Source organism: Rhinoderma darwinii, chromosome 5, assembly GCF_050947455.1.
Source record: "Rhinoderma darwinii isolate aRhiDar2 chromosome 5, aRhiDar2.hap1, whole genome shotgun sequence".
In the NCBI taxonomy this organism is placed as follows: domain Eukaryota; kingdom Metazoa; phylum Chordata; class Amphibia; order Anura; family Rhinodermatidae; genus Rhinoderma; species Rhinoderma darwinii.
The window spans coordinates 289,697,885-289,769,973 of NC_134691.1; the positions used below are offsets into that span (position 1 = coordinate 289,697,885).

Sequence of the window (72,089 nt, forward strand, 5' to 3'; positions counted from 1 at the left end):
CCCGCTGACATGTACAGTGCTTGGGCCGTGAAATCTGGTGGACACACAGACCGTTTTTCACGGTCCAATCACGGTCGTGTGAATCCGGTCTTAATGCCATTTATTTAACCCTCCATCATGGAGCTGGTACTGCACAGGGTCCTGCTGAGACCTCAGACACTATAATGTGATCTCACCCCAGAGTGCCCGCTCGGTGCTGTCTGCCAGGCCCTGCTGCCATTTACACTGCTCTCGCCTCCAATGTCGGAAACTGGCTGATGTGGTGACGGGCAGAGAGGGATGTTAGTACACGCAGTGCATCATTGATTATAGATTCTGTTAACCTGTTCCCTGCCGGGGAACACAGAAATTATAATAATACTATTCCAATACTATTTCTGATAAAGTATTTGCAGAGGTTAAAAGTTGTGAAGTTACGTACAATTATTATAGCGATATATGTTAAAAAGTTATTTATATAAAGAAAATAATTTATTAAATGATCTCTTGGTATTTTTTTTCAGTTTATTTAACAGTAATAAAAAAATCGAGATTCAAATCGAAAATCTAGATTTTATTTTTTGGCAAAATCATGGAACCCTACATGGAAGTTAAGTGGCCCTCATTATGGGCCTATAAGATGCAGTGGTCTCTACCCTGCTGATTGCTTGGGAAATGGCAACAAATAGAGCCTATACCCGCATTGTGTCCATCTTCAGAAGATGGTGTGATGAGAGAGAGCTTGTGTCAAAGAAACTATTGGTTGGACAGATCTTCAAATTTGTACCGGACAGAATTGAAAAGGGATTGGCCCCAATTACTATCAAGTTCCAGATTTCCGCCATTTCGGCCTCTCTTGGCAAGTCTCTGTCTAGAGGTCCTTTGATAAAACGGTTCCTTGTGGCCATCCAAAAACTCCGGCCATGTTGCGTCATCTCTTTCCTAAATGGGATTTATCTCTAGTCTTGAGAAGACTCTGCCAATATCCCATTGTGCCACTAGAATAGGCAGACCTGATGGTCCCATCTAAAAGAGGATGCCAAGCAGGTTAGTGAGCTACAAGCCTTAACCACCAAAGAGCTGTATTTGTCCTTTCATGAGAATACAGTGGTACTTAGGACTGTGCCTTCATTTTGGTCCCAGTGTCCATCTTTCTCCAACTTCCTGCCAGCTCTCTGCACCGAACCTATCTCAGAGGAGGAAAGGCACTTACAGACACTAGATGTAAGCTGGTGTCTGAGGATCTATTTATCCAAATAATGGATTTCGGAGGACGGATTATTTATTTATGCTCGCTCGTGGCCCAAGAAGGGGGAGAAAACATCCAAATCCATCATTGCCAGGTAACTAAGAGACACCAATAGCTCTTGTTATAGGAGCGAAGGCAGATCTCTTGCGGAAGGCGTCTGTACTCACTCAACTAGAGACAGAGCCACTACCTGGGCAAAATTAGTTCAGGTACCAACTGATAGCATCTGCCGGGCGGCATCATGGAGCAGAAATACCTTAATCCGTCATAATAGATTGAATTTTTCTGCGAGAGAGGACTCTTCCTTTGGTCATTCTGTTCTAATGTCTGCGTTATCCCACTCTTAAAGTCATTTTCCGAGATCTAAAATTTTTATTTTTTTTCCCCCTCCGCTTTTACTTTCCATAAATAAATCCCCCTGAATACCTTATATTGTTTTTCTTTTCCTTTTCGATTCATAAACCTTGTTTGTTGTACCCCTGCAGTTTATTTGTATGCCTTCGTTCAGTCCGTCAGCTCTTCCAGTCCACCCGCTCCCAGCATGCCATGAGCCGGGAGCAAGAATTTTCAAACATGCCTAGTACACCCACATGTCCACGCTCCCTCCTCCACTTCGCCACTTTACTGCTCTCAGTAAATCACTGAGAGCAGCAAAAGCGAATGTTTATGAAACACAGTGCTGCACCAAACACCAGTGTCCCTTCCAGCATGGTTATAAAACTTTATTTTCCCCCATTACCTCGCATTACCTCTTATAAGCTTTAAAAACTGACGGAAGGGCTGCGCAGGCACAATGGATTATTATTTAAAAGAGAATGAATGGTTCGAAGAGAAATTATTTGAACCGCGCATACACGAGCTTTAGACATCGTCGACTGGGACAACGCACTGAAGAAATGTCACTGATGGTGCACCGTTCAGGGAGAAGGCAGGAAGAGGACTTCGTCAGGAGAATCAGAAGAAAGAAGAACGGTCGGGACGTCATCGGATGTGCTGAATTTCAATAGGAACGGTGTCACGTGACACTAATTGCGATTGGAAGAAATAAAGATCTTTCAAAATGTAAGTATATTTGATTGTTTGTTTAATACCTATTTTGTATCTATTACGAAATAATTTTTTGAATTCGAAAACCCCTTTAAGGGATTGTGCTACATCCCAGGACATCCAGGAAAGGCAGAATTTCCTTTGTTATTCTCCTTTCCTGCAGTCTAAACAGCAGCACAGAACTACTTGCCCAATAAATAAATATATCTTTTTTGCATTACATTTCGGTGTAGTATTTCAAATTACACAAGGGGGAGAAGCTATGGCCTTTTACGAGGTTGGCTTAAATAAATTGAACTCTTTGTGTCACCTATCCAAAACATATGGTAGGGGGATAAATACCCCTCATATATATGTGCTGCTTTTTGGACTACAGGAAAGGAGAATAACAAAGGAAATTCAGCCTTTTACTGGCCTCTAGTTAAAGGGTAACTAAATGTTCAACAAACTTCTGACATGTCATAGTGACATGTAAGAAGTTTTGATTGGTGGGGGTCCGAGCACTGAGACCCCCCGCCAATCCCTAAAACAAAGTTTCTGTTCGGCTTTTTCCCGTACGTGCTCATAGTCTTTATATTGAGTCTGTACTTGCTACATCGATTTCTGGAAAAATCCGAACAGAAACAAAGCCACTGAGCGCTTACACGAGTGCTTCTTCCGCTTCGTTTTAGGGATTGGTGGGGGTCTCAGTGCTCAGACCCCTGCCAATCAAAACTTCTGACATGTCACTATGACATGTCAGAAGTTTGTTGAACATTTAGTTACACTTTAAATACCAGCTTAGATGGTGGTTTATTGGCCTGGTGGCAACCCTCTCTGGGGTAGATCTTTCATTCTGGGGTACATCTGTGGCAGACACTCTGGGGTACATCTGTGTGTTCTTTCCCCTATGATAGGGGGATTTATACCTTTTTCTCAGTTTCAGATGTTGGAGAATATGGATATTACAGGTGACCAATGGTGAAACGTTTGCACTCAGGATCCCCTCAGGATGCCACATGAGGTCTGGCTAAGGTCTGCGCCACGGTGTATACAAGGTCCTGACGCCATACAGCGGCAGGACCTTGTATGAGACGCGGCACACAACTAGGATGTGGGCTATGTTGCATATAACGTCCTGGTGCTGCCAGGCATCAGGAACTTGTAAGCGGGGTGGCTTGATGTAGCTGCCTGAGAGGATCCGGGATGTGCCCCATGTTGACAAGTGAAGAAGTGAATACATTTTTTTTTTATGTCTGATTGGGAAGCGGATCCAACTTGTTACGCCCCTGCATGTGACGGGTTTTATTTTAGGAACAAAAGGTAGGGTGAATTTAGAATACATTAGAGGGAGGCCAGTCTTTCCCCCAATAGAACACTGAGGTGGGGGCTGCAGAACCAAAAGTTCCATAAAACAAAGACATTTGTATCATTTTCTACCCAGTATTAATATAGCATTAATATATTCTACAGCACAGAACAGAGAATAATTTACACCATTTCCTGTCCCCAGTCGGACTAAAGCTGGCCATACACTTTAGATAGCACGATCGTTGGGCCGAAAGCTATTCCTAACAGCACCCCCATACACATACACGCACGTGCATGTGTTTTCAATAGGGAGAAAGCTTCTGCCAGACTCCGCTGACAGCGGCTTATCTACTAACAAACAATAGGATTGGACATGTTGAAATTCAAGAGCTCGATCTTTGTGTCCTGAATTGGCGGGTTCGGCCAACATACATCTAATGTGTATGGCCAGCTTTACCATCTAGTCCTCCTATTTCAGACAGACACACATATATATTCTAGAGCTAGATTCACAGAAAGCTGACCTATGATCATATGAAAAGCTACTAACAGTATTATAAGTCTATTATCCAAAATCTTGGCAGGTAGATATCTGAACATGTGTAACATGGTTTTCTGCAAAAGGTAGTAGCTAATTGGTGTTCATCACAGTAGCACTTTTCCACTTAACATAGTTATATGCCCATTGCTCCAGTGGCGATGGGTAAGATAGAATGAAGAACACCATAGTAGAACATAAATCGCTTCATGGAAAGTGTTTCCTCTCCACCTTTACTTCTCATCCCTAAAGTAAGAATTGCATTTGTTAATTACGATAGAATATTTTCCTAAACTACAATAGAATTATCTAGATAAAATGATCTGCCAGCGCTCCTCAAAGTCACTGGGTGTGACATTTTATCATCATACACATCTTTTTTCCTTCAGTGTTAAATTATTTTTTAGGCTGGGTTCACACAGAGTTTTTTGCAGGAGGAAAATCTGCCTCAAAATTCAGTTTGGAATTTTGAGGCAGATCTTCTTCTGCCTGCACGCTGATCTTCGCTGAGTTTTTCCACTGCGTTTTTCGCCCACGGCCATTGAGCGCCGCCGGCATAAAATGCAGTGAAATACGCTTTCTCTGCCTCCCATTGATGTCAATGGGAGGTCAGAGGCGTAAACGCCCGAAGATAGGGCATGTCCCTTCTTTTTTCCCGCGAGTCGGTTTTTCCGCTCGCGGGAAAAAAACGCCTCTGCCTCCCACAGAAATCAATGGGAGACATTTTTGGCCATTTTTTGGCGCGTTTTGAGGCACAGTTTCCGCGTCAAAAAACTCTGTGTGAACTCCCCCTTAGATAGATTTCCAGACCTTTTGGAAAATACTTTGGGGCAAATTTAGAGGAAGTGTCATTTTAATCTCACTTCTCCATCAGCAGTATTAGCAAAAAAAAAAAAGAAAAATGTGGATGCAGGTCATATTCACAAAACATTTGCCATCAGTACTATATACTGGTATACACCTATCAATAATCACCTATTAAGGTATATGACATAGAACATTGCAATAGTCGTTACAGTGTTATGGGCCGGATGGAGAAAAAAAGGGAAAGTGAATGACTCTAATCAGAGAAGACATCACCTGTGAGTCACTGGATATAAATGTTCTGTAATCACTTATCTCGTCTGCAGAGCTCCGGTGTATAACTGGCATCTACCACTATATGGTCACTTTATGGTGGTAATATTGGTCTTTGTATAGTGGTTTTTATTCAGTAACAGTATGGGGGTTATTATTCAGTCACTATGTGGTTATGGTGTGGAGGTATTATTCAGTAACAGTATGGGGGTATTATTCAGTCACTAGGTTATTATGGTGTGGAGGTATTATTCAGTATGAGTATGGTGGTATTATTCAGTCACTATGTGGTTATGGTGTGGCAGTATTATTCGGTAACAGTATGAAGGTATTATTCTGTCACTATGTGGTTATGGTGTGGCGGTATTATTCAGTAGCAGTATGGGGGTATTATTCAGTTGCTATTTGGTTATGGTGTGGCGGTATTATTCAGTAACTGTATGGTGGTATTATTCAGTCTCTATGTAGTGAAAATATGTGGTCATGATGTGGAGGTATAATTCAGTAACTGTGTGGTAATATTGGTCTTTGTATAGTGTGTTTCATTCCGTAACAGCACGGTGGTATTATTCAGTCACTACGTGGTGATAATATGTGGTCATGATGTGGGGGTTTTATTCAGTAACAGTATGGTGGTATTATTCAGTCACTATGTGGTGTGAATATGTGGTCATGATGAGGTTTTATTCAATAACAGTATGGTAGTATTATTTAGTCTCTATGTGGTGGTAATATGTGGTCATGGTGTGGAGGTATTATTCTGTAACATTATAGTGGTATTATACAGTCACTATGTGGTGGTAATATTTGGTCATTGTGTGGCTGTATTATTTGGCCCTTCTATAGTGGTTTCACATGGTAACTGTGTGACTGTATTACTTAGAGGCCTACTATCTTACATAGATTTGTTTTTATGACAGGGCAAATTATTTGTGGGCAGGTCTACTATGAATACATGTTTCAGGCACCAAAAAAAATATTTTAATTCATCAGTGCAATATTCAGGGACAGTTTACTGCTGAGCCATTTTTTTTGTCAGCCTATTATGTGTTATCAAAGTTGTCTTCACTATCTATCATCCATCTATCTATCTGTCTATCTATCTAAACCGAGTTAAAAATTGTACGCCAAAAAGAAGTGAATGTTACTCCTTGAGCCGTTTTTTAAGCCGTTTTTCATTGACTCTATACAAAAACAGCTCCATGTGAGCGCTCAGCCGCTTCGTGTCTGTTCGGCTCTTTCTGGAAACCAATGTATCGGAGTACAGACTCAAGTCGGAAAAAGCCGAACAGAAACGAAGCGGCAGATCGCTCACATGAGCACTTCAGGAGCTTCGTTTTAGCGATTGTTGGAGGTTCAGTGCTCGGACCTCCATCAATCAAAACTTCTGACATGTCACTATGACATGTCAGAAGTTTGTCAAATGTTTAGTTACCCTTTAAACCTAGCGCTATTATTATAGTATTATTATAGTAATGTAGTATTGTTATAGTAATGGTGTACTGTTAGTACAGGGTGGGCCATTTATATGGATACACCTAAATAAAATGGGAATGGTTGGTGATATGAACTTCCTGTTTGTGGCACATTAGTATATGGGAGGGGGGAAACTTTTCAAGCTGGGTGTTGACCATGGCGGCCATTTTGAAGTTGGCCATTTTGTATCCAACTTTAGTTCTTTCAATGGGAAGAGGGTCATTGTGACACATCAAACTTATCGAGAATTTCACAAGAAAAACAATGGTGTGCTTGGTTTTAACGTTACTTTATTCTTTCATGAGTTATTTACAAGTTTCTGACCACTTATAAAATGTGTTCAAAGTGCTGCCCATTGTGTTGGATTGTCAATGCAACCCTCTTCTCCCACTCTTCACACACTGATAGCAACACCGCAGAAAAAATGCTAGCACAGGCTTCCAGTATCCATCGTTTCAGTTGCTGCACATCTGGTATCTTCACAGTATAGACAATTGCCTTCAGATGACCCCAAAGATAAAAGTCTAAGGGGGTCAGATCGGGAGGCATTTCTTCTGCGGTGTTGCTATCAGGGCTAGTCCGTCAATTTTCTATGAAAACAGGGAAGGATTGGGTCATCACAAGATGACAATATTGTGATGGAAAATATTGTTGTACAATATCCTTCTTCTTGTACAGTACGTTTCCAAAATATTATTATGCTTTTAATATTTTACACCTCTGAAGCCGGACTAAGCTTCATTTACATGAGGCACATTGATAAATGGGACCAATATCTTGTAACCACCACTTTATGAGAGTGTTTCTACCTGTAACTAACACTGACATCATAGACTGAACACATTTATTTTTATATCTATTATCACTTGGCATGGGAATCAGAGAATACCAGTATCCACATACCATAGTGACAACTCTGCAGTTTAGGTTACTGTATATGAGAGATTAGTACAGTAACTTGATACTAAAAGATAAAATAAGCTTAGAATTCCAGTAAGAGACGTGGTCAAATACTAGCGAAAATCCATATGGTAAATGAAACCGTGTATGGTTGAAGTTTGAGATAATGGGAAAACTGTCACTGTTGAATTTCAGTAGTAAAACCCAATGCGTACTTTTGACTGGAAACCTAAATGCTGTGGCTAATTCTTGGAATTATCATGCTGAATGATCGATACTGATAGCAAATGCAGTGCCAGACTATGATAAACCATAGTAGAACAGTTACCCAGAACCCAGAGTAGTAAGGGTATGTTCACACGGCAGCGTCCGTTATGGCTGAAATTACGGGGCTGTTTTCAGGAGAAAACAGCTCCGTAATTTCAGCTAAAATGGCATGTTGAGGCGCTTTTTCGCTGCGTCAATTATGGACGTAAATGGAGCTGTTTTTCCATGGAGTCAATGGAAAACGGCTCCATTTACGTCTGAAGAAGTGACAGGCACTTCTTTGACGCGGGCGTCTTTTTTACGCCCCGCCTTTTGACAGCGGGGCGTAAAAAAAATGACCGTCGGAACAGAACATCGTAAGACCCATTCAAATGAATGGGCAGATGTTTGCCGACGCTATCGAGCCGCAATTTCGGACGTAAATCGAGGCGGAAAACACCCGAATTACGTCCGTAAATAAGCCGTGTGAACATACCCTAAAGGTGGCCACACACATACGATAGTTGTCAGACGAAACCTCATTTGGCGTACAGCTATCGGTCTTGACCCCCCCCCCTCCATATTTATGTATGCTTTGATTGGCTGAGTGGGAGATAAGTCGCTCTCGGAGCGCTCTCACTGAGGAACAAGCGTATGAAAATCCAACATGCCTGATCCTTCCTTATCCTTACTCTTAGGGCTTATTCAGACGAACGTATAATAGGTCCGCGCAACGCGCGTGATTTTCACGCGTCTCGCACGGACCTATGTTAGTCTATGGGGTCGTGCAGACTGTCCGTGAGTTTCAGGCAGCATGAGTCCGCTGCGTAAAACTCACGACATGTCCTATATTTGTGCGTTGTTTGCGCATCACGTAACCATTGAAGCCAATGGGTGCGTGAAAATGACGCGCAACACACGGAAGCACTTCTGTGTGACGCGCGTGATTCGCGCAACAGCAGTAAAAAGTATGAATGAAAACAGAAAAGCACCACGTGCTTTTCTGTTTACAAACATACAGAGTGTCATAATGATGGCGGCTGCGCGAAAATCACGCAGCCATGCATCATACATGGCTGACACACGGAGCTGTTAAGTGCCTTTTGCGCGCGCAAAACCCACACGCTCGTGTAAATCCGGCCTCAATGTAAATATCTGCAGAGATAGTCAATATTTGGAACAGTAAGGGCTTGTCCACATGTAACGAATTTGCTGCAGAAAATTTCCATAGCATTTACGCATCAACTAGCAGACTATCTATTTCGGAAAATCCGCACCATTTCATGTGGTTTCTACTGCGGAAAATAAGGCAGATTTTTGCCGTGGTTTTTTGGTGCGGTTTTTTTCAGGGGCTGTGTGATGGTGATATTTCTTCTTCCTGTGATTTCATTTCCACCCCCTGTAAGATATTCTGCAGCGTTTCCGCAGCAAATTACGCAGTACATCAGAAAAACGCAGGAAATCAGTCCGCTTTCTGCAGCAATAATTGATATGCTGCAGAACTAAAATTTTGCACCGAATGCCAATTTCTGGACTCAATTTTTCCGCAGCGTGTGGGTGACATTTGTTAAATCAGATCCACTTTGCTGCTACTGTATTCCGCTGCGTATTTTTCGTCTGCAATTCCCGATGGAAAATACGCAGCAATTCCGTTATATGTGGACAAGCCCTTGTGGTCCTTTTACACAGGCAGACTTAGCTGAGCTTTGACTACCCATAATAGCATGTCGATCGGCACTTGTTTCCTTCATTTACATGGAGCAGTGATGGTGAGTATGGAGATGAGCGATCGTTGATAAAATCCTTCCTCCCCATACAGTTTGCACCTTGTCTGCAGCACGCACCCTGTTTACATGGGGAGATGTGCTGCTGACAAACGCTCGTTTTGTTTGCCACATAAATGATGTGATCAGCCATCAAACAAGCAAATTAATTTAGGAGCCTTTTACATTATTATTGGGCAAACGAGCGTTCATGCGAATGCTCGTTCCCGATCATTGCCCGGTGTAGCAGCGATCAGCACATGAATGAGCACATGCTAGTTCATCGGCTGATCGTGTAGTCTATGCAGCAATAAATATTATTGTTGTCGGCAGCACATCTCCCGGTGTAAACAGGGAGACGCGCTGCCGACATGATTCAAATGTATGGGGACGAGCGATTGTAGTAACAAGCACTCGTCCCCATACTAGCTTCTTGTGAAAGGAGCAAACGAATGGCAATCAACGAGCTGTCTCATTGATCTGTGCTCGTTTTTACGAGGCCAATATTGTCCGGTGTAAAAGAACTCTTAGCTTTTCCAACTTCAATTAAATGTCTTACAGAAGTGTGAAATTGGTAGATCTTAAGTCCTTGCCATACTATAAACATGTGCACCACCATACAACCAAATAAGTGGACAATCCCTGCTATGCCACATAAAAAGAGACACAAGCCTATTATTAATAATAATAATTTATTTATATACCTGACCATACAAAAGCATGAATATACTTCATAAAAAATATATATATTAGAACAATATATACATATTAAATATATAAGAAAAAATTTATGTATAAGCATGCTTTGTACTATAATGACACATAAGAAAAAATATATATATTAAAGTGGTACACACAAAAATAGATGTATATGGAAAGGATTTGAGACACAAGTAAGCAGTAGAGAATAATGATCAGGAAAGTGCTAACAGGAGTTATTTATGAGAGTAAATGTAGATATCATCTTTCCCCTTTTTTTAGGGCCTATTACTCGCCCTCCCCCCACACTCTTGTTGTGATGCACTGATATTGCACAGTACGGTCAGAAGACTTTATAACAGTGGTGGTGTATTTTCCACTTCTCCGATGTTATGTATCTTTAAATTACAGTCTCATTTTAAGAAGCAAAAAAAAAAAAAAAAAGTGTTTGCCCATCAGATGGTAGACACATAATTACCAGGCTTCCAGATAACAAGACTCTCCGTTCCTGTAATTGTGAATGTTAGCGCTCAATGTACATTTCAGCATATTGGGCATTATCTCCACCCTTTCATGCAACACAATGATGTCCTCTCCCCTTTTTTTTTCATTATCCGTTAACTGAAAACAGTGGCGTTGATTACAAAGGGAGGCAGTTTGACTCCTGCAATAGGTCTTCCTCACTAATCCTCACTGTCATGAACATTCGAACTGCTACAATGAATAAGAGGTTCAATCCATATTTGCCAGGCCTAATATGAAATCTGTCAGAGCCCAAATTAATGAGTTCCAAATTCCTTACATCACGATAACAGGTTAAGACTGGTCAATTAATTACATAAATCCTTCCCGATTCATTGTGCATTTTCAGCTGAGATTGTGTCTTACATCACTTCATGACACAAGGCCTTTTGGCTCCTGTTGTTGCATGGAAAGGCCCCATTTAAGCTGAGCCTGCCTGCCATTGCAAAATGTTAAATGTCAGATGTTAAATTTGCACTTTTCTGTAATTGCTTTTGTGGGAAAAAAAATCAAATTAAAGTCCTCAGCGATTTCTGTGCGCACTCTGTATGACTCAGATAAAGAAGACACTACAAACTCCGAATTAGAAAGTCCCCTATAGATTGTACAAATATGAACAATGTACAAGCAAATTCCCATAAATAACAAATGAAACAGTGATAATATCTATGTTTGCATTGTAAGACTACACTTTATTTGAGTCCGAGCGTATTTACAGGGAAAATTGAAGAAGTATATTTCCTACAGGCAGGGGCAGAATGGCCATTCGGGCAATTCCTGAGGGCCGATGGTTAGAGGAGGCGCATGACTCCTTAGTTTCAAAAATCTGCAAAGAAATAAATCATGTGATCAGTGCTCCTAAAATTAAGAATCTGTTCACATCACATTAGTGAATTATGCATGCATACGTCAAATACATCTACGTCAAAAGGGCGTCCTTTTGGCATACGCAGGCCGGTATGCATCGATATACCTTGTTTTTGCTGTATGGAATAGCGCATATGACTATGCTATTCTATAGAGAGTGATACAGTAAAATAATGTATACCATGCAGTAAACATTATGAAACAATGGGGCCCTGAGGGCAACATATGTTACTGCATGCTTGTACAGTGTTGCAAGCTTAAAAACACACAAACCAGTTGTTAAATGGCTATAGCGGTTCGTAAGGGCTCATAAGTTTTAATATCTTGGGGCCCAGGTTTATCTCAGTTAGCCCCTGCTTTACAATAAACTTACCATTAAAATTTGGCATTGGTTCCATGTTGCTGGTTATCAGGGTCCCTTTGCCCCCTTTATTTGGCACATCCTGTTGTCCTATGACTGTGGCAGCCAAATCCTGCCTATCATGGTGATGTGTCATCCAACAATTGGCAAATAGCAACGAATTTTAAATGGAAGGGTCAGAAATCCCTTATTTTTTTGGCGCTTTTGCACACGTTACTCTTAAAAAACAAAAAAACATTATATACAATTTTACAAAAATGGCCGTATCTGTCATGGAAAAAGATGCTAAAATCATTAGGATGGCCTAAGATGCAAAAAAGTAAAAGATGTTAAAGGGAAGGTGTCATGAAATTATTTTTTATTTTATTTTTATCATATTGCTTTTAATATGATATAAACATAAATTTTATTTATTTGTGTTCTCATGTTCTACTTTTTACTTTGTTCTTACTTTTAGTTCTTTATGGGGGCTGCCATTTTTTTTTTCATCTCTGTATGTGTCGATTAATGACACATAGAGAGATGGAATACGGCACATACAACCCCATAGAGAATGCGAACGGGAGCCGTTCCATTCACAGAAGCGTAGGAGAAGGTAATTTATGTTCGTGTATGTGATGTGTGTATTATGTTCGTGTGATTCTGTCTGCTGAGCCCTGTATCTAATCCTCCTAGCACTGTGCAGTCGCTCAGAAAATGGTGGCACACAGTGTAGGAGGTTTGAAGACATTCAAACCCTTCCTTCTCCTGGCACTAGCCAGAAGAGGGAGGGGGGATTGTGTGAGGACACTAGAGGAGCGTGTGACCACCCCAAATTTGCAACATAAATCAATGAAGTTGCTTTACCACAGTGACTATGCTGCAATTTTGGGAACTGCTCCCGCTAGTGCTCAGCACATGGAAATGTTATAAATTAGAATCTAATTTATAATATTTCCTGACTCGTGAAAAAATAAAAAAAATTAAAACAATGTGTAATCACTCAAATAATAATTGTTTAACTAAAAAAAAACACAATTCTAGCGACACATTCCCTTTAAGCCTGTTAAGGACATCAACACTCATTAGTGGATTAAATGATAGAGGTAATTTTCTTAGCAACCAGATAAACTTAAAAGAAACAACATTGGATAAAAAAATGTTGTCACTTTCCATTATCAAACTCTAAACTTTTTAATCACTGATTGTTTGACAGTCTCAGTGTGAACATGATATGTTTTTTATATGATGGGTAATCCAATTAAACCCACTACTACAGGAGGTCTGACAATCTGCAGGACTGTCATCGAGCTGTCACCAGCCTGAGCTTGGAGAGATTCACACATCCAGAGAGGAAGCAGTGACACTGGCGGGACTAATCAAATTCTCTTGGCTGCTTAGTGTGCAAACAAAAGAACAGAAAGTTTCTATGTCAAGTTACTTTATTTTTAGTCAGGAACAATAATGTTCAGTGCTATCCCGTTGACTCCCAAATGGCTTGGCCGAGAGGACTTTAGGGACTCAAGAACCAGCAGTACTGAAAAGCTAGTAATGTCAGAGAGACATTACTAGTTTTACTGGATGCTGCAAGTCCAACACTCCAGTGCTGTCAAATCTGGCCAAACTGTTTAGCTCTATGTATCCACTAGTTTGGTTTACGTAAGCACATATGGGCACTATATGACTAAGTGGGCAAATTCTGACATTTTCCTGTCATTGTTTGGGACAATGTGTGCAAATTGAAGAAGTTCTTAGGATATGTCATCAATATCAGAGAGGTAGGGGTCCGATTCCTGGCACCCCCCACCATCAGCTGACTCAAGGGGTTTACTAGGCACATTGCTTTACACTTAGTAGTTCTGCAGCCTGGTTCCATCACTTGTAGTATGTACGGTGCCTGGGACTGCGGTTCTCTGCCGCAAACGGATCGGAACTATATTCCCAGGCACAGTCGCTACAGAAGTGTACCTAGTAAACCGTTTTTGATCACAGCCCCTTCAGTGAGCTGATCTATGGGGGTGATGGGAGTTGGACCCCCGCCAATCTGATATTGATAAGTTACTTATACTAAGGATAGGCCATCAATATAAAAGTCCTGGAGAATCCCTTTAAGGCAGTATGACTATATGGGCAATGTAAGCATCCACTTGGGCAAAGTATGTCACCCTCTGGGCCCTCTATGGAATTATGTGGGCTTTGTATGTCACTGGGTGAGTACTGTTTAGCTTTATAGGATCATTGTATTAAACTATCTGTACAAAACATGACATTCTGGGCTATGTGGTAAGTACTATGTATCTAGGCAGTGGACGCCACCAAGTGGGAATTGTATGCACGAAATAGGTGCAGTATAGCCACGTTTGGGCACTGATGGCACTCGCCAGGCAGTGTGTGCACTACTTATCTGGATGCTGTACAGATCTATTTATCCAGGAACTATATGGCAATGGCAATATATTTATATATACATATGGCACACTGGGCAAAAACATATAAGGTTGAGTTTTCACATAGCTATTTAAATGTATTTTTGCGGCGAATCGCAGAAAATCGTGCCATTTTGACAAGATTTTATGAAAATTGTGACAAAAGACGCAGTTTTGCTGCAAATCTCATTTGAACCGGAACATGAGAGTCCAGCCTAAGGCTCAATGCACACGATTATGTGCGGTTTTGCCTGCGGCAAATCCGCAGCGTTATTCAGTGCCAGCAGTCAACGAGATTTCAGGAAATCTGTTGTATACTCTGCAGTATTTTTCGGGACGGAAATTGACCTGCGGTGCATATTTTAAAATCCGCAGCATGTAAATTTACCTGGTGTTTCCACTTGTAAATTGTATTTGCCTAGCGCTACGGAAAATCTCACCAAAACCCACAGCATGAAAACGTGCTGAAAAATGTATAGAAAAAATGCACAATTAGATGCAGTATTTACCTGCGAATTTCCTGCGGTTTTGGTGCATATTTTCTGCAGCAAAATACGCAATGTGTGCATGTAGCCGAACTAGGGTTTGTTTTTTTTTTACTAATTTTGCTCCGGTTTGCAATGGGTGTTGCTGAATCACCTAAACTCAATAATTAGGTGTGGTGTCCACATACTTTTGACCAAATAGTGCATCTTCAATAGGATATCATATTATTTGAATCAAACCCAGAGTACCGGGGCAGATTCTGGCAGAATGCAGGACTATGGGCTTGTTTGCTCACAATATTGGTCAGTGAAATTCTGGCACATAATGCACAAGAATTGGAGATTTATTTATTTACCACCATATTATGTAGCACCGTAAGAGAACGCATTTAATCATATTAACCCCTTTCCCAGAGCACTTGTAATCTGATTTCCCAAAGGGGAAGATTTATCAAGACTAGAGAAAGAAAAGTGGAGGGGTTCCCACACCAGCCAATCAGATCGATGTATTTATTATCCAAAAGTTCACAAAAAAATAATGTAAACACAAACAAACACGTCTGTGTCCTCATGGTTGGCGGCCAAACAGAGCAGCAGAGGTTTGTATGAGGCTATCGGCTTGCAGGTTGTGCACTTCTGCTATAGGGAATCCCTCCACTTTTTCCTTACAATAGTGCTAGAGCAGAGGAAAGACTATAATTCAGAGACTACCCCATATCTGCATCACTGGCGAGCAAAGAATTATGAAAAACTCAATGAAATGGTCTTCCAGCCTCTACCATTTGGGTCCACAGGTCCCAGGTCAGGATCTACATGTTTTTTTTTTTCTCCCCATGCAGTTTCTTCCCACCCTTCAAACACTGGCTAATACTGTATGTATGTTTAATCTAAGGGTATGTTCACACGACAACGCCAATTACGTCTGAAATTATGGAGCTGTTTTCAGGAGAACACAGCTCCTGAATTTCAGACGTAATTGCATGGTCTAGCGTTATTTGAGCTGTTCATTGGAGTCAATGAAAAACGGCTCCAATTACTTCCCAAGAAGTGTCCTGCACTTCTTTGACGTGGCCGTTATTTTACACGCCGTCTTTTGACAGCGACGCGTAAAATGACAGCTCGTCTGCACAGAACATCGTAAGACCCATTGCAAGCAATGGGCAGATGTTTGCCGACCTATTGGAGCCGTCTTTTCAGGCGTAATTCGAGGTGTAAACCGCCCGTAATCGCTGTCCAAAATTACAGGCCTGGCCAGCCGGACAGTCACCCGCATCTGCGGGCCGTGCTTCCATCATAAAGTATGGTCGCACGGTCCGTAAAATAAGACGTCCTATTTTTTACGGAAGGTTTCTACCGCACGGACACCGTCCTGTAAATACACGGGAAGGTGTCAGTCAGCCATAGAAATTAAGTCACGGAAACAATAGTGTAGTTGACTACGCTACAGTCTCCGAGAAAAAAAACCCTGAAACGGACACAAACAGAAGCATTACCGTTCAAATCAATAGTAATGCAAACAGAAGCTATGATTCCCGTTCATTGGTTCCTCTGACGGAAAGGTTGAACGGAACCCAAACGGCGATGTGAATAGGCCCTTAACACATCACTACGTATAGGTGTATATATTCATTTTCATACAAAACAGAACGATCAATGCATGTTCAGGCCAAAATGAACTGGGATTTGCAGATCGAGCAAGAATTACCTACGAGGGTCAATGTAAACATTTTTGCCACAATCAGAATAATTTTAGTATATAAAAAAAAAACAAAAAAAAAAAACAAAAAAAAAAAACAAAAAAAAAAAAACTGCGTGGGTTTATTCAGAAGCTAAAATCCAACTAGCAGGATAGAAAAACATGGGATAGATTAGATAATTAGAAAAATATGGGCTAGAAAGGTCAGTTGGTCTCCAGACTGTCATCTTCCTATGTGTGGGATGTATCAAGCATTTTAGCAACAAGACGCAATGAGTTGCACGCAGAGTGAATCCATAACTCGGGTTGTCAGTTCGCCCATAGGCATCAGACAGCAGCTGCCGAGCACTGAACACCTCGCACTGCTTCTTTCTAATGACCTGGGCCCCATTCTTCACAATGCTGTGATTTGCATTTATAGTGATCTGCTCATAGGCTCCAGCTGGTCGTCAACATCTTATTCTCAGGAAGACAATGGTCCTGCCTCTCCTGCAGCTCATTCCTCCCCATGTCACAGGCTGCTCAGGTTACTGGAGCGGAGAGTGCGGCTCCGTCCAGACCTGCGCACTGAGGAAGGAGGCGACGCCGCAGCGCAGGAGTTAGGAAGGTGCAGGGATCAGCACAAGACTCAGCTGCTGCTCTGAGCACAGGTAAGAACGCAGATGACAGATCTATATTACAGGTTAGTGATATCTATTGATTCTTTGCTCGGCTGTACATTCCTTTCCATTGCTGCTATTTACATACAGGCCCAGAAAGTATATAAAGATGATGCAAAAGTTTCCTCAAATATCCCATTCATAGCTCCCTGACTTCTGCTGGTGAGAATTTCTGAAGTCTGAGACGTATTGGGAGGATTACTCGGGAGTTATGAAGATTTATTAACACTACATACAAAGTATTTAATCTGGTCACTGCCATACAGCTTGTTATTCTTTGTATGTTGCTGAACAGAAAAATAATGTAGAAGTAAAAGCTACTTATATGGGAGAAGTATTTGTCTGTATCCGGGTGGAATGATAGAATGGAAAAAGATTTAGTGAATGTAACGTGCCTCCGTGTGGTTTTTATATTCTCGGCATTTTGGTACATAGACTGTTTAATATCAGCTACATTTGGTATATGTGAATGCAGAATTCTGAAAAACAGAACAAATCTAGTGAAACTGCACAAAGACTTGCCGAAACGTAGAAACTTTTTTTTTTTGTGAAATACAAAACTCCTGTGAACATCTAGAAAACCTCCAGATATATTCCAATAAAGGCACACACAAAAAAGAAAAAACTTCAAGTGCCTTCTGAAAGTACCTGTTGACATTTCTTCTGCTACAAGTGAATAAAATATTCTATAAAATAGTTTCTACCTTAGGAGTATCACCATTTATATAAAAAGACAAAAAGCTGGATGATCAGACATAAATCAGCATAGAAAGGTTTAAAAACATTCACACCGTTTGTTTTTTTATTTGTACAAATCTTTATTTAGACAAAAGAGAATCAAAAAACTAAAAAATATACATTATGCAGGTTAAATTTATTAATAGCCATGTCAGAAAACCAATAAAAGCCAGCATCACCTGCTGACAGACATGACATATTACAGAGTACAATATTGTATTTTGGTTTTCACATTCTAGTCAGGTATTTGACAAAATATAAAGTGCATACAATCTTCCTGAAATAGAGGTGATGAAGCCGGTGAATCCAACGTGCGGTCATTTTACAGTCTCTAAGATCGGAATCAAATATCTGCAACGTTTCCAGTGTTAAAGTAAAATACAAAACTTCAGTGAACATTTAGGAAACCACCAGATAATCTTACAGTACAGACAGAAGATTCTGTTTCTAGTCGAACTAATAGTTAACCATTTGAAGGATGGGGGTCAACTATTAAACAGCACAATGTATCCGTACACAAAGTACTGCAAAAATGGCTTAGAAATACACAACTTTTTTTTATCTAAACAAAAAAAACAAAAACCCTGAATATTCTAAGATAAGAGATATGTATAGCCTGATTCTGGTACTATGATCGTACTTAATGTGAAAACTTAAGGCAGTTCAGAATTTATATAATAAAAAAAAAAAATGTATGTAGATCATGAAGTTATTTTCCAGCTTCATAATTGGCACCAGTAACATTCGTTGGAAACCCAGTATCCTCACGACATGCTGACTCGTCACTAAAGCACGTCAGTCTTCCAGAGGACGAGCTTTGTATGGAACCTCCAAGCCTGGTTAATTTTTGGGCAACAATTTCCCATTCAACAAAGGCATTCTTCACTATTACCAGATGTTCTCTGTTTAGGATTTAGAATTGCACTTGGGTGTGCATGCAGCAGAAGACCAATGGTCTATTTTGGAGATGGGGCTAAAATAGTCTTCCACGTATCTCTATGATCTTTCACAGCTTTGCAACCACGTAGAAAATGACCATCATGTTTGGCCTCCAATGTTGAAGACGAACTGTGGAAGAAAAACCGTAAAATTATTACAAACAAATAGAAAACAAAAACATTTAAAAAAACAACAACTTAGGCCTGAGTTAGCTGTGCTATAAAGAGGGGAGGGGTGAGTCGAGGAGGGGGATGGAAGAAAGAAATTGGTTTTCACAACACACGCAAATGCTGATTAACAGAGGAGAACTTTAATTATCTCCCTTCAGAAAGAGACAGGAAATTTGGACTTTTAATTAGCCATTTGGAGTGTGGTTAGATTTTTATATTTTTTTAACCAGATAATTTAAACGCGAATAATTCAAGTCTGACTAAATGAAATTCACATAATCAGAATGCAGATAATTGAATTTCTACTGCAGCCATTAATTCAGTGTGGAGGTGTGCGAGGACTCTTATGAGAAGCTGTCACAGCTCAATAAAATCTCAGTCAATTAATTTTTTCATTATCGGAGTAGAACACCAACAGAATAAGAGGGTCCACCACACATGAAAGTACCTCTCAGGAAGTAAGTGACAACTTGTTTGTTCTTCCTCCTCTGCAGGAAACCGCCGGTTCGAGGTGGCAAACTTATGAATGGCTTCAGAAACGGAGTATTTTGTCTGTCCAGAGGCGCAGGCTCCAATTTCTTCCAGGGAGAGTTGAGTTTGCAAGAATAGGTGAAGGCGACTGTCCGAGAGCAACATCGGGCACTGCATGACCCTGAAAACAGAACGGAAGTCATTCCTCGCAAAGGTCACTTTCTGCAGGGTGATACGACACTTCCACAATGCACGCAGGAAATGAAGGACAAGTGCACTACACATTAAAATTGTGTCACAGAATACAAGTCTTAGTAAGACTAAGTGAACTCTAAATATACTAGAAGGTGAGTAAATTCCAGCTGTACTGCAAATAAATTGGTTTAGCATCCGACATGAACGCTGACAAATAAAGTATTTGTTTTCCACAAGTTTCAGTTAATCATTTCTAATTTCATAACAGTATCTCAACTTCATTTGAAAATAAAAATAAATGGTATGCTCCATCACAGTTTGCAACGTTTCTAAGAGAGACCAGCTCACTGCACGGATTCAGACAGAGCCTGTACGGCAGAGCACTGCTGTAAGGCTCCGTACTAAAAAGAACCGTATAGTCTCCGTGCACTGCCGTACAGGCTCTGCACACAGGGCTCAGCCACGAGCCCTTAGGCCCCCTGCACAAACAATACTATTCAGATGAAAGGAACACACTAAGAAATAGAGGTTTCATAAAATGAAAGCCACATATAATATCATATAGGGTGTTTTATTTGGGTGAATCAAAGATGGAGATCATGGGTATAGTTGCATGTCTCAATGAAATGCATCTCATCAGTATGCAAGACACCTATTGTTTACCCTGATTCTCATAACAAAGGACCCAGACTTTCACAGGTATCTTACAGATACAAACCGGTATTGTGGACAATAAGTCTTATCCATTGACAAACTCAGGAGGTTATAAATGCTAAAGGTGGTTGATAAGTGGCACCACTATTCTATATTTGCATGTAACATGAGGAAGTTCTTTGAATAGGAAGGTCAGACTATGTGTCTCCAAGGAGGGGCAGACAAAGGGGTATAAAACCCCAAGCATGACTCCTGAGGGGAGCCACTTGGGAAGGGGTACATGGAGGGACATACTGGAGGAGAGACTAAAGGGGGTTTTACAATGGGCATTTATTAGGCAGACGAACGTTCATAGAACGCTTGTTGCCGATAATTGCCCAGCGTAAGCAGGGCAGCGATCAGCAGATGAACGAGCAAGTGCTCGTTCATCTGCTGGTCGTATAGTTTTAAAAAAAGTAAAATATTATCGGTCGGCAGCCCATCTCTCACAATGTATTTATTGGGGTAATACCGCTCGTCCCCGTACATAGCTCCTTGTGACAGGAGCAGACAAGCCCCGATCAACGAGCGGTTTCGTTGAACGGCGCTCGCTGCACCGGGCAAAATCGGCCGGTGTAATAGGGGCTTTACTGGAGTGTATGTGGAAAGTCCATGTGTAACTAGCATGTTATGTAACTATTGTTAAGCAAAAAGTGTCTCTACAGTATATGGCTTATGACTGTGTGTACATATCTCCATATAAGTCTCAGAATAACTAACAGTCATTTTATGCTTTATACAACATACATTTTTATACACTCTTGTATTTCATTTATTGTGCCTAACCTTCGACTCTAACCCAGTAAGAGGGTGGACGAGAAATTCTTACAACACTGCAGATTTTGTTGCAGAAACTTCTGCATCTGAAAATGTGTGCAGTGGGCCTTCTCAGGTAGTGTAGTGAGACACATCCAAGCAACACCTTTATGCCTCCTTCAACTTATTTTTCTGGCAATTTAAACTGCATTAGAGACTCTGTCACCACATTATAAGTGCCCTATCTCCTACATAAGGAGATCGGCGCTGTAACGTAGGTGACCGTAATGCTTTTTATTTAGAAAAACAATCTATTTTTACCACTTTGAGCGATTTTTAGCTTTATGCTAATTAGTTTCTTAATGCCCAAGTGGGCGTGTTTTTACTTTAGACCAAGTGGGTGTTGTAGAGAGGAGTGTATGACGCTGACCAATCAGCGTCATACACTTCTCTCAATTCATTTACACTGCACTAGCGATAGTTATATCGTTATGTGCAGCTACATACATACACACACACACACACACATTACTGCAGTGTCTTGATAATGAATATACATAACCTCCAGCCAGGACGTGATGTTTATTCAGAATCCTGACACTTCTGAATCTTTTCAGCAAGGCAAACGTAATCTCGTTTACATCATAATCTCGTGAGATTACTTTTGCCTTGCTGGAAATCTCACAGAAAAGATTCCGACGTGGTCGAAATTAAAAGCATTACTGTCACCTACATTACAGCGCCCATCTCCTTATGTAGGAGATAGGGCACTTATAATGTGGTGACAGGCTCTTTAAAAACACTAATTTAAATGTAAGTTTTTTTATGGCTTTTTCATTTAGTGTTATTTTGTTCTGGATTTTTTAAAGTCCTAGAGAGAAGCCTATGGGAAAAAAAAATACCATACCCAGAGGATGCTGCGTGTGGAAAAACCACAAAATTGCCTTAAAGCCACAAACCAAAATGCAGTTGCATGGGTGCATTTGATAAACTGGAAAACGAATAAAAGCCGCAAAAAAAAACAAAACAAACAAACCCCTTAGGCTACATTCACACCAGTGACAGATTTACACGAGTAAAATACGCGCATAAATCTGGTCCGTGTTTTTTTGCATCTGTGCTTTGCGAGTGGCATGCGTTTTTCACGCACTCGCAAAGCACTTTTTTTCCAATGGAATTGATGCGCAAATCCCACACAGCACACAGATGTGCATCAGCGTGCTGTGAGTGATTTTCACGCACCCATTGACTTCAATGGGCGTGTAGGTGTGTGAAATACACACCAATATAGGATATGCAGTGAGCTTCACGCAATGGACACGCTGCGTGAAAACTCCTGCATGTGTGAATGGCCCCATTGAAATCAATGGGTCAGTGTGCTGTGCGTGATTTACACCGACAAGTTTTACGCTTGTCTGAATGAGCCCTTAGCGTTTTGATGTGTGGGAATCCACCCTAAATAATTATCCCTGTCAATGGGAGCAACCAGGATAATTCCATCGATAATACAGCAAAAAGTGGTGGTGTGGGTACGTGTATTTTTATATATATATATATATATATATATATATATATATATATATATATATATATATATATATATATAAATAAATTTCTCAAGCTTGTGAAAGGCCCTGAGATGGGGCTGAAATGTAGCATTTACATGGATTAATAAGCCACATTTTGTACTTCGAATAATTTCTGGAGTGCTGCACTTAGTGTTTATGTACCTGGTGGACCCTCGATCAAGTTCACAAGCACCCCGAGTTAACACATTGAAATAAAAAAAATATGTATGTATATATATATATATATATATATATATATATATATATATAAAATGTTTTTTTGCCTAGTTTGATAATACTTCAAATAGGTCTGTCCAAGAAGGAGTGCTAGGTAGTAAAGCTATAAAATTAATCCATAGTTCATAAACCAAATATACAGCCTACTGCCAAAAAGTACACTGGGGATTGCAGCCATTAAAAAGAGGTCAACTCTACCCTTTCAAAGGCCTGATATACAAGATCTGGCAGGGTCCAGTAATATGTGGAGGGAACTTTGTATTTTATGACTCAGGCCTCATTCACATCTGCGTTGGAGGCTCCATTAGGGGCATCCATCGCAAATCTGCCTGAGAATACCAGAAACAATAGCGCAGAACCGATTAACATCTACGGGTTCAGTCGGCCGCCAGTAGTGTCCGTGGTGCAATGGAACTGGCGCTTACCGATTTCTCCCTTGTCTTGCTTCTCTGAGCAGAACAACGAAAAGACCAACGCAGGTGTGAACCCAGCCTTAGCAGAAGTTACTATTCGCTGACTGAGTAATAATACTTTAACGTTTTTAGTTGTAGAGCAGTGCATTCCATCCGGTGGATCTGCAGGTTGTGGTTTTGCATTGACTGGAGAGTCACTGATTAGAGGACACTGCTATTTCGCCATTACCTTGACTGGCCAACCTTGAAGGCAACAATCTCCCCCAAACAGAACAGAAAAGCTTGACAAACAAAGATACTCTACAACAACCAAGTGCCTAAGACTGCCGGATAACCTGCAAGATCACAAACCATAAAAGACTTCATGATCGTAAAAACTTTTGACATGTTTTTGCCTCGAATCACATATTTATTTATTTTTTATATAAACTGGATGTATCACCAAGTCAATGTTACAGCTGTGGCTTGATGTAAAGTTGTTTGGTTTTAATAAGGAATATTTAGATTTTTATACGGTATTGTATATGGCTTCTATTGGCATGGGCAGTTCAAACTCGAAGAATTAAAAACCACAAGCTATCTGGGGGAACATAGATCTAGTGTATACAACAAATAGGAGAGAATATGTATGCAATGAATCTAAAAAAAAAAACAAAAAAAAACAAAACACGTAAATTGTGCTCCGCAAAGAGCTTGACCTGGTTAACAAGTGCCATGCATCTTGGATTTCATTCTTCAGCATCACCTGCCGCTACGCGGTGTCACTGCAGAGCTGGTCAATACACTACACGTACAAATGATTCTTGCCGTGTAATGGTTCTCTTAAGACATCAAGGGCCGTATTTATCATGTAAATTTATACAGGAGCAAATGATCGGTGCTGTAGTGGTTTCTGGTGAATAATACGTCTGTCATCTTAACTACACTGTAATCTATATATCTACTTCAAATAAATAGCGTGCCACATAATAACAAACAGTCTCTTTAAAACACAAGTATGGGCAAAGCCTGGTCTAAATCATTAGAACAGCCATGTGCACCAATGAATCAGAGGCAGGACAGCAAGAATTTGGAGCCCGGAGACTCGGCAACAGGAACGCAAAAGTAAAATGCGGGAGAGATCATTTACCAGCCACCAAAGAAATTCAACAGCAATGCCCAAGATGCACATATGAAACTCTGATATACAGTGCCACCTTCATGTGGCAAGCTGTAAGTAGGAAAGGCAATTCATGATGGAAGCGTATTATAAGAGAAATAGATATACTAACGTGTCATGTAAGACAGGCGATGTAAATACGGAAATATTACCTATAAAACGTTGTGGGTTGCCCTCAAAAATTATATTCAAACTGTCTTTTAGGCCTTATTCACACGAGCGTATTTCAGGTCCGTGTTACGCGCGTTAAAACAACGGCCGCCACACGGACCTATGCAATACGATGGGATGGTTTTACCGAATTCAGAATGCTTGGGAGGCATGCCGCCCCTCATCATGAACCAGATGAAGCCTCACAGTTCAAGAAGCACTGACCTAATGTCTGTGGCCGGCTTAAAGAATTTTTTTTCTGGCAGTTTAGGCTGTAAACTCCACTTTGGAAGGACGAATGTAAAACCGGTTATTGTGTAGAGCCAATTACATACAGGAATACTTCAAATATACAACAAACAATTAATAAGTGGCACTTAAGTAATTGACCTAGATTAGAAAAACATGGTTGAGTTCTTCCAAAAATGGTGCTTCACCTATCCACAGCTTGTGTGGTAACGAATTTGAGCCCCATTCTCTTCAATAGAGTAGAGTTCAGTTGCAATACAGCAAACAACCTGCTGACAGGCGGGGTGCAATTTATAAAATTAATGAGCCATGTTTTTTCTAATCTTGGAATACCCCTTTAAAGAGGATCTGTCACTATATATAAGTTGAACTGGTTTACTGACCTGTATAGAGATGTCTCTTATTCCAGCAGTTTTTTTAGACCCCACAGTTCCAGAGATATGGCCCACTGTTGTGTTGGCTCCCTCTATGCTAATTTGCTGTAGTTAGCCAACAGGGCGTGAACTTGCGACGATTGGTCAGCATTATAGGCAGGGAAGCTAGCTCCACCCTGTTGGCTAACTACAGCAAATTAGCATATAGGAAACCAACACAACAGTGGGCCATATCTCGGGAACCGGGGGAATCCAGGGGAAAAAGAAACCCAGGGATATTCAGGTTAACCAGTTCAACTTATATGACCTAGTAACAGGTCCTCTGATAAGACTATTCTAGATTGAGAGCGGAGTAAATTTTTCAAACAGTCTAAACCTCAGAATTACCTATGTTTTGACCATCTTGAAATGAGACTACAGCAGACCCGTGGGACTGTGGAACTTTTTTTCAGCACAGTAACGCAAGACTAACTCAAGAACTTCACATACCCAAATATCTAAATAGACAGTGGGGTACAAATCAAAAGTTATTTATAGACAAAGATCTAATTTAACAATTTGGGTTCCCAATAGTGAAAACAGATTTTGGTTATTATTAACCCTTTCACTGCCCAGGACGTATTTAATGCGTAATGACTTTAAACGCTTGATGTGGCTAGTAGAGGGATAAAGCCCAGAATCTTAGCTTTCAAATGACACCAGGCTCAATATTCTAGGAGCCGCCCTCAGGGAGCAGCAAAAAAAGCAAAAAGTTGACTTCCTGTTTGGTTCCTGTAAGGGAGGGGGAAGCCAAGATCACAGCCTGTTACCATCATCTCTCCCTCTGTACAGTTTCAAGTGACCGTATTACGGAGAATTTTTACAGTCGTGTGCACGGGGCCCAAGTCAAATATGTGAAAGTTGTCCAGACAGCAAAAATGGTTATGAGGGGCAAAGACCACAACAATAGGAAAAGTTTACGACATGAAAAAGCACATCTCCGATTTTTGTCTTGTGATAGTGGATTAGAAAGAAACATTTATCAGTAATTACCGGGGAAAAAAAAAAAAAAAAAGAAAAAAGTGAAACATTAATTTTAGTAACCGACATTTATTATTGATTATTAATTGTGGACGGAAAGCTAATGATTATGGATTCCTCTATAGGTACTAAGGGTGTTACGTGGACAGTGTGCAAAATGTTCCCAAAGGGGTGTTTCAAGATTAAGTTCTCCTAACCACAGGATAGGTGATAACATACGGATTGGTGGGGGTCCAACCGTTGGGACCCCCACCAATCACAAGGGTCCCGGTCCTCTGAACGGAGTGGCAGGTCGCGCAGCTAAAACAGAACGGAAGCAGTACGGAGGAGTGAAAAATCGAGAATTGGTGGTGTATGGAAAACTGTACATATAAGACCGACTCCATAATATGCAGAATGGCAATAAAATAACAGAAAAAGCTTCAGGAAGGAGTCTGAGGCATTTAAATATTACAAGAATTATCTTGTCAAGAGAACAGACAAGAAAGGATTATGCTTTCCAGAGAGAAGGCCACTGACAACTGCCAGGAAGATCAATTCACTACTCGTCTGGCAGCCGACCACTTTACATTTAAACAAGACCTCTGATTTTAGAAACCATCAGTTCCTGAGGAAATATAAAGTATGAGAGGAGTTTTGGTTTTGACTGTACCCCCATTTATCACGTGAAACTTTCTGGAGCACTTCAGTCACCTGGGCACAGGGAGGGTAACCAGTTTGTGGGCCGTTACAATGGTCAGAAAGCAGCTCATCACCAATGTAAAATGATGATTAGTGATTAGGTCATAAACTGTACAGGCTGTGAGCAAAAGCAGCAAGACGAGGACAACAGAAAAGTCAGTCGAGGTCAAAGTGCACCCATCATTTTCATCTCCCAAAATGCACAGTAATAGGAAGAAATCTATCAATCAGCGGCGAGTGAGCGGTGGCAGCTCATTAATAACTAGTCCCAAGTAAAAAGGGCACATAAAAGTAAATGCATTATATAGATTAATAGGATCGATAGATAGAAAGCCTATAAAAAGGGACTTGCAGAAGTGAAAATTCGCATTGAAATGTAGTTCCGGCAACACGCAAACAAATCAAGGTTCTTCATAACAGTCTATTGTTTTCACAGTTATACAATGGAGACCAAGACGGTATATGATCAATGATCTCGAAGGGAAAACAACCTATATGTGCACTTATCCCGAAATGCAGACAATATCAGCAACCTAATCTAATATATATTGTGCAACTATCTATTATGAGGTCATCCTTGAGAAAGGCTAAATGTAAGCCTAAAAACCGACATCCTCTAAATAAAACGTGGCTGAACAGGCAGTGTATGCTGCCCTCTACTGAGCATAAAGTGTATTGACCTGTTCTCCAAATATACCCAGATTTATAATCTGACCTACTGTATATCTCTGCATGCTCTCAGTAGAAGCTAGGTAAGGATTTTAATTGTAAATATATTATGTGCCTGTGATAAACTGTATTATGAATGAATAAGCTTATATCTGAACAAGGTGGTTAAACTCTGTGGGTGATGCGACACCAGACCAGGAGACCCTTAACTGGCAGACCGCAGTCTGAAACTGGACCAGTAACATCGCAAACACTGGACATCCGAGGCAGAAGCCCCATTTTTTGGCCCGCTGCCCTGAGCAGCTGCCACATTCAATTGGATCTGCATCCACAGGATGCAGATACAATTAAATACTATGGTTGAGCAGAGAGCTAGCAGCTCCCTGCTCCACCATTCCATAGGCTACAGGCGATGTTAGGCTTGCAGCCTATAAGGTGCCGGTACAGGATGCGTAGGCCCGTACGATGAGGTCACAACCAGTATTCCCACTAACAATACATCTGGATGTAAATAGTTTGACAAAGTTTGCAAGACAACATTTTACTACTGGTGTTCAGTTTAGTTCTTCACCTGACGAAATCCAGTAAGTGGACTTTTAGTAAAAGTAGCCGACGACCCCTGCACTAGACATATGGTTTATTACCGAGCTTTCACAGACAAATACAGACATAACTTGATCTAAATCAAAATTTTTATACCATACAAAACACATTATGGCCAATTAATCAGGTCAGCACGGTGCTGAAAAGCAGGAAGAAAACCAATGTTGACATCTGCGTTCGGGGCTTCGTCGGCAGATCCGTCACTTTTGACAGCAATAATAGAGTAAGACTCAATAAGTTCGATAATTTCTGCCAGATGCAATAAAAATTCCTTCCTACAGGGCAAACTTTTTTTTGTATAGACATGTAAAAATGCAAAACGTGCCTTCAGTAAATTGGATGCAGCTTATTTTGCTACAAAAAGTTTAATACGATAAAAATGTATACTATAACTATAGTAAAATCTGATTATAACTCACTCTTGTAGAGATCTATACTAAATGTTTATTAGATTGTTCAAGAAACATGAATTCAACTAACCAAGACTGTAAAATGAAAAGCCAGCTGCACATAGAATACGGACGGACTGGAAAACAAGCCACCAGTTCCTGACAGCTGGACGGTGAGCACAGGAAGCTTTAGCAGGAAAGTCTACTCAATAACATTTAAAATGCTGAAAATGATGGATATTGTGACTGCATGTAAAAAAAATAAAAAATAAAAAATAAACTGACCACAGGAAGTTTCTTCGGAAAACATGCCACCTCAGCCACTGTTAACATACAGCTGCCGGTCTAGAGAGAAAATTACTGATCACGACATATTACTTCAAGCTGTGGTCATAGATGTATTTAGAATGTCATCATCATGAGGCAGATGAACGCTAAATACAAAGGGCTTATGAGCAGTTAGGACAACAGGACGTTCTCTGAACCGAAGTTCGGGATGCTGTTAGCAAATTCCAGCTCCCCGGATAAAAGGGCAGGAGGGCATCGCTTAAAGTTAAACCGCTGTTCAAAAAAAAAAAAATAAAAAAAAAAAAACGGTGTCATATTTGTAAAAAAAAGCTTCTCTCCACTTATCAAACTCCTCTCCTCATCCCCCTTGCACAATCTCCATATTCAGTCAGGCAGAGATGGAGGGATTATCAGCTCACTGAGTACAGGTTACAGCTGTTGCCCATAGAAGTCTATGGAGAAGGGAAAGAAGAGGAGCTGAAGACAGACAGATGCTGCTGATGTCTCGACTAAATTTGGGATGAGACAGTAAGGCCGGGTCCCCATGTAGCAAACACTTTGGAATTTCCACAACGGAATTGTGCGCAAAAAATCTGCAGCATTTACAGTAGCAGCAAAGTGGATAAGATTTAGAAAAAGGTCATGCCCATACTGCGGTAAATAAAAATGCAGCGTAAACAATAATTTGACCTACGGTGCGAAATTTTATTCCGTAGCATGTCAATTTATGCTGCGATTTTGTTGATCTTCTGTTGCGGGTTTTCCCCATTGAATTCAATTCAAAAACTCGCAACAGAAAGCCAAGTGTTGTTACTTTTGCGGCGTAATCGCAGCGATTACGCTGCAAGAATCGCAACTCCGGAATACCAAAAAAAGAAAACATTTCATACTTAACCTGGCCTGACCTTTCGTCCCATGTGACCGATGCAGCCAATCACAGGCTGCAGTGTCACATGGCCTGCAACATCATCATAGGCCGGACTATGCGCAGAAACAGAGTATAAGCACTTTCTTCTGCAGCGGAAAGTCCGTTAAAAAAACAAAACAAAAAACGCACAACAAGGTGGTGCAATTTTTCGGACGTTGTGTACTGCGGGTTTTAGGTCGGACATGCTGCGTGATATTTACGAAGCGTATCTGACCCGTGGGAACACGGCCTAAAACAAACACTATTAGATGGAGCAGCGCCTCTCTTCTGCCTCCCTTCTCCATAGCCTTCTATGGGCAGCAGCTGCAACCCAACCTCTGTCAGCTGATAATCCCACTTCATCTTTGCCTCACTGAAGCAGATTTTAGTAGTGAATTGGGAGTCCGAGTCCCTGCTAATATCTGTTGTGGGTCTCACGCACTTCTTAACAGCTAAGGCTGTGTTCACATGTGTGTCGGAGGCTTTGTTAGGAGCCTCCGTCGCAGAATCTGTCATGTTTGCTGGAAAGACTAGCGCAGCATGCAGTGCTATATTGTCGGGCAACACCATCTACCAGATTACACAGAATAGATCTACATTGAAAGTTGAGTAAGGCCCTGTTCAGATGGCTTTTTGCCGGCAAAAAAATAAATAAAATCTGCCTCAGAATTCCTTCAGGAAGTCGCAGCATTTTCCGCCCGCAGCCATTAAAGCTAACGCAAGGACCGTAAGCAAAATAACATAGCAAAAAACACAGACTAGTGTTGCAGGTTTTTTCTGCCTTCCATTGATTTCAAATAGATCAGAGGTGGAAACCACGGCAGGAAGGACATGCCGCTTTTTGTTTCCGCGAGCAGCCAGAAGACACCTCCCACTGAATTCAATAGGGGGCGATTTCGGATGTTTTTTGGCACCAATTCGGATGCGGTTTCCGAATAAAAAAACAAAAACTCTGAACTGACCCTAAAACTTTCTAAATACATTACTTATCCTGAATATAACCTGTATTATACCACACCACACTGATCCACAGATGCATTCCCAATTGTGCAGGCTGTTAGGCTCACCCATCGCGCAGCACGCCGTGCTGGTTCAGTGTATCATTTTAGGAATCTGCATTCTGGGAAGTACAGTATTCATACAAGGAACTGGTCAAAACACTCGAAAAATGCCTTTACTTAACCATCCAATTAATTTTCTTGCTAAAAATGGTAACAGATTGCAGCAAACTACAATAACTTTTCCGGCTACTTCCCTCTGCTGGTGTCTGTTTTTGGCACGAAATATGGAAATGGACCAAAAGGGCAAGTTTAAGGGATATATGGGGTCCAAATCCATTTTCCTCAGTCAGCGGCTCTCCTCCAATCAGAGGTGCAGAGCATCAGCACATGAAGCATCCTTAGAATGAATAAAGGAAGGAGGAAAATAACCTAAATACTATTTCTTTTAGATGAAATTCGGTATGGATTGCTTTTGGTTATTAGTTTAATGGAATTGAATAATTATAGTGTTTAAGTCAGGACAGATTCATCACAGATTGAACTCCGAGTATACAGTACAATGTGAATGGACGCCAAGCCACAACGCAGCATACAATGACTAATATCATATGCACCGTGCCACCGCCATAGCCTTTCTAACTTCACATGCTGCAATTATTAGCATTATCAATCACATGGCTTCCCCTTTAAGGCTGAGGCTGCACACAGACATTTAAGCTGGTCTTACACATCCGCGATCTCCAACAACCTTCCCATGAACATGCATGCTTGGCCTTAAATTGCATGATCAGGGATTTTCCTCAATCCTGAGTGATGCAGCTTGTATAGTGGAGGTATATCACGGTACTGAACTCAAAATAGAAATTACTTATCTACGGATATTTTTATGTGGGTTGAAACGAGGACATAGGGTTATATAAAGGACAAACCGCACGCAGCATGAAAATCTGGTAACCGCAGCGCCACCTTCTATACAGACAATCAAGCCTAAACACTCGTCCTCTTGCGGGGGAAGGGTGGCGACTGACTACAATGAAAAGCCCATATACCATGACGGCAGCCACTAGATGGCTCTGTAACACAGGACATGAATTTTCAGGCATGCACTTCTCTACAAGAAATATAGTACTCACTTATTCAAAAATTCTTGTAGGCCACGAACGCGCTGCTCCACATTCTGTGCATTATTAATATTAAAGAATGGAATTTTAGGCGGTAATTCTGGTAGGTCACTAAAGAAAAAAAGGCAGAAAAAAAAAACAAGTTAACTGATTTTGCATTTATCTACAAAATCAAATATTGATCAATTTTTTTAAATAAAAATTTAAACTAACCAATTCCCAGGTTTCTACTGTGCACTATGCCAAGTGTGTCCTTATAGAATGTTAGGAAGTGTAGCCTATTAGGCTCCTCAGCGCCACAATAGTGTAGTATAGTAGTTAAAGTGTATGTTGATTACGATTACATACTTAGATTTTTTTTTAGAATGGAAATAAAATTAAAAACGTAGATTTTTAGGATTTGTAAGCCAAAAAAAAAGTTACTGAAACATTTACATGAATACTGAAAACGTTACATTTTCAAAAATATATTTAAACTATCATTATTAGAAATAAAACTTTAATTTATACTATTAAGAAAAAAAAAATTACGCAAATACTCCAAATATACATTTGCACGCCTTATGCACACAGCCGTCTCACAATTCCCTTTTGTATGGAACCGTAATAGGGCCGCCATCGAGGTGCATGAGCCCTCTACTGTACCCCTGTATGCCTCCAATTTTATACAGAGGGTCCGGCTTTTTTGCTCCATCAGACTCCATATCTACAAAGGTATTGTCCATACACAGTCCAGCGGAGCCTTATAGCTGTGCAAGGAGGCTGAATGAGCCTCTATACAGCTCCCACTTGTGGCTGTAATAACTATATATTGTGCACGCATTTCACAGAACCACTTACATTAGCACGGCATTACTCTGAAGTTTTTGGCGCAGCCATACAAATTCTCGAAACCTTCTTCGGACACGGGAGGTTTTCACAGTGAAGCACATACTGTTTGTCTGTAGAGACATTACAGGGTTTACTTGGAATTATGGAAAAAAAAAAAAAAAAAAAAAAAAAAAAAAAAGGACAGATCTTATATGTGGATCTTTGGATTTACACAACATACACATAGTAAAGAAAAGTTCATAACCTGATCGTTCCCCACCCTTTACAGACCGATCAAAAAAGAAGAATACGTTTAAAAAAGTATCGCAACTAAATGTAAAAAAAACTTTCAGCTGCGTATTTCTATTTTCTTAGGAGTTAATAAACTCCATCCCAGCACACACAAACGTTACGCTACACAAACCAAATCATACCGATTAAAAGCAGAAGAAATCAGAAAATATCAGTCTAAATAGAGACTTACATGGATGCAGATTTCATAGTCCAGATAGGGATGCCAATCATCTTTCTGTATTTTGGGATCTCGCACCCAAACACTGATGGTCTCCTGTAATAGCATAATGGAAGGTCACAGCACTGCAGGATGCTAGCTTCACCAGGAGCAGTTCTACACTGACAAGTTACACGAGGAAGCAGAGTTATAGCATTACAAGGCAGGAGGAAAAAAAACAAAACACGCCTCATTGCTCAAGTCACCTGACTAAACAGGACTCGGAAATTCTGCGTTAAACTTGCCAAGTCTTCAAAAGAGGATACAAGAGTCTTTCCAACATTGCATCAGGATTGACCCCAAGACATATGCTTTTTGGGAGGAAAAGGTCAGCATCGAAGAAATTTTGTTTTGTTTTAGAGAACACATTTGTATTTTGCCATGCAGTCATAATATATAGCACAAAATAACACACAACAGTTCCTTCAAGTCTGCCTTAAAGGGGCTTTCCCCACAATAAATATTTATCACCTATCCACAGAATATTAGAAGAGGACACCCTTTTGAGAAGGTACAAAAAAAAAAAAAAAGTTGCGATACAACCGAACATTGTGATCTCACAATATCATATGCGATTGTATTATTACTCTATGGGAATAGGCTTGGTAATATCACGTTTTTATGCGCTCCCCATAGAAATATGTGCAAATCACCACAGAGTCCTGGATGGACAAACACCACAGTACAGAAGTGCCTGGAAACAGGAGTTAAAACCACTCCAGGAACCCATCCCCATCTGTACAGCAGCACATGGAGTCCCTATACTCAATACTACAGAAGTGCAGGTTATTATACTATATTACGTATTTCTTCTTTACATAAAATGTACACACCAGCAGCTTAGTAAAGACCTGTTTAATAGGAAGACTAAGAGCTTACTGGTTAATAAAAAAATAAAAAAAAATGGACCAAACACCATGTGATGGTCACCTATGACAAGGAGTGTCAGCATTATTATACAGATTAGAATGAATATCTCAGGTTTCTAGATTGACTCAATTCAGAAGGGAGGTGAAATGCAATTGTTGGATATTATTTTGGTTAAAAATAGAAGATTGGACTTTATACTGACTTTCTTTGCTGCACCGTTTTCTAAGGTAACGGTAATAACCGGTAATAAGGTAACGGTAGTAAGCAATGACCGATATATGGCTCCTATGATCTCCAGTTCATCTCCATATTTAAGCACACGCCACTGGTACCCGACTCAAAATGTAAATCATTAACTGCACAGTTGTGTCTTGTCCTTCAACTTCTTCATAGAAAAGCTCATTTGGGCAGATTTAGAGAAGGGACCATAAGGCTGCACCGCACGTAATATGCATCGTGTGCATGGACCCTAAGGGTATATTCACACGGCTTATTTTCGGCTGTTTTTCTGGCCGTAAACAGATGAAAAATCAAAAGCAGAAAGCCTCCAAACATCTGCCCATTGATTTCAATGGGAAAACTGGCGTCCTGTTCGATGGGCCGTTTGACGCGGGCGTCTTTAAACAGCTCTGTATTTTCAGACGTTTTTTTAGTAAGCGTGTGAACATACCCTAAAGGCTAAATTCCTGACATGTGAGCCGGGTGCCAGCTCTGGGTGACATCAAAATGTAGCCTGCGTGTCAGTAAATTAACGGACAGGATTTGGACTGCAATAGAGTCAATGAATTTCCAATTATAGCTGAAGGGGAACCTTATTGTAGATCAATATTTTACTAAGTACAACCTAGTGTCATGGTAGTTTTATGATGTCAAGAATCGGGTGGATTTGAGGTGGATTTGACATACTTCAACATCATGATGAATCTGGCCTCTAATATTTTAATATTATATAGTGAATAGTAGCCTAAAGCCTGCCACCAGAGGCCTAACTGCAAGATCCTGAGTCCCAATGCAAAAGCGTTCACAGCCAGCTACCCTCAACCTACCGGATACAGTCATATACAATCCTGGGACCCTCCCCCCTCAGGCATCAAGCCCCCGATTCCTACTTCTGCTCCCCATAGTCCATATCTATGCTCCTGCCTGCTACATGGGCAACACATGCAGTTCTAGGACATAAAAACCTTTTGATAAACTTCCAGAAATCTACCCTTTTATGTTTTTTTAATTCCCAATGGGCTGCACACTTTTTTTTTTTTTTTTTTTTAAAAAGGCCAATCAACCCTTTAGGAAATATGACTTAGGTTTAATACATTCTTTTTTGCTATGATAGTGCAAATCTTCCGATATGATGATTCATACAAAAAATCTTAATCACTTGAATGGATACTGGCCGTATTACAACTTTACTGGAAACACTTATCGTGAATGGATACTTACCCCTTTCCGGTCCTTGGGTAGCATACTTCACAGAAGTCAAGAGCGACAAGGATAAAATAAAAAAAATTCCTAGAACAAGAAAGCACTGTTTAGAGTCACGGAGTATGACAACCATAAACTTAAAGAAAGAACGCCTTGTTCCTACTGCTTGCATGAAACATCTCTAGCCAACATTTGTAAGAAAAATCTAGAAGACCGGAGCACTCCAGATAGGAGTGACACAAGCAATGCCAACACCTTTTAGTAACATTTTTATGCATGAGGCCCATAGTGTTCCCACGTGAATCACAAAAGTGAATTCAAGTAAAATGGGGGAGGTCTGGATAGCAACATCTGTAACAGGGACCCTTCATGTATCTTGCAATGTAAAGAAATAGTGTATCCGCTTATGTGGCATAGAAACCCTTGGGCCCACTTAGGAACCAGTTCTCATGTGCAACTGTAACCTCTGTATCTCATACTTATGACCCTGAAAATGGACAAATAATGTCACAGTATAGGGATCGTTCTAAGATATGTCATGGTACACACACATTTAGATCTACCACAGAGATCATAAAAACGGAACAGTGATAATACAATTATATTTCTACAAAGATAATAAAAATGATGTCACAGCACATGGTAATGTAACTGCCGAGGAATAATAGTCAGCGATGTCACACGCAGTGATCATGGTCGCAGGATCTCTATACTGGGATAACGCACAAACTGGAATAAGCACCACAGTGAAGTCCCAGTACATTGATCATTAACACTAAAAGTGATTGGAAAGTGTTATTGCCCAGAGTGATGTCACATAACAGGGATAATGTCAGTGATGTCACAGTGCAAGGCCTTAAACAGCTGTCGACCGAACGGCCTTGCCTTTAATATCTTAGTTGCAGATTTCGTTGTTTTTGCTGGACAACGTAGCGCAGCATTTTGTCCTGCAAAATGACCTTAACAGAAGCCAGACGGAGCCCATTACAGTCAATGGGATACATCGGGTGCTCATTTTTTCCATCATGCGATGGATCCGGCTTTTTGTTGTTCCGCTTCTATGACTAAGCGGAATAATGGAAAATCCCAAAGCAGATGTGAACAAAGCTCTGGAAGTGATATTTTGATGCCCGAGTGCAGGAATGTACATCAAAGGTGTTGTACACTTTGTTCAACCCTTGTCCATATGCCGTATTGAAGGTAATAAATAATAGTCCCAGGTTTGCAATTCTCCTATTAGTCAGTGGAGAGTCCCTACAAACAGCAGCTCTCCATCTAGACCAGTGATTCCTAAACGGCGAGGCACAAAAGTTGCGTTAGTGAGGCGCAGTTAGCCGACAGGCGTGATCATAATGTTTAGGCATCACTATGTTCTGGTTGGTGAGGAGCCAGCCGAAAAAGGTTGAAAAGCCCTGACCTAAAGTCTCTTTTGAATTGTCAAATCCATATGAAAAACCACAAAAAAGTAAGGGTATGTGCACACGATGAGGCTTTTACGTCTGAAATGACAGACTATTTTCAGGAGAAACCAGCTGTGTCGTTTCAGACGTAAATGCTCATCCTCGCATTTTGCGAGGCTTCGACAGCCGTAAGTTTTGAGCTGCTCTTCATTGAGTTCAATGAAGAACGGCTCAAATTGCGTCTGAAAGAAGTGTCCTGCACTTCTTTTGACGAGGCTGTATTTTTACGCGTCGTCGTTTGACAGCTGTCAAACGACGACACGTAAATGACAGGTCGTCTGCACAGTACGTCGGCAAACCCATTCAAATGAATGGGCAGATGTTTGCCGACGTATTGTAGCCCTATTTTCAGACGTAAAACGAGGCATAATACGCCTTGTTTACGCCTGAAAATAGGTCGTGTGAACCCAGCCTTAGGGGCAAGAAGCCAATTTATAGGTGCATAGGCTACCTGGCCCTTGGATTTGGCCAACCCTCTTATTTAACCCCTTAGTGACCAGCCTATTTTAGGCCCGAATTACCAAGCTTTTTTTTTTTTCCTATAGTTGCATTCAAAGAGCTAGAATTTTTTTTATTTTTCTGTCGACATAGCTGTATAAGGACTTGTTTTTTGCAGGATTAGTTGTACTTTTTAACGGCACCATTTTGGGACACATCATTTTTCATTAACTTTCATGAACTTTCTTTTTGGGCGGGGAGATAGAAAAAAAAACCTGAAATTCTGCCATAGTTCTATGCGTTTTTAAATTCACACCATTCACTGTGCAGAATAAATAACAAGTTAACTTTATTCTATGGGTCGGTACGATTACGGCGATACCACATATGTAGAGTTTTTTTTATGTTTTACGACTTTTGCACAATAAAAACACTTTTGAACTAAAATTTGTTTTTGAATCATCCAAGAACCGTCATTTTTTTTTTTTTCTGTCACTGTAGTGATATGAGGGCTTGTTTTTTGCAGGACAAGGCGTAGTTTTGATTGGTACTGTTTTGGGGTATATGGGACTTATTGATTAACTTTTATTATGACTTTTTTTGGGGGGCAATGGAAAATAGCAATTTCACCATCATTTTTTGCGGTTTTCCTTTTAAACCGTAAGGTGTACACCGTAAATTACATATTAACTTTATTGTTTGGGTCATTACGGTCGCGGTGATACCATATATGTGTACTTCTATTTTTTACACTTACAAAATCACTAGCATTAGTAACTCATTTTTATTTTACATTTACTTACTTTTTTAGTCCCACCAGGGGACTTCACTATGCGATCTTTGGATCGCTGCTATAATGCTTTGGTATACTTAGGATACCAAAGCATTATTGCCAGTCAGTGTAAATCTGACAGGCAATCCATTAGGACGTGCCATGGTCGATATTGACCGCGCCATTTAACGGGTTAAACTGCCGCGATCTAAGTAAATTTCGATCGCGGCCGTTGGAGCAGGAGCCCAGCAGTCAGACAGCCGAGCCCCGGCTCCAGCCTGCACGGGATACCCGTGCAGGACTTAGGCTAGGCGACGGCCTAGCCTAAGGCCCCTTAGTGACCGCTGTGAAAAGGAGTATTGGTGGTCACTAAGGGGTTAAAGGGGAAACCTGCTGTTCAATGTAAATCTACATATCGTCGTCATCTTTAGGGTATGTTCACACAGGGTTTTGCAGGCTGAAAATTCTGCCTCAAAATTCCGTCTGGATTTTGATCTGCCTGCACGCTGTGTTTCTCGCCCACGGCGCTCAAAAACGCTTTCACTACCTCCCATTGATGTCAATGGGAGGTCAGAAACTTAAACGCCCGAAGGTAGGGCATTTCGCGTCATTTTCCCGCGAGCTGGTTTCACCGCTAACGGGGGAGAAAAAGCCTCCGCCTCCCATTGAAATCAATGGGAGGCGTTTTCTGCCATTTTTCCGAAACGCAGTGTGAACAGGGCCTAAATTTTGAAAATACAGATGTTTAACTTTATTATATAACCTTTTACATTTAAAAGAGAACTATTCGTGTTAGTTTCTTTACTTCTAGAACAAATCCTGCATGGGATGGTTGATGGGTTGAAATCCATTCCGAGAAGAATTTTGCAGGAAGTGCCGTGTCACTTCTAAGAACAGCAGAGAAGAAGCTTGTTGGTTTTCTAAGAAAGGAAATGTCCTTATTTTCACTTGCAGCATTCAGAATTCATGGCAGTTTTTAATAAGTAAAATGGACCTACTAGAGTCGTTTAGCATACCGTGACATTTTTCACTCTGGTCCCCAAAACACAAGTTGCTTTGTCCACTATAGGACCCTAAAGAGATACGGTCAGCTCTTCTGCATTGGGCACCTTCCTCAATTAGCCCTCCAGGAAATGTATGAATAAATAGACAGCCCATTGATACCATTTCCCTTGTCCTAATGGGGCTGGTTCCTACACAACCTGACATTGTCCAATTCGTGTTATAGGGGCAGATTTACATTATAAGGGCGGTGTAATACATCCGTGCATCGCGCGTGTTTTTCACGCGCGTCGCACGGACCTATGCTTGTCTATGGGGCAGTGCAGACGGTAAGTGATTTTTGCGCAGCGTTAGTCTGCTGCGTAAAACTCATGACAGGTCCTATATTTATGTGTTTTTCGTGCACACACCCATTGAAGTCAATGGGTGCGTGAAAATCACACGTACCACACGAAAGCACTTCCGTGGGACGCGCATGATTTGCGCAACAGCAGTCAAAAGTATGTTTGCAATCAGAAAAGCACCACGTGCTTTTCTGTTTACAAACATCCAAACAGTGTCATAATGATGGCGGCTGCACGAAAATCACGCAGCCGCGCATCATACGCTGATGACACACGCAGCTGTTAAGTGCCTTTTGCGCACGCAAAACGCAGCATTTTTTGCGTGCGCAAAAACGCACACGCTCGTGTAAATTTGCCCAAACAGCGAGACTTGTACGGACACACCCTTCTGACAAGGGGAATGGTAACACCCAGCTGTCAATGTATACACACACTCTGTTATTCCTCCTGTAAGGGCATGACCACACATGGCGGAATTCCTCCGCAACTGTCCGCATCGATGCCGCACAGAATCTGCGTTGCAGATTCTGCAGCGGATCTGCACAAAATGTGCAGTACATTGATGCGGACTAGCTGCTGCAGACTGCGGGAAAAGTGCTTCCCTTCTCCCTATCAGTGCAGGATAGAGAGAAGGGACAGCACTTTCCCTAGTGAAAGGAAACGATTTTCATACTTACCGGCCGTTGTCTTGGTGACGCGTCCCTCTTTCGGCATCCAGCCCGACCTCCCTGGATGACGCGCCAGTCCATGTGACCGCTGCAGCCTGTGCTTGGCCTGTGATTGGCTGCAGCCGTCACTTACACTGAAACGTCATCCTGGGAGGCCGGACTGGAGACAGACGAAGGGAGTTCTCGGTAAGTATGAACTTATATGTTTTTTTACAGATACATGTATATTGGGATCGGTAGTCACTGTCCCGGGTGCAGAAACAGTTACTGCCGATCGCTTAACTCTTTCAGCACCCTGGACAGTGACTATTTACAGACGTCTCCTAGCAACGCTCCCGTCATTACGGGAGCCCCATTGACTTCCTCAGTCTGGCTGTAGACCTAGAAATACCTAGGTCCAGCCAGAATGAAGAAATGTCAAGTTAAAAAAGCAAGACGCATCCGCAGCACACATGACATGTGCATGACAGCTGCGGACTTCATTGCGGAACTTAGAATCTCCATTGAAGTCAATGGAGAAATTCCGCCATGAGTCCGCCACTGCTCCGCAACAGACAGAGCATGCTGCGGACACCAAATTCCGCTCCGCAGCCTATGCTCCGCAGCGGAATTGTACGCATCGTGTAAACGAACACTGCTAAATTAAAGTGAAAGTCAATGGAGAAACGGCTCCGCTGCGGATTAACGCTGCGGAGTGTCCGCAGCGGAATTTAAGTGGAATTCCGCCATGTGTGAACCCGCCCTAAATGTAACGGTACAAAGTTCTAAGACAAAGTGCTAAAGCATTGCTATTTAGTGGTAAATTGTAGATATCTGGGGGAGCTACTCACAATAAAAGGCCCACAATCTAAACTAGTTTACTTTGTAGTACGTAAAATAATATAGCAAGTCCAATTCTGTCCCGGAAAAATAACATTGTTCCAATTTTTTTTTACAATAGTTTCCACGTGGAAGGTAACTAATAAATTCATCAGCAGTAGGGATGCACGATGCATCGAAATTTCGATACCATTTTGATAGTATTGGACCGTTTCACGGTGTACTGTGTCAATTTATGTATTTTGATACTAAGTGGTATGGCCGCACAGCTTATTATTGAAATAAATGGAGAGAACATGGCGCACACAATGTACAGCACCCGCCCCTCTCGTCAAGAGTGCCGGCCGAGTCGCAGTAGGAGGAAGGAGCGCTCCTCTTTTCTTTCTCTACAGCCAATGATAAGCTGGGAACGTGAGAAAGGGGCAGGGCGTGGAGAACGTTGGGAGCGGCACAGGTTTCCCGATGACGTGCCTGTGTCGTACGCGCTTCAGTGCACAGTGACAGACCAGTCCCAGGCAGGTATTAGAGCACTAGTCAAAGACTTAAAGGCACTAGTATTTTTTGCAGCCAGCAATGAGGAACATTGGGGTTAATGTGACCCATAATCACCCCAATGTTGCCATTATGTGAGGGAAATTATGAAGTCATTATTAAAGTGAGGCACAAAGGGTTATGAATTTAGTACCTCTATGTGCCTCATTAATAGTAATTAACCCAATCATGTACCTCACCTTAACCCAATGTTGCCCATTACATCTGTGAGCAAGGTACTTGATGGGATCACTTACTATAATGAATATAATGGGCACCATTGGGTTAACGTGTGAGGGAAAAGTTGGGGTTAATTCACACGGCTGTGTTCGGTGCGTGAGATAGAGACGATGTCGCCCGCTTTTCCTGGATTAAAAATACTTCAGAAAGCCGGGCTTCTAGCATCATAGTCATCAATGCGGCTGCGAGTCACTGCCTCCCCACGAGAATACGGTCCTGTAGTGTAATCATGCTTTCAGGACTTTATAATTGAGTTTTTTGTTTTTTTTATTGTTAGCAAATTATCGTTTTGGTATCAAGTATCGCAATACTACTCTAAGTATCGGTATATAAATCCAAATTCTGGTATCGTGACAACCCTAATCAGCAGTGTATCATTTATTTATTTTTTTATTACCACTTAAATAGCCCAGGCTACTGCAGTAGTGGTATGAACAGAGCCCTATACACAAAAGGCCATAACACTATCAAACATAGCATCATATTGCCTTTAAGTAAAGCTGGCCATACACAAGAACACTGTAGGCCGAAAGCTTGTTTAGCAAAAAGCCATCTCTCACCAATCTCTGCATAAACATGTATGCTGGGCGCGGCCAAGTAGGCATGATTTACTCATCAGGAAGGAGACAAGCAGCTGCCGGGCACTTGGGACAGCAGCTTTTCTTCCTACAGTGGGAAAACCCCAACATGTCCAATCCTTGAGCATCACTAAGGGGAGGAGAGATAGTTTTCTTGTTCATGTCATGGCTAGATGTTAGCTACCACTCCGATATACTGCGTCCTTGGTCAATGAGGAAGGAGCTGCTTGGAAAACCCTGTGTAATTATCAAGGCAAAAAAAAAAAAACACAAAAAGGGCAGGCAGATTTAATCTCCTTCAGAAATTTATAGCCAGCTTTCCCAGACACCAGTTGCATAATGGAACAGATCCTTTCTTGAATAGGGACACATACATAAAGAGGTGGACATGCAGCTACTATGGAGCCCATAGAGAAGGGGAATCCCAGAAGCCATGATTTCTCTCATAGCTTTGTAAATTAATTTGAGAAGTTCAGCAGGACACACCAAGCATGAAGGCAGGGTGCCCACATACACTATTCAGCCATAGCGTTAAAACCACTGACCGGTAAAGTGAATAACATTGATTCTCTGTTTACAAATGGCACCTGTCAGGGGTGGAATACATTAGGCAGAAAGTGAACAGTCAGTTCTTGAAGTTGAGGTGTTGGAAGTGTAAGGATCTGAGTAACTACCATTTGGCCGTTTTTTAGAGGCTAGACAACTGGGTCAAAGCATCTTTACAATGGCAGGTGTTCCCCATACATGTAGTGGTTAGCAGCTACCAACAGTGGTCCAAGGAAGAGCAAACAACGACAGGGTCACGGGCGCCCAATGCTCATTGATCCCTGAGGGGTGCTAAGGCTAGTCAGTCTGGTCTGTTCCCGTAGATCCTGGCTGTAGTACAAATTGCTGAAAATGCGAACGCTGGCCATGATAAAAAGGTGTCAGAACATAGTATCGCAACTTGCTGCGTAGCTGAAGAGCGGTCAGAGCGCCCATACTGACCCTTGTCCACCGCCAAAGGCACCTACAATCGGTACGTGAGCATCGGAAATGTACCATGGAGCAATGGAAAGAGGTATCCGAGTTTGATTAATCACGCTTATAGCTTGTGGATAGCGGGTGCGTGGATTGCCTGGGGAAGAGATGCCACCAGGATACACTATGAGAAGAAGGAAAGCTGGCAGAGGCAGTGATGCTCTGGGTAATGTTATGCTGGGAAACCTTGGATCCTGGCATTCATGTGGAGGTTGCTTTGACATGTACCACCTACCTAAAAACATTGTTGCAGACTAAGTACACCCATGCATGGCATTCCCTACTGGCAGTGGCCTTTCAGCAGGATAACGCGCCCTGCCACACTGCAAAAATTGAGCAGGAATGTTTTAAGTGACATGACAAATAGTTCAAGGCATTGACTTGGACTCGAAATTTCCCAGATCTCAATCCGATCAAGCTTCTATGGGATGTGCTGGAAAAACAAAATGTCTTGATGCCAGATACTACAGGAACCTACAGAGGTCTTGTGGAGTTCATGCCTCAAAAGGGTCAGAGCGATTTTGGCAAGACAAGGGCGACCTACACGATATTAGACAGCTGGCTTCAGTGTTATGGCTGAACGGCACAAATCAGTAGTCCAAGGATCTACCGCCGCCTCTAGTCACCACATCACATTGAAACCTGCATACAGGAGGTTGTTTCCAAATAGGCTGCTGTCCTGCATCAACCCTCAGCCATAAGAAGCAAATATTCGTATAAAAATAAATCACTACGCAGGTGGTGATTATAATGCACAGAAAACATTTGCTTGAAATGTTTATGTAAGAAAAGCATAACTGGTCACCCCACATAGTTCTCAACATTTTTCCTGCACGACTGGCTGAAAAAGATCAGGATACGGAAGCAAACTGATGACTCCCTGGATGAATGCGCTGTATTGTGCCAGTCATTGTATAAACAGCAACAAGTATATATATATATCATTTAAGATTAAAAAGATGTTAAGACTACATACACCAAGTTACAAGATTGGTCTCTAAATATAAAGCTGGATAGGCAGCCACTTCTCTTTATATGGTGAATATCAAATCATTACAAAAGTTTCACTTCCTTCTGTACCAGGAAATAGAACAATATTGCTTCAGACAGTGAAATCCCCAAGATTAGAACACAAAAAAGTACAGGTGAAGGGAAAACCCAAACCAGTCTGCATAATGTAAGAGGCACAACATGTGTTCTAAAATTAAAAGTGTACCTATACTGTCAAAAAACGTAACATGTTGTAGTGTAATGTCAGAAGTTTTAATCGGTGGGGGTCCGAGCACTGGGAACCCCCACCGACAGCTAAAACAAAGCAGCAGATGTGCTCAGGTGAGCGCTGTTCTGCTTCTTTAATGCTCGGCTCTGCTTCCCCCAGAAAGCTGAGCAAGCGGTGTACAGGCTCAATAGAAAGTCCATGAGTCCTTAGACCGCTCGCTCAGCTTTCCGAGGAAAGCCGAGCAGAAATGAAGTGGCACTGTGCTCACCTGAGCGCTTCTGCCAATTTGATGTAGCGATCGGTGGTGCTTGAACCCCCACCGATCAAAACGTTTAACTGGTCACCATGACACGTCAAAAGTTTTTTTAAAGTATAGGTACACTTTCAGCAGCAGGGAGACAGACAGGGTCTATGAACACATCAGGTTCAATATAGAACTTGTATGGATACTTCTCACATGCGTGTAGCTATAAGGGGAAGCAGTCACACCCGGGCACTGGTGTCTGAGGGGGCCCGAAAAGCCACTCTGCCATTTATTAAACTGGTGTCTTCATATTTGGCAGAGGGTAGGTATGGACCCTGACAGTTCTCATCTAGGAAAGATGCGTAACTACTATGGTCACAATTATAGCGCACAGACAGATTACCCAGTTTTCTTATGATTCTGAGCAGCACATCTGCCTAAAAACAAAACAGTAGGGGGAGTGAGGAATGCATCTCTGTATAAGTAGGCAGATTTGCCTTTCAGGTCTAAGGGAAAGTGGACTGACAGCCGCTATAGAGGTTAATGGTGGTAATGACTGAAACCGCCACTTAAAGGGGTATTCCCATCTCAATGATCATATAGGGGGTGGGTGCGTGTGTGCGTGTTCTAGTAACACCACCTTTGCAGTGTAAATGAATGGCGAGAAGCGTATGACGCTGGTTGGTCACTGATTGGTCAGCGTCATGCACTTCACTCCACAACGCCCACTTGGTCAAAGTGTAAAACACACCCAGTTGGGCATTAAGAAACTCATTAGCATAAAGCCAATATAGGTCATAACTCCGTCAAAAATGAATACCGCTGTAATATACATTACAGCGCCGATCATATTACGTACAAGATAGGCCACTTATGTGGTGACAGCCTCTTTAAATTTTGTGGCATTCAGAAGATAATCCATCCGGTCCACCCCATGTCTTTTGGTTTGTTTGGAAACGGTTTCTAATGGTTACGGCCACCTCTAGTGTCCTGCAGCCATGGCCGCGCTTGCGCAGTTTCTACTGTGAATTTCCCTAATACGCTGGCCGGGTCCTCTGGTGCGCACATTGAGAATGCGCAGCAGCTCTCAGTCCGGCCACCTCACTTCTGCTGTAATGAAAGTGAATAGGACGGCTCCCGGGTATGCACAGTTGCCCTGGAGCCGTCTTAGGCCCTGTTTACACTGAGTTTGTTTTTTTACACGTTTGACGCGGAAACCGCGCCAAAAAAAACTTACAAAAATGCCTCCCATTGACTTTAATGGGATGCGGAGGAGTTTTTTTTCCCGCTAGCGGTAAAAATGCTCACGGGAAAAAAAGTGACATGCCCTATCTTCGGGCGTTTACGCCTCTGTCCTCCTATTGACATCAATGGGAGGCAGGGAAAGCATATTTCGCTGGGTTTTTGCCCGTGGCACTCAATGGGCGTGAGCGGAAAACGCAGCAAACTGCGTGCAGGCAGATCGAAATCTGCCTCAAAATTCCAAACGACATTTTGAGGCAGAATTTTCTGCCTGCAAAAAAAACTCTAGAAAACTTAGGTGGAGTTCAAACTCCTCACTCAGCAGTAGAGCCCTTCTAAGGGCTGTTTTTTTTGTTCTTTCTTCAAAGCACGGTTATCTCTATATGTACATATAAAGATAACAGGGTTTAGTTTAGAACAAGCACTTTGTGTTTGAGATCACTTCTGCAGCGCATCTCACAGCGAACCGCCCAACAATCTACACAAACCAAGAACGAGCAGCAGGGAAAAGAGGAAGATTGAGGACAAAATCCCAGTAGGAAATCTGAATAATTAAGTTCAATAGTGTTATTTTTAATCATACGTGTGCTGGCCAAAAAAAAGTACGTGGCAAGATGGAAATAACCCTTTTAGCCCAAGATCACACACAGTTTTGATGCAGTTTTTGGCTGTTTTTTGAGCAAAAGCCAGAAGTGGATCCAAACGGAAGGAAACGTATAAAGAATCCTTGCATCTCCTTACTTGTGTCCACTTCTGTGTTTTTAGCTGAAAAAACTGCGACGAAGCGGCTGAGCGGTCACACGAGTGCTTCTGCTGCTTCGTTTTAGCAATCGGTGGGGGTCTAAATGCTCGGACCCCCACCAATCAAAACTTCTGATATGTCACTATGTCATGTCCTAAGTTTGTCGAGCGTTTAGTTACACTTTAAGGCCTGAATCACATACATTTTTGTGGCAAAAATTGTACGCCAACTCCTGGCTGGTGAAGTTTTCGTTAGTATCGCACAAACAGCGAAAGATGCAACAAATTAAGAGGTGAGCGCCTCTTAATAGATTTGTCACATCTTACTCTAGATAGCTCTTTATTAAGACGGGAGTGGTCTTGATACATCTCCCCCAAAGTATATTAGAAAGTTGCATAAATGCTCATTATTTAGCAACAAATAAAATTGGAAAACCCCTTTAGAAACGCAAACTCTGAACTGCAGCCGGTTTCTGGTGTAAGAGGGACGTTATTGTTCAAGCATTTTCTTTAAAAAGGCCTAAAAATCACAAAACTTTCCAAATCTTTCGAGGTGTTCTACGATAGATACAAATTTGGCATCTGTGTGTGGATTTTGAGTATTGAACATATGGGGGAGGGTCGAATAGGATAGCGGTCAACATACACATCGCATTCATACATTTGGAAGTATGGGGGTTTCAATAGAACGTAAGGTTATTATTGTTGTATATAAAATGTCTATTCCTCTAAAATATGTTCTCGATAACTGACTGTTTCCATTCCCATATATCACTGCTGACAAATACAGGTTATTAGAAGAATTATTTTGTACTGATGGACTCGTGTTATTTTCCAGCTGTGCGTTCATCAGCAGTTTCCAATCATTAGGAATGGAAACAAAGGTTTATTGTTTTTTATTCCACTGCAGGCTTTTTTTTTTTTTCATATTCCCTACTGGTGCTAAAAAAACGAGAAAAAAAAAAAAAAAAAAAAACAGGATTGTGGGCACTGAGACCCCACTAATCTGAAGAACAGTCCCCATTCCCAATAGATTTGGTTGTGAATACATCCACAACATCAGTGCTCATGTGGTCAAGGACAGGCTTTAGAAGTACGGCACTGTACTGGTAAACAAAAATCTGTGCTGTCAGTGAATGGAAATGGTTTATATTTCTTTACATCGAGAGGCTGAAAACATGTAGCAAAAACTCAGCTGTTATATTGATCCCGTCTGTACAATTGTGTCCAGTCTAGATAACCCTCTGTGGCAGTAAACAGCAGCGGCATCAAAGTCTCACAAGTCATCTATGTGTTTAACCGCTGGACTACTCACAAGAGCAGGAGGTAATAAGCTATATTTTCAGAGAACCGCTTTAATAATCTATAAAAATACCACAACGCAGCAAAGTACTAGATAATGAAAACGGAGGGGACAATGATGAGAGCATGACCTAAAAAATATGTCTGCAGCTCAGCGATCTAAAAGATAGCAGTTTTTGTAAAGCTTTCTAAACAAATCTGGTCCCAGAATAAACCTACAGATCTGTGCAATGAGGTTTTTCAACAAACTCCAAAAGCGTTCCCTTGATCATTACATAATTATCCCGGATAAAACGAAGAGAATAAGTGACGCTTATCGACAGAATCCACTTTATAGAATATAATAGAACTTAAAAAAATGACACGAATATAAAGAAGCAATTACAAAACCGTAAAAGTCAAACTGGCTGTTCCCAAACTAAATCTAGTTTGTACCCACTCCATTACCAATCTTGTAGATGCCCTGATTCAAAGCGGACTGCCATCATAAGACCCTATCCAGCCCCTATGCAACTATTCTTATTGATCAGTAACAGCACTTACTCAGCTCTGTATATATCTCCCATTCATTTCAATGACTGACCATAACGGGACACCTTGTTCTTGGGACCAGTGGACGTCTTATTTGTTCTAAAAAAAACAAAAAAAAAACAAGTAGGCAAAAATGTTGTGTGATCCTGGCCTAAGGAGTTAAAAAACAAATGTCTCTGCCATTTGAAGATTAACCACATCTAAAGGATCCTATTGGAAAAACACTGACTTTATTGAAAACCATCACGTGAAAACTTCCCAGGTGCCCCTGATGTCTCTGTCCATTTATGGACAGTGATGCCAGGGGCTTCTCCAGTAGAGGAATCCTCTGGCCAGAGCGTGGCCAGGGATTCTGCTCTGGCAGGGGATTCCAGGGGTAGCCACTGATGTCAACGTCCATATATGGACAGGAACACCGGTAGCTTCTGCAGTAGCGGAATTCCCTGGCCAGAGCATCAGCCGGGGATTTCCCTCCTACAAGGAGCTACAGCGGAGCCATCTGGGGGGGTGCCATCTACGTGGGGGGGGGGGGTGTGTGATATCTACAAGGGGGTGCTATCTACAGGGGGGGGGGTCAGAGGGAGACAGAAGTCCCCGGGTCAGAGATCTCACGATGCTCTGGCCGGAGACTTCACAGTTGAAAGCCCGACATAACTGTCCATATATGGACAGTAATGGCAAGGGCTTCCCCGGGCTCAGTGCTCAAAGTAGCACTGTATGCAGAGAATCCTCGGCCAGGATATTTTTGCCTCACCGTTACAAGGATCCGTCCGGCTGTGAAAATGGGCAAAAATAGGACTTGTGAAAACTGACTGTCCAAAAATAGCACAAGTCGTTAAAAAAAACGGCTGTGTGAATACACCCATCGAACTGTATTGTTCTGAAAACAGCTGTCGTGTGAATGTAGCCTTAGACGAGCTACACGTATGAAATCCTGGTCACAACAAATAAACACCTTTGATTTTTTTTTTCAATTCCATTCATTCTCGAATTGTCTTTTATTAAAATTTGTTTTTTACGATACTGTATTGTTCTCTCTTTTAGCCAATTGTCAGTTCAGCTGAAGTGACGGCTCAGCTGAAAGCGGGTCCTGTGTTTCTCCTGACCCTCTAGATATGTCTAGAGGATACAAAGAAACTGCATCTGAAAAACGATTTAAAAAAAATGAAAAAATTCACTTTAAAAGAAAAAATAACTTAAATGCTACGTAAATGTAAAAAAAAACAACACTTTCAAACATTTAAGGTGGGCTCACATGCAAAGTCAAAAACGGCAGAGAAAACAGCCTCTAATTTTCGACAACGCAAACCGCCCCGTCTGAAGAAAACTTTTTTTTTCCATTGAATTCAATGGGCGGATGTTTGTAGGCATTCAGCTACCGTTTTTTCAGGCATATTTGGGGGGGGGGGGGCGGGTTTACTCTTACATAGCAAAAAAACTTTTCCGTAGCCTGTAAGGATCATAGATGACTGAATAATATCAATGGTAAGTCCCTACGGAGCAGCATTGACGCGGCCACGATGCCGCCAGCACTTTTGCAGTTGTCAAATTGCTTGTTAATAGGCGTTTTTCCTGCAAAATCATCCGTCCATAAAGGGTGTACTCATTAATGGCCACACGATTTTGCAGGTATACAGCCTTTTTATCAGCAACAATGCGCAGCACTTAACCTCTTCCCACCGAAGCCATTTTTTCGGATATTCACTTTGGGTTTTTCCTCCCCACCTTCAAAAAGCCACAACTTTCGTTTTTACAGTGTTCACCGTGCGGTAAAAACACCACACGTCGACTTTATTCTGCGGGTAAATAAGATTACAGAGATACCAACTTTAGGGGGGAGTTCACACTGAGTTTTTTGACGAGTTTGACGCGGAAACCGCGTCGGAAAATGCGCCAAAAAACGTCCGAAAATGCCTCCCATTGATTTCATTGGGAGGCAGAGGCGTTTTTTCCCACGAGCAGAAAAACCGGCACGCGGGAAAAAGGGACATGCCCTATATTCGGGCGTTTACGCCTCTAACCTCCCATTGACATCAATGGGAGGCAGCGAAAGCATAACTCAGTGTTTTATGCCTGTGGAGCTCAAAGACTGCGGGCGAAAACCGCTGCGAAAATTGGCGTGCATGCAGAGGAAAATCTGCCTCACAATTCCAAACGGAATATTGAGGCAGATTTTCCTCCTGTAAAAGACGCAGTGTGAACCCAGCCTTAGGGTATGTTAACACAGGGGCGGATACGCTGCGTAAAAGTATACAGCATACCCACCAAGGCAGCCGCGGGGAATGTCGGACGAAAAAAAACACACCTAATCGTAGTGCAGTTTCAGCCGGAATGTCTGCTGCGGAAAACACAAGCGAAAAAAAAACCAAAACCCACATTCTTACCCTCTGACGTCCTGCAGACCGGAATCCTGGGATAACGTTTCATCCCAAGTGACCGTTGCAGCCCGAGATTGGCTGCAGCGGTCACATGGGATGAAAGGTCACCCCAGGAGGCCAGCCTGGACAAAGAAGCAGAGAATGGGCAAGTATAAAATAGTTTTCAGAGTTAACATTCTTGCGGCGGAATCGCTTTTCTACCGCAAAAAATCGCAGCATTTGCCATTTGTTTGAGGGTTTTACCTCTCCATTGAATTCAATGGGGAAAACCCACAACAAAAAAGCAGCGATTACACAAATACAATTGACATGCTGCGGATTAACCCCCTTGCACACCATGACGTAATAAGAACGTTGTGGTGCGGGGGCTGATGTATGGAGCGTGCTCACGTGTGCTCCATACGTTGTGGATGTCCACTATGTTTTACAGCTGACACCCAGGACTAACAGCCAAGAACAGCAATCACTGTGGTCAATTGGTCAAACCTGACATATTTCACATCCAAGGTTGCCCACGCTTGTCTGAATGTTGCCTTTAAGGGTATGTTCACACGCACTGTTTTCAGACGTAATTCGGGCGTTTTACGCGGGAAGTTACACCTGAAAAAACGGCTCCATTACTCCTACATTGCTTGCAATGACATACATTAAATCCTATATTGCTTGCAATGGGATTTACAGTGTTCTGTTCCCATGAGCATTTATTTTACGTGTCGCTGTCAAAATACGGTGCGTAATACGACGGCTCGTCAAAAGAACTGCAAGACACCTCTTGGGATGTTTTTGGAGGCGTTTTTCATTGACTCCATTGAAAAACAGCTCCAAAAACGGCCGTAAAAAACGCAGCGAAAAACGCGAGTTGTTAAAAAAAAAAAAAAAAAAACTTCTGGAAATCAGTAGCTGTATTCGCCTGAAAACAGCTTCGTATTTTCAGACGTTTTTGGTCACTGCGTGTGAACATACCCTAAGTCCGAACTATTACAATATACAATTATATAACAATAAATTATACATCAAAATCTCGTTGTTTTTGGTCAACTTAGCAGTCAAATTTTTTTTTATTAAAAGTGATCAAAAAGTTGTATGTACCAAAAGATGGTACCAATAAAAACTACAGCTCAGCCCGCAAAAATACGCCCTCACATGGCTCAATTGACGGAAAACAAAAAAATAAAATAAAACATTACGGCGCTCAGAATGTGGTGAAACAAAAATTAATTATATATATATATATATATATATTTTTTTTTTTTTTCTTATTATTTTTAAAGTAGTAAAATAGAAGGAAAAAAAACCTATATAAAAATCACCATAATTGTAGTGAGCCGCAGAATAAAGTTAAGTTGTCATTTTTACAGCCCAGTGATAGCCATAAAAACGAAACCCAAAAAACAATGTCGGTATCGCAGTTTTTTCCAGTTTCAGCCCGCAAAGAATTTTTTTTTAAGTTTCCCATTACATTATATGGTCTTTCAAATGGTGCCAATAGAAACTACAACTCTCCCCGCAAAGAATAAACCCTCACACCACTGTATTGACAGAAAAATATGGCTCTTGGAAGGCAAGAAGTCAAGAACAAATATGGAAAAGCAAAAAAATGGCCCCGTACATTCCTATAACAATACTACACTATAAAAATACCACTAGGTTTAAACTTAAAGGAACAGTGTCATCACAAATTATTTTTTTATATGTTAAAGATGTTAGTGCTTTATTAAAAACGTTTATATTCATTTGTGTGTTTGTGTTTTACTTTTTCTTATTTTTACACTTTTTCTTCCCTATGGGGGCTGCCATATTTTGTTCCATTTCTGTCTGTGTCGATTAACGACACATACAGACATGGAATACGGCAGCCACAGTCCCATAGGGACTGCGAACGGCTCCCGTCCCATTGACTTCCGTGTACGGCGTCTGTGTGGGAACTGCGCATGCGCCGCTCCCACACAGTCCAATTCGAAATTGGCGCCGTCCGGCGCCATTTTCCTGTGGACCGGAAGTCGCGGCCGGACAGTAATATTACTACTTCCGGTCGCGGCTTCCGGATTTGTGCACTTGGACCAGCGGCAGCAAACGGAGCGGACGGGCCGGAGGGAGCCGCGGCGGCAGGAGCAGGTAAGAGATTTCAATGTATGTTCGTGTTTGTGTGTGTTTACTACTGTATGTAAACCTACTACGCTGTGTGTTAGCTCAAAAAATGGCGACACACAGTGTAGGAGGTTACACCGTTCAAACCCCTCGTTTATCCCGGCACTAGCCAGGATAAAGGAGGGGGGGATGCTGAGAGCTCACTAGAGCGAGAGCTTTTAACCCAATGTTGCAATGCTGCAATTTTGGGAAATAGCTCCATCTAGTGACCAAAAATGGGTAGTATTATAAATTAGAAATAATTTATAATATTTCCTGACTCGTGAAAAAAATAAAAAAAATTTGAACAATGTTTAATCACCCACACACTAAATGTTTAATAAAAAAAAAACAAACATGTTTTTCGGGCAACACCATGCCTTTAACAGAAATTTGTGGTGTTTTCTCCACGTGCTTATTTTAACAATCCTGTTTTCCAGCTTAAGTGTCGCTAAATGCAGTCCGGCGGCTCAGTTGGCAGACACACGAATGTCAAGATTGGGCAGCCCCTCTGTAGATACTGCCACACACACCCCCAGTAGATAGCTCCATTGGGGCTCCCTCTAGGAGTGGAATCCCCCACGCTTTGGCCAGGGATTCCTCTGCTGGAGGAGCCCCTGACGTCACTGTCCATAGACCGTGATGTCAGGGGATCCTCCTGGACCGGAATGCGATATCAGGGGCAATCCCACAGCCGATGTCGCAGAGCACTAGTACAGGCACTGCTCCGGAACTCTGGCGGAAGCCCCTGACATCAGTGTCCATATATGGACAGTGATGTCAGGGGCTTGCCCAGAGCTAGAGCTTGCAGCTCTGCTCCTGACATCACTGTTGATATATGCACAGCGATATCAGGGCCAACCCCAGAGCCCAGGTCAGAGTGCTAATAGCATATATGGACAGTGATGTTAGCCTGAAGCCCCAGACATCACTGTCCATGTAAGGGGACAGCTACATGAATTCCGTGAGACCTTTCCGTCAGGGGAACACGAACAGAAACCAAATGGAAACCATAGCTTTCCGTTTGAATTACCATTGATTTCAATGGTAATGCTTCCGTTGCAAATGGTTTCCATTTGTCTCCGTTACGTAAGGGTTCCGTTTTTTTTTAGCGGAAACAATAGCATAGTCGACTGTGCTATTGTTTCCACCAAAACAGAAACCTTACGAAACGGAAACAAACTAAAATCAGTGGTAATGCAAACATGAAGCTATGGTTTCTGTTCATGGGTCCCTCCGACGGAAAGGTCTGACGGAACCCATCAACAGAGCCCTGACGCTATGAAAATAATGGTGCCATAAAGCAACCTCCGGGTAGAAATAATGAACAACCACTCTAGAAGCAGCTGTCCACTGCCGTCCTCCAGAGCCAGACTGGGCACAGCTCGGCATCACACAATACATGGCGGTGGTCTCAATGAGAGAAGCCCCGTCAGTTTGTTTAGAATGTGACATTGCATTAATAGTGTTAAAACTGAAACTACATTAATCTTCAGTTATTTCACAACTTTAAACATCACACATTGCCTAACAGAATTACTGGAAACAGCTCAGGAGATTTAGAACTGAACAAACATTGCTGCTGCCATTGTCTTAACAGGACCGGTAATGTGTATGCCAACGCAGGAGAAGTTTCTTTAGATGTTTACGCACAGTACATTACAAATGTAATATATATGCCCAAAACAAGCATGGCATTAAACCCATGACAGTCAGTAACAGCCTAGTACAATAAATGCAAGCAGCATTCTCCTGAAGGATTTGTAGGGCAGCAGTGGGAAAACAATTATCTTCCAGTTATTATGGGATTGCTATTCATGCAGTTTCTTCGTATTAACATTAGGTTCATAAATATTTAATCTTAGGTCTCATGATTCTGAGAAAACTGAGCCATGCAGGGGACAGAACGACAGCAGAAGCAGAACTGCCGAGCTCTGCACATCTGATCACGTAAACATCCATTAGCACCTAGTTAATGGACTATCCTGGCAGTATTTGTTTGCTCTCACTGATTTTTGTGAACACACAATACTAATAAGCTGGTCACATATGAGAGAAACTAAACCTTGCGTAGGGTCTTGTATAGTATACTGCCCTTAAAGGGGTTGTCCCACCAGAACAACTTATCCACCGTTACCCCTAACAGACACGACCATGAGTGCCGCACGAGTCCCGCCCGTGATCCGTGGAAAGAGAACCTGTCCTATCTTTCCTCGGATCGTAGAGTCAGGTCCGTTTTCACAGACCCAATTCCCCCACTAAAGCGAATGGGTCCATGAAAATTATTGGGTGCCACTCAGATGCCGTGAAAAACAGTCTGAGTGGCACTCTGTCATATGCAATTGGGCTTATGCTTCTACCTTTTGGATCCGATCCAATATAGGCTAAAATAAATCAAACCGCACTATGTGAACCAGGCCTTGGTGCACACAATCCTAGTTTTATCCGAAATCATAGGTGTTTTGTTATTTTCTGTGGAGCCAATCTGCCACACCATTACCAACCAACCTTTGTGAATGATGCTGTCAGTGACATGTTAAAACCCAGTTGCCATGGCCAACTATCTAGTCGCCATGGCAACTGCCAGATGGAAAAAAAAACTCATCCTACTCGGAAAGGTAAAATGGGATGTTTTGTGGTGATTTCTGCCTCTTTTTCAGCCTTAGGCCAAGTCGATTGCGCTATTGATTCAGTCAAAAAAATGGAAACCTGACGGAACGGTGACAAACGGAAACCATTAGCAATGTTTCCGTCACCATGGATATCAACGGTGATGCAAACGGAAGATAAGCTTTCCGTTTGCCTTTCCGTTGAGGGGTTCACCCGACAGAAACCTCCGACGGAACCCCTCAACAGGCCCTTACATCACCATTGAAATCAACGGTGATGGAAACCAGAGGTTTCCTTTTGTATCAGTCAGGATTCCGTTCCGACGGAAAGCTCCAACGGAACAGAGCCCTGACACAGATGTGAACGCAGCCTTCATGTGGCCGTTCACACGACCGTTGTTTCAACGGAGCATGTGAAGGGCCCATAAAGAAATAAAATAAAATAGCACATGACCTATTTTACTGCGCGTCACGCACCCCTCCATAGACTCTAGTCTATGGGGGATCCGTGACAACGCACAGGTGCTCCTCGGACGTGAAAAACCAAAGTTTCACGTCAGAGTTCAGCTACGCTCATCTGAATGTAGCCCAAAGGCCCCGGCTAGAGCATCAAGGGGAGATCACCGCTGTACATACGGGGTGCCATGATTTATTTCTGTAAGATACGTACGTCATCCGACAGCAGAAACCTTCCTATAAAATAGAAAAGTTTCTCTCGCTGTATTCAGTCTAGCCAACGCTCTCCTGGACTCCAGGCTCATACATTTTACTAACACACTGTAGCAAACTATCAGGACAGGAGAGGCTTATGCTCTCACAGGATTGCCTAGACTGGATACAATTGTAGCAAACCCTAGACTGTGAAAAGTATTTCTGTGAACACGTCTAAACACAAAGCGGAGACTCAAACAACCAGTCATTCTTCTCCTCATTGCTAGTAACTTGACCTCCTGACCTGTGTGCGCTTTACCATGTCCACTCTGAAATAACACACGTACACAAGTCCCTGCCCACACAACATGTAGTAATGGATAAGTGTCCGCTCACACAGCGCTACACATGTATGTGACAGAGGCGGAAACACAATACTACACACAGTACACGCTCACCCTAACCCCAGGAAAACCCGTGTCACCGCCGACAATATCCTCATTCATAGTATCAGCGGCCCCATGACCAGGGAGCAGCGCCGTCTACTCACTGCCAAGCCCGAATCACACTGCTCACCCGACAGCTGGAGCCGGCGACTGACTCTGTCACGTGACGATGCAGGGAACTCTTCTTTCCCAGACAACACCACGCCCTCTTACCGGCATCTACACACTTCCGGGAGAACATTCCTGGTCGCTGGGTTAAACCACTGACAACAGAATGAGGGGGTGGGGGAGAGATCAGGAATAGTTCAGTCACATGATTCTTTTTGACTCATTCATGGCTTTGGTTAACTTTCAGATAGTAACATCTGAGGTAAAAAGTTTAGACTTTGTGCAGCTACTTTGTGTTCGCATATTTTCTACCTAAGGTCTTGTTCACAAGACTTTTTTTTGCAAGCCGATTCCGACCCTTTTTTGGCTTAGGAATCGGTGTGAACAAAATGGAAGGCAAAATATAGGTGATTTCCAATGGGAATCATTGCCATAGTAAATACAGTGCTGATTTTTAAAGAGACACTCCAGTGATTTTTTTATTTTTATTGTGGCCCCCGTTTGTAAAGTACACCCGCTAAAAGGTAGGGCGCATTTTTTCCGAAATATCCCGGCCGCAATTATGTCACGTGACCGCACTGTGATCGGCCAATGCCTCCAGCGTCTGCTGTGTGGACCGGAAGTCTCTTTCACTATGCATTCGGCTGGGTTTACACGAGCTTGTGCATTTTGCGCACGCAAAAAACGCTGCGTTTTGCGTGCGCAAAAGGCACTTAACAGCTCCGTGTGTCAGCCCCGTATGATGCGCGGCTGCGTGCTTTTCGCGCAGCCGCCATCATTATGACACTCCGTTTTGTGGTGCTATTCTGTTTTCATTCATCCTTTACAGTGCTGTTGCGCGAATCACGCTTGTCCCACGGAAGTGCTTCCGTGTGGCATGCGTGGTTTTCACGCACCCATTGACTTCAAAGGGTGTGTGATGCGCAAACAGCGCACAAATATAGGACATGTGCGTTTCACGCAGCGGGCATACGCTGCGTGAAAGTCACGCACCTGTCTGCACGGCCCCATAGACTAATATAGGTCCGTGCGGCGCGTGTGAAACTCACGCGTTGCACGGACGTATAACACACTCGTGTAAATGAGCCCTTCCTATGAGACCCACAGTAGTCCACACAGCAGACGCTGTAGTAATTGGCCAGCCACAGTGCGGTCACGTGGCATAATTGTGGCTGGGATATTTTGGCAACAAAGGGCTCGGTATGAGGATGACCTGCCCTACCTTTTACCAGGTGTACTTTACAAACGAGGGCCACAATAAAAAAAATAAAAAAATCATTGGAGTGCTTCTTTAAAGAGGCTCTGTCGCCACATTATAAGTGGCCTATCTTGTACACAATGTGATCGGCGCTGTAATGTAGATTACAACAGTGTCTTTTATTTAGAAAAACTATCATTGTTGACGGAGTTATAACCTATATTAGCTTTATGCTAATGAGTTTCTTAATGGACAACTGGGCGTTTTTTTACCTTTTTACCAACTGGGCGTTGTAAAGAGAAGTGTATGACGCTGACCAACCAGTGACCAATCAGCGTCATACACTTCTCTCCATTCATTTACTCTGCACATAGTGATCTTACTAGATCACTATGTGCAGCCACATACACACACATTAACGTTACTCCAATGTCCTGACAGTGAATATACATTACCTCCAGCTAGGACGTGATGTCTATTCAGAATCCTGACACTTCTGTAGCGTCTGTGTGAGATTTACAGCAAATCAAGCGTAATCTCGTTTTAAATGACAGTTTACAGCGTAATGTCGCGAGATTACGCTTGCCTACATTACAGCGCCGATCACATTATGTACAAGATAGGCTATTTATAATGTGGTGACAGAGCCTCTTTAAGCATGCTAAATGGAAATTACTGGCACTGAAAAAAAAAAAACAACCTCATGATGCAGAGAAATTATTTGCAGTAAGGTTGAGTTCACACGGGGTAGATACGCTGCGTAAGCGCACGCAGCGTATACGCCCTGTGCACCGCAGGGAATTCCTGGCAAAAAAAGGCACCAAACTGTGGTGACGTTTTTCGCCCGGAATGTCCACTGCGGAAAACTGCAGCACTTAGCCGGCCTCCTATCAGACCAGCCTCCTGGGATGATGTTTCATCCCATGTGACCGCCGCTACAGCCTGTGATTGGCTGCAGCGGCGGCCACATGGGATAAAGAATCATCCCAGGAGGCCGGCCTGGATGATGTCAGAGGGCCGGCCTCCTGGGATGATCTTTCATCCCATGTGACCTCCGCTACAGCCTGTGATTGGCTGCAGCGGTCACATGGGATGAAATGTCATCGCTGGAGGGAGAAACACAGACTTCTGGGTAAGTATGAGATTTTTTTATCTAAGTTACGTTTTTTGCGGCAGAATCGCTGCGAATCAGCCGCAAAAAAAACCACAACAACTACTGTTTGCGGGTTTCACCTCCCCATTGAATTTAATGTGGAAAACCCGCAACAAATAAGCAGCGTTTGCACAAATACAATTGACATGCTGTGGAATAAAATTCCGCAATGCAGGTACATTTCTGAGCGTTTTTTCCGCTCAGTATTTATGCAGCGTGTGGATGAGACTTGTTTAATCTCATCCACTTTGCCGCTATTGTATTTTCTGCGGATTTTCTGCAACAAATTCCGTTGCGGAAAAACGACGGGCCCCCCTGTAGTTGTGCAGGAGACTCTGTAGTTGTACTGAGACTGAGAGGTTCATTAGTCACATCACCAAACAGTCTCAGCACAACTAGAGAGATTTACCGTTCAGGGGTCTGGGAAAGCTGGGTGACCACCATTTCCCCTCCTACTGAAGTGTGAGAGGTTCATTAGTCACATCCCCAAACACTCCAGTAGGAGGGGTAATGGTGGTCACCCAGCTTTCCCAGAAGCAGATATAACCAGGAAAGGGCTGGATGGATGGGCTGAGGGTGCACAGGGTTTTTGGTGATCCCCCTCTGTCATGTGATCGGACCTAGGTTACCGGTTCTGATGCAGACGGGGTTCATGTGACTATAAATCTGTCCATAACAAGAGACAGTGCACTCAGGACAAGCCCTGCCCTCATGCCGTAGTTGTATGGTTCTCTCTGCAGTGATAGCGGTGAGTGGCTCTGACATCCGCCTCCCCCATCGGGTCATCTCAGGACAGAAGGGGTGTCCGGATTGGAGACACAGCGCCGCACCTATCCTCAGGTTGTGTCTGGTATTGCAGTTCACCTCCATTGAAGTGAATAGACAGAGCTGTAATACCACACAGGACCTGAGGACAGGTGCGGCGCCATGTTTTCCTGGACGACCCCTTTAAGACTTTTCGTGTGTGTGTGTGTGTGTGTGTGTGTGTGTGTGTGTCTGGCAGAGCGGAGTGTGCACGGGCGCCGCTGATACTTCATAGCCGCTTATCAGCTGTTTTGAAGAATCAGCCGCGAGCACACACCCCCCACACAAATCCCCCCAAACACGCAAAATAAAGTGTAATCAAGCGTGCTTTTTTATGTGGTTTTTGGCACGTAAAACATGCAAAAAAAAACATGTCAAATACACGGCGTGTGAACCGGTCAACTGAAAAGTCATTCACTTCTCTTTCATCATTCTAAGGGTATGTTCACACGGCAGCGTCGATTACGGCTGAAATTACGGAGCTGTTTTCAGGAGAAAACAGCTCCTGAATTTCAGACGTAATGGCATGTTGCAGGCGTTTTTCGCAGCGTCCATTATGGACGTAATTGAAGCTGTTTTTCCATTGTGTCAATGGAAAACGGGTCCAATTACGTCTCAAGAAGTGACATGCACTTCTTTGACGCGGGCGTCTTTTTTACGACCGTGGGCACAGAACATCGTAATGCCGGCGCATTGGAGCCGTATTTTCGGACGTAATTTGAGGTTAAAACGCCCGAATTACGTCCGTAAATAGGGTGTGTGAACGCAGCCTAATGGTATGTTCACACACAATGTTTTCAGCTGAAAATTCGGAAGCAGAACGCCTACAAGCATCTGCCCATTGGTTTCAATGGGAAATACGGCGTTCTGTTCCGACAGGGCGTTTTTTACGTGGTCATTTTCCAAAACCGGCACGTAAAAAGACGCCCACCAAAATGAAGTGCACCTCACTTCTTGGGACGTTTTTGGAGCCGTTTTTCATTGACTTTATAGAAAAACAGCTCCAAAAACGGCCGTAAAAAATGCAAGCTTGATTAAAAAATGGCTGAAAATCAGGAGCTGGTTTCCCTTTGTTTAGTAAGTGTGTGAACATACCCTAAGCCTTTTGGTGCATCCTATAACTTCTGCCAGCTGCAGAATCACACCCAAAATGGCTGCCGGACACTGCTTAGCAATTTGAAGACACCTTTTCCTGGCTTGTAGAGGGGGGGGGGGTGAGATTCCCTCCCACATTTACAGCAGCTGTGTGTCAAGTTGCTTTGCCTTATTCACCTTGCTGTAATTCTGGGAAGTGCTCCCCCTGGTGGCAAACATAGGAAAACATGTCAAATAATTATTTTATTTTTAATACTTTCCACCATATGGAAGAAAAAAAGGGGGGTTTTTACGTCTGAAAAGACAGACTGTTTTCAGGAGAAAACAGCTGCGTTGTTTCAGACATAAAAGCTCCTCCTCGCATTATGCGAGGCGTCTTTGACGCTCGTAAATCTTGAGCTGCTCTTCATTGACTTCAATGAAGAATGGCTCAAATTACGTTGCAAAGAAGTGCCCTGCACTTCTTTGCCGAGGCAGTCAATTTACGCGTCGTCGTTTGACAGCTGTCAAACGACGACGCGTAAATGACAGGTCGTCTGCACAGTACGTCGGCAAACCCATTCAAATGAATGGGCAAATGTTTGCCGACGTATTGGAGCCGTATTTTCAGGTGTAAATCGAGGCATAATACGCCTCGTTTACGTTTGAAAATAGGTCTTGTGAACCCAGCCTTAGGAGTACCTAGTGGATTTTGGGCCTCCTTTTTATTAGAATATATTTTAGGCAACATGTCAGGTTTGAAGGGCTCTTGTGGGGCCAAAACAGTGGAAATCCCCCACAAGTGACCACATTTGGGAAACTACACCCCTCAAGAAAATTATCTAGGGGTATAGTGAGCATTTTGACCCTACAGGTTTATTGCAGAAATTATTGGAAGTAGGCCGTGAAAATCAAAATCTACATTCTTTCAAAGAAAATGTAGGTTTAGCTATTTTTTTCTCATTTCCACAAGGACTAAAGGAGAAAAAGCACGCAACATTTGTAAAGCAATTTCTCCCGAGTAAAACAATACCCCACATGTGGTCATAAACGGCTGTTTGGACACACGGCAGGGTTTAGAAGGGAAGGCGCGCCATTTGGCTTTTGGAGGTCAAATTTAGCAGGAATGGTTTGCGGAGGCAATGTCGCATTTGAAAAGCCCCTGAGGGACCAAAACAGTGAAACCGCCCAAAAATTTACTCCATTTAGGAAACTACACCCATTGAGGAATTCATCTAGGGGTGTAGTGAGCATTTTGACCCCACAGGTGTTTCATAGATTTTATTAGAATTGGGCAGTGAAAATAAAAAAATTTCCCAATTTGACGTAGATTTAGCTCAAAATGTTTCACTTTTTTAAAAAAGAAAGGAGAAAAAGCACCCCAACATTTGGAAAGCAATTTCTCCCGAGTACGGAAATACCCCATATGTGGTCATAAACTGCTGTTTGGGAACACGCTAGGGCTCAGAACGGAAGGAGCGCCATTTCACTTTTGGAGTGCAGATTTTGCTGGATTGGTTTCTGGGCACTATGTCGCAGTTGCAAAGCCCCTGTGCGACCAAAACAGTGGAAACCCCCCCAGAAGTGACCCAATTTGAAAACTACACCCCTCAAAGTATTCAACTAGGGGTGTAGTGAGCATGTTAACCCCTGCAGGTGTTTTGCAGGAATTAGTGTGCACCCCATGTTGCAGAGTGAAAATTAGATTTTTTTCCATAGATATGCTAATATGTGGTGCCCAGCTTCTGCCACCATAACAAGACAGCTCTCTAATTATTATGCTGTGTTTCCCGGTTTTAGAATCACCCTACATGGGGCACTAATCTTTTGCCTGGACATTCGACATTGCTCAGGAGTGAAAGAGTACCATGTGAAATTGAGGCCTAATTTGGCGACTTACAAAGTATCGGTTCACAATTGCAGTGCTCTGATGTGAAATAACAAAAGAAACCCCTGAGAAGTGACCCCATTTTGGAAGCTATACCCCTCAAGGCATTTATTAACCCCTTCAGGACACAGCCTGTTTTGGCCTTGTGGACGCAGGCGATTTTTACAAATCTGACATGTGTTACTTTATGTGGTAATAGCTTGGGAATGCTTTTACCTATCCAAGCGATTCTGAGATTGTTTTCTCGTGACATATTGTACTTTACGTCTGTGAAAAAATTTGGTCGATAAATTCAGTATTTATTTGTGAAAAACACCAATATTTAGAGAAAATGTGCAAAAAATTGCATTTTTCTAAATTTGAATGTATCTGCTTGCAAAACAGATATTAATACCACACACAATAGTTACTAGTTTACATTTCCCATATGTCTACTTTATGTTTGCATAGTTTTTTGAACGTCCTTTTATTTTTCTAGGACGTTACAAGGCTTAGAACTTTAGCAGCAATTTCTCACATTTTCAAGAAATTTCCAAAACCTAATTTTTCATGGACCAGTTCAGTTCTGAAGTGGCTTTGAGGGCCTTATATATTAGAAACTCCCCATAATTCACCTCATTTTAAAAACTGCACCCCTCAAAGTATTCAAAACAGCATTCAGAAAGTTTCTTAACCCTTTAGGCATTTCACAGGAATTAAAGCAATGTAGAGGTGTAATTTACAAATTTCATTTTTTTTGCAGAAATTCATTTGTAATAGAAAAATTTCTGTACCACAGAAGGTTTTACCAGAGAAACGCAACTCAATATTTTTTGCCAAGATTCTGCAGTTTTTAGAAATATCCCACATGTGGCCCTAGTGTGGTACTGGACTGAAGCACCGGCCTCAGAAACAAAGGAGCACCTAGAGGATTTTGAAGCCTCCTTTGTATTACAATATATTTTAGGCTCCATGTCTGGTTTGAAGAGGTCTTGTGGAACCTAAACAGTGGAAACCCAAAAAAAGTGACCCCATTTTGGAAACTACACCCGTCAAGGAATTTATCTAGTTGTATAGTGAGCATTTTAACCCCACAGGTTTTTTGCTGAATTTATTGGCGTTAGTCTGTGAAAATGAAAATCTACATTTCTTCTGAAGAAACAGACATTTTTAATTTTTGCAAGGAATAGAGGAGAAAAAGCGCCCCAACATTTGTAAAGAAATTTATTCTGATTTCGGCAATACTCCATATGTGGTCATAAACTTATATTTGAACACATTACAGCCCTCAGAAGGGAAGGAGCGCCATTTGGGTTTTGGAGCTCAAATTTTGCTATAAGGCTGGGTTCACACGACCTATTTTCAGGCGTAAACGAGGCGTATTATGCCTCGTTTTACGCCTGAAAATAGGGCTACAATACGTCGGCAAACATCTGCCCATTCATTTGAATGGGTTTGCCGACGTATTGTACAGGCGACCTGTAATTTACGCGTCGTCGTTTGACAGCTGTCAAACGACGACGCGTAAATGGACTGCCTTGGCAAAGAAGTGCAGGGCACTTCTTTGCCACGTAATTTGAGCTGTTCTTCATTGAACTCAATGAAGCACAGCTCAAGATTTGCGAGGAGGAGCATTTACGTGTGAAACGAGGCAGCTGTTAACAGTCTGTCTTTTCACACGTAAATGCCTCTCATCGTGTGAACATACCCTAATGGTTTTTGGTGCCATGTCCCATTTGCAACGCCCTGGAGGGAACAAAACAGCGAAAACCCCCCAAAAGTGACCCCATTCACTATCAGAATCCAAGAGAGCAAATGCCTCGTCAGTGGTATATAACTTGCGTGCCATTTTTTACGTATTTTTTTTTTTTTACTTATTTTTTGTAACAGTTTTAATAAAAGTAACAAAGAAAGAGTCCACTAATCCATTGATCAATACATTTATGAAGAACCCTAAGGCTGGGTTCACACGTGGCGGAATTTCACTTAAATTCCGCTGCGGACACTCCGCAGCGTTAATCCGCAGCGGTGCCGTTTGTCCATTGACTTACACTTTAATTTAGCAGTGTTCGTTTAGACGAGGCGCAAAATTCCGCTGCGGAGCATAGGCTGCGGAGCGGAATTTGGTGTCCGCAGCATGCTCTGTCTGTTGCGGAGCAGTGGCGGACTCATGGCGGAATTTCTCCATTGACTTCAATGGAGAGTCAAAATTCCGCAATGAAGTCCGCAGATATTATGTGTGCTGCGGAGCGTATTGGTTTTACTACCATGACATTTCTTCATTCTGGCTGGACCTATGTATTTCTAGGTCTACAGCCAGACTGAGGAAGTCAATGGGGCTCCCGTAATGACGGGAGCGTTGCTAGGAGACGTCTGTAAATAGTCACTGTCCAGGGTGCTGAAAGAGTTAAGCGATCGGCAGTAACTGTTTCTGCACCCGGGACAGTGACTACCGATCTCAATATACATGTATCTGTAAAAAAACATATAAGTTCATACTTACCGAGAACTCCCTGCGTCTGTCTCCAGTCCGGCCTCCCAGGATGACGTTTCAGTGTAAGTGACGGCTGCAGCCAATCACAGGCCAAGCACAGGCTGCAGCGGTCACATGGACTGGCGCGTCATCCAGGGAGGTCGGGCTGGATGCCGAAAGAGGGACGCGTCACCAAGACAACGGCCGGTAAGTATGAAAATCGTTTACTTTCACTAGGGAAAGTGCTGTCCCTTCTCTCTATCCTGCACTGATAGGGAGAAGGGAAGCACTTTTCCCGCAGTCCGCAGCAGCTAGTCCGCATCAATGTACTGCACATTTTGTGCAGATCCGCAGCAGAATCTGCAACGCAGATTCTGTGCGGCATTGATGCGGACAGTTGCGGAGGAAATCCGCCACGTGTGGTCATGCCCTAAGGCCCTGTTCACACTGAGTTTTTTTACGAGTTCTTCGGCGCGGAAACCGCTCCGCAAAACTCGTCAAAAACCGCCCAAAAATGTCTTCCATTGATTTCAATGGGAGTTGGACGAGCTTTTTTACCGTGAGCACATAAAACGCATTGCGGTAAAAAGAAGCAACATGACCAATCTTGAGGCGGTTTCCGCCTCCAAAACCCCATTTCAATCAGTCAGAAGAGTAAAAAAAACACCTCGAGTGTTTTGGCGAGTTTTTGTCAAACCACTGTGCAAAAAACATTTGGAGCAGTTTTTGCAGGAGGAATTTTCCTCCTGCAAAAAACTCTGTGTGAACACAGCCTAAGGCTGGATTCACACGAACGTGTATTGCATCCGTGCGGGCCGCGTGGTTTTCACGCGCCACGCACAGACCAATACAGGTCTATGGGGCAGTACAGACAGTCCGTGCTTTTTGCGCTGCGTTTGTCCACTGCGCAAAAAGCGCGACATGGTCAATATCTCTTCGTATTTTGCTCATCACGCACCCATTGAAGTCAATGGGTGCGCAAAAAACACGCAGGTCACACGGAAGCACTTCTGTGCGAACTGCCTGTTTCGCGCACCAGCTGTCAAAAGGATGAATGTAAACAGAAAAGCACCACGTGCTTTTCTGTTTACAAACATCCGAATGGCTTGTCATAATGATGGCGGCTGCGCGAAAAGCACGCAGCCGCGCATCATATGATGCTGCCTCACGGAGCAGGTAAGTGGCTTTTGCGCAGGCAAAACGCAGCGTGTTTTGCGTGCGCAAAAACGCCACGCACGTCTGAATCAGCCCTAACAATGAATTGACAGACGTTTACAGACGTGTAAAATATATGAAGAGATTTATATAAGTATATGTGTGTATACGTATATATATTACATGTACGTATATATCTATATGATGATATAGATATATAACATCCCTAATTATTAATTTTTAGCATTAACAAATTTCAAATATATGTCTATATATAATATATATTACGTGTGTGTGTGTATATATATATATATATATATATATATAGAATATAGACGTGTGTATGTATATATATATATATATATATATATATATACACACACACACACACACACACACACAGTATATATAATAGTAAACACTAAATATATATAACATAGACGTGTGTATGTGTATATATATATATATATATATATATATATATATATATATACACACACAGTATATAAATATATATATATATATATCTATATGATTTTATATTTATATATATATATATATATATACATACATTATAAGCCCTTATTGATTACTAATTAACTAATTAACTGTCCTAGTCTGAGTACTATCTACCTAGACTATAACTATAACTAGCTGCCTACACTAAACTATCTATGTGGAGGTCTTTGTGTGTGTGTTTCACATTCATTGTGTCTTTATACGACACACACAGCAGCTGCTCGGCACAGTGCTGCTTTTTCTCCCCCACTGTCTCAGAACGATCTGACAGGGAGGGAGGAGAAACATTGTAAGGCCTCATTTACACGAGCGTGTGCGTTTTGCACGCGCAAAAAAACGCAGCGTTTTGCATGCGCAAAAGGCACTTGACCGCTCCGTGTGTCATTCGTGTATGATGCGCGGCTGCGTGATTTTCGTGCAGCCGCCATCATAGATATGAGGCTAGTCGACGTCAGTCACTGTCCATGGTGCTGAAAAAGTTAACTGATCGGCAGTAACTCTTTCAGCACCCTCGACAGTGAATTCCGATCACCATATCGAGTAACCTGTTTAAAAAAAAAGAGGTTCGTACTTACCGAGAACTTGCCGGCCGTTGCCTTGGTGACGTGCCTCTCTTGACATCTGTCCCCACCTCCCTGGATGACGCGGCAGTCCATGTGACCGCTGCAGCCTGTGCTTGGCTTGTGATTGGCTGCAGCTGTCACTTGGACTGAATTGTCATCCCGGGAGGTCAGACTGGAGGAAGAAGCCGGGAGTTATCGGTAAGTCAGAACTTTTTTTTTTTTTTTTACACGTTCACGTATATTGGGATCGGAAGTCACTGTCCAGGGTGCTGAAACAGTTTAACTCTTTCAGCATCCTGCACAGTGACTGTCTCCTGCCGGGTTCGGTCAAAACGAGTTCGGCCGAACCCGGTAAAGTTCGGTTCGCTCATCTCTAAGACACTCCGTTCGGATGTTTGTAAACAGAAAAGCACGTGGTGCTTTTCTGTTTACATTCAGTTTGACAGCTCTTGCGCGAATCACGCAGTTCGCACGGAAGTGCTTCCGTGCGACCTGCGTGGTTTTCACGCACCCATTGACTTCAATGGGTGTGTGATGCGCGAAAAACTCAGAATTTTAGAACATGTCGTGAGTTTTACACAACGCACTCGCGCTGCGCAAAATTCACGCATCGTCTGGACTGCCCCATAGAGTAATATAGGTGCGTATGACACGCGTGAAAAGCACGCGCGTCGCACGCGCGTATATTACGCACGTGTAAATGCGGCCTAACAAACAGCACAGAAAGTTTGTTGCTGCAACAAACTTTGCTGTGAACACCATGATAAGTTTATCATGGTGATCACGTCATCAGGACCGACACCAATCCGGTCCTGATGTCTTCTCTCAGCACTTAGGCTGCTAGTAGCAGCGTGTGCTGAGAGATTCAGAGCACAGGGAGAGCGCTGTGCACTCTGTTCTGACACCACGTGAATTAACGGGCTGCAGGAGAAAAGCCCAGCACGGCAACCCCGTTAATCTACGTGGGCTGGTCGTGAAGGTGTTAAGGAGTGTAGTGAGCATTTTCACCACACAGGTCATTTCCATAAATGATTTCAGTGCAGATGGCGCAAAGTAAAAATTAAATTTTTTACCCAGATATGCCATTTCAGGGCAATTATATAGTGCCCAGCCTGTGCCACTGGAGACGCACACCCCAAAAATTGTTAAAAGGGCTCTCCCGGGTATGGCGATGCTGTATATGTGGAAGTAAACTGCTGTTTGGACACACTGTAGGGTTCAGAAGGGAGGGAGCACCATTTGGCTTTTGAAGCATAGATTTTGCTTGGTAGTAGTTTTGTTTGGAGTTTTACTGGTATTTTCGTTTATAATGTGTGGGTACATGTAATCCATAGATGTGTGTTACGCTGTGAAGCAATCCTTTATGCACAGGCCAGTGTCGCACTGATAAACGGTGTCCTTTTTTATCCCCCTTTTGGTCCACACTCCGCACCTCTGCAGTTTGGGGAATTTTGCTGGGAATTGTTGTCCTGGTATAATGCGGGCACCCTCGCTTCCAGCAGATATGTTTGGGCCATACCCTTCCTAGTTCCCTAAATTTAGGGCCTCGATCAATTGCCTCTTGAAACAGGAGAAATGAAGCCCTCGGGCCTGCACAACCGCATATTTGTATTTCCTGACTTATTGGAGCCTTAACTAATTTTATTTTTTCATAGACGTAGTGGTATGAGGGCTGTTTTTTTGCAGGATGAACTGTAGTTATTATTGGTACCATTTTGGGGTACATGCGACTTTTGATCACTTTAATCCTATTTTTTAGGAGGCAAGGTGACCAAAAAACAGCAATTCTGGTATAGTTTTATTTTACACAGCGTTCACAATGCATTATAAATTACATGTTAACTTTATTCTGCGGGTCAGTACGATTCCGGCGATACCTAATTTATAGCACTTTTTTAAAAAGAATGTCTTTTTTTCTGTCGCCATGTTATGAGAACCATAACTTTTTAATTTTTTTCGTTGATGGAGCTGTATGAGGGCTTGTTTTTTACGAGACAAGCTAAAGTTTTTATAGGTACCATTTTTGGATACATGCGACTTTTTGATCACTTTTTATTTAAATTTTTGTAGGGCAAAGTGACAAAAAAAAATAACTTCTGGCATTGTTTTTTACATTAATTTTTTTTACGCCCTTCACCGCGTGGAATAAATCACGTCATTTTTTTTATAGTTTAGACCGCTACGGTCGCGGCGATACAAAATATGTATGGTTTCTTTATTTTTTCAATAATAAAGGACTTGATAAGGGAAAAAGGGCGATTGCTATTTTATTACTTGAAACTTTTATTATTTTTTTACAACTTTTTTGTCACTTTTTTCTTTAGCCTCACTAGGGGACTTGAAGGTCCAACTGTAAGTGTTTTCTTTCTAATACATGGCACTACCTATGTAGTGCCATGTATTAGATCTGTCAGTCATTCACTGACAGCCAGCCGATTCGGCTTCGCCACCGGGCAGGGCCTAATCAGCTTCCGTAATGGAAGAGCAGGAGGCCATTGTCAGGTCTCCTGTTGCAAAAGTAGTAGTTGGCAGCCCTGCGATTGCAGGGCAGAGCTGCCGATCTGCTACAACCTGTAACGTCTAGGGCCGAGGGCCGTCGCTCAGACTTACCTTCTGACGGCCCCAGCAATGGACATCTGTGTTCTCGGCGACATCTCCCTCCAGGGAGACGCCGGCACTCACTTCCGGGTTCTGGGACTGTTTCCAGCAGGGCGCGCGCGCCCGTGCGTGCACGGCTTTAAAGGACCAGTTCGCGTCCAGCTGTCATCACTCAATAATTTGCCCAGAATGCTGCTGGACTATAAAAGGGGCTCTGCCCACTTGATCCTTGACTGAGCGTTGTTGTCTACCTAAAGTTTGTCTTGCAAATGGTCTCCCAGTGTTTTCCAGTTCCCAGTATTACCCGTTCCTGCTTGCTGTACCCTGTATCCCGTGCTATCGTATCTACAGAGAGAGTCAAGTCGTGTCTTCCGCTGCATCTACTGTGCCATCTACAGTGAGAGTCAAGTCGTGTCTTCCACATCATCTACTAGCCTTCTACAGTGAAAGTCAAGTTGTGTCTTCACTACTGTCTACATTGCCTCAGTACCCGTTCTGAACTATAGACATTGTTTTGTACCTAGTTGGCCAGCCGCTAACCCGCTACGTGGTACGGCCCAGTGGGTCCAAACCCCGCACCGTGACAGTACGCTCAGGCCATGGACCCCGCTGTTCAATTAAAGGGCATGTCACACTCCCAAGCTATGCAGGCGGACCTGCAGGATCTGCGAGCATGACAGGATCAACTCCTTGAGGCAGTAGACTCCATGGCACAGCAGCTAGGGATGCTAGCTACTTCCTTCACTGCTCCTATTCAAGCTCCTCCGATCGACCCTCCTGCTACACCTCCTGGCAGCTCCAGTTCGGATCCTCGGTTCTCACTGCCATTGCCATCTCAGTTCCATGGAGACGCAAGTTCGTGCAGGGGGTTTCTGAACCAATGCCATATCCACTTCACTCTGCACGCGCGAGCATTCCCTTCGGACGGAGCCAGTATCGCCCTCATATCTCTACTTGCCGGCAAGGCCCTGGCGTGGGCGAATCCAATCTGGGAACGACAGGGACCCGAGGCTTCCAGGGGGTCCGTGCGGTTGTTCCGTACCGTATTCGAGGAGCCTGGGCAAGTCTCGTCGGCAGCCAGTGCTATCTTTAACCTTCGCCAGGAGGATGCCTCCATGGGCAAGTACACCATCCAGTTCCGGACCCTGGCAGGAGAATTGTCCTGGAACAATGAGGCCTTGGTAGCATCCTTCTGGTATGGCCTTTCGCCCGAGATCAACGACGAACTTGCTGCTCGAGATCTACCAGCTGCATTGGACGACCTGATTCTACTTGTTACTCAAGTGGACATAAGGCTCAGAGAGAGATCTCAAGAGGTTCGACAGGAGAGACGGCATCCTAGACTGGCACCCAACTTCCAGCACCCCCTCTTGCCTTCTTCTACTGCTACACCCGAGGTTCCGATGCAGGTGGATCAGCTTAAGCTTTCGGTTCAAGAGAAACAGCGCAGGCACACCCATGGACTCTGTTTATATTGCGGCCTCGTTGGCCATGGCGTGCGTCTTGAGTCCTCAGAAGCCAAAAAAAAAACAACGCCTAGGATTGGTTGGAG

At 42.5% G+C, this 72,089-nt stretch overlaps 1 protein-coding gene across 5 annotated transcripts; it reads right to left on the reverse strand.

The window, feature by feature from the left end:
- Positions 1 to 18,122: 18,122 nt before the first annotated feature.
- Positions 18,123 to 57,263, reverse strand: SNX10 (sorting nexin 10). 5 transcript variants are annotated; one of them, XM_075828647.1, is made up of 8 exons: positions 57,156 to 57,263; positions 48,827 to 48,913; positions 35,682 to 35,750; positions 33,345 to 33,428; positions 32,891 to 32,991; positions 32,063 to 32,161; positions 19,555 to 19,758; positions 18,123 to 19,065 (listed from the first exon to the last, which is right to left on the reverse strand). In XM_075828647.1, exons 3-8 carry the CDS (start codon positions 35,703 to 35,705, stop codon positions 18,954 to 18,956), a joined length of 624 nt encoding a protein of 207 aa, XP_075684762.1. In that variant the 5' UTR covers positions 35,706 to 35,750; positions 48,827 to 48,913; positions 57,156 to 57,263; the 3' UTR covers positions 18,123 to 18,953. The 5 variants fall into 5 exon arrangements, with proteins under 5 accessions (XP_075684762.1, XP_075684763.1, XP_075684760.1 ...); XM_075828648.1 differs by lacking the exon at positions 57,156 to 57,263 and adding an exon at positions 57,038 to 57,108; XM_075828645.1 differs by lacking the exon at positions 48,827 to 48,913.
- Positions 57,264 to 72,089: the final 14,826 nt, after the last annotated feature.

Coding starts and splice junctions, on each gene's coding strand:
- SNX10 (XM_075828645.1), bottom strand. CDS start 35,705: ATGCTACCCAAGGACCGGAAAGGG. Junction 32,992..33,344: donor ACTATGAAATCTGCATCCAT/GTAAGTCTCTAT, acceptor ATGTCTCTACAG/ACAAACAGTATGTGCTTCAC. Junction 19,759..32,062: donor CTACAAGAATTTTTGAATAA/GTGAGTACTATA, acceptor TTCTGTTTTCAG/GGTCATGCAGTGCCCGATGT.